This window comes from Poecile atricapillus, chromosome Z (genome assembly GCF_030490865.1).
Source record: "Poecile atricapillus isolate bPoeAtr1 chromosome Z, bPoeAtr1.hap1, whole genome shotgun sequence".
NCBI lineage: Eukaryota > Metazoa > Chordata > Aves > Passeriformes > Paridae > Poecile > Poecile atricapillus.
Window position 1 is genome coordinate 57148945 of NC_081289.1, and position 72089 is coordinate 57221033.

The window sequence follows — 72089 nt, forward strand, 5'->3', positions numbered from 1 at the left end:
TATAAGTGTAGAAAAGGACATGTAGGATAAGAAAATTAAATAGATCTCATCCTACTTTTGCTTACTTCCTTTTAATCTTTAGTAAAGAGAGATTTTAAAGCGTCATTTTAAACCTGTCTCAGGATAAATATTAGTATTAAAATGTATATAACAACTTCATAGTTTTTAATCACATATTGCAATGGCATACATATTACTCACCAAAAAGAAACGTACTCTCTAGTAAAGGGATGATGATTAAGCTGAAACTGTACTTTATTGATTAGATATTACACCCAGTGTTAGAGTCATAGGATGAATTAATGCTGCAAATTCATAAATTCAAAGGTTGCCAAATACAGGTGAGTGCACTTCTAGTGTCATTTCTGATAGCCATATCTGTCTAAAGGGTATCAAATAAACATATAATTAAGTAAAAACCATTCCTGACTGATCTTTTTTTGTTGAAAAATAAAAAAATATTAAATGAGTGAAGCACTTTGATCTTAGAAACAATTTTCTGCCCAAAATAGAATTTATTTTTTATGGACTGATTTTGAACAGCTGTTTTGAGCAGTCTGAGTTCTGTTCCATCAAAATTCATGTGCATCTGGATTAAGTATTCTTTGGTGCAGGACATGAAATTAATATGATAAAAGAAAGTAGTCAGTGGGAACCCTGATTGGCTGCTAGAAATTTCAAACCATAGCATGTCCCTGGCATAAGATCAAGTGTCACATATTGGATGCTCATCACATGTGAAATACCAGGATGCCAACTGCTTCTCATTTAGCCAAGCAACTCTTTGGCCTTCTCCCAGCAGCTGGCTGGTACCCATTCAAAATTCACAGGTTGGTGAGACTGTGATCCCAGCAATCTTTTATTCCTCAATTTGCTTCATTTTTTTGCTCATGGCTTTTCCCCTCTCTCTTCTTTTTTCACTGATGATTGCTAGTTTTCTTCTTTTTTCTCATTTATGCATGTATGTCAGGCTTCTACTCCTCTGTTCTCCACAATCTCTGCCTTTTCCCCCTTTTATTTTCCTTTTTTTTCCTCTCTTCCTTTTTTAGTTCACTATGTTTTTTTCTTCCATTTTACTTTTCCTCCTCTGCACTTTTGTCTAAAATTTTGGTGTGTCATGCTTTCAATTTTGCCTTCCTTTGTAAATCAATCCAAGCCAAAGCAAAGAAAATATATTACATTATCATATATTGTCAATATGTGTACAATTCATGTCATCTGGATAGAGAGCTGTGATATACTGGGATTTAAAACCAACTACTTTAACATCCTTCATTTTGGGGGTTTAATCTTTCTGGCCGTTAGTCTTTTCTTTTTCTGCTAAGAGTGAACTGCCAAATTCCAGAGTACAACCACAGAGGAGTTCTCTCTATTCATTAGGGTTATGTGCTAATTTTCTTGAATTCTGTCTTAAAGAAAAGCCTTATACTATGTTTTCAGTCATCACAGCATTGATGATTTTGAGATCATTTCACAGAAAGTGAATTTCCTGCCTTCAATAGTCCTAGAAGGTCTTTAATGGTTGTAATATCCTTATTATGCATTTTCATACACGATTTTAACATTGTTGTGGGATATCCATCATATTCCTCACTGCAGTTACTTTTAGATCATTTTAAGTTTTCTAAATTTTCTCTGCATCATTCAATAAATATTGACCTCTTGAAGCTATGTGGTTAATGAGTGAAACAATGTTATATTAGGAATCAAGCCGAACCCTGAGCTGCCATATCTCAAAATTTTGCGCCTTAAGCTGAACAATTCATTTGGTTGTTATTAAAATATTATTCATGTCAGCTCTATAGAACTGATCCTGTGAGTGCTAGATTTTCTTAGGGTTATTATCGCCTATTCCTACAGTCATAGGAAACTATTAGTCTAGACATATCATCCTTAAGTTCTCAACAGTAATCAAGCAATCTGGAGTCCTGAGAAGCAGCAAGCTGCAAGTGAAATGATGTTTGCTCCTGATAACAGATGATATTTCGAGAATGTTTTTTCTAGATGCACATTTCCAGAATCCTCCTGAATTTGCATAAAGCACAATTTAGGCGTAGGAGCCTGGGCCAAAAGGTTGTGCTTGGAATTGTATACAACGCTTTTTATTATTTATTTTTTTTTTTGTAAAGGCTGTCATCTATTTCCATGAGTGACCTCTTGCATTGTAGTTTAATATGATGTAATTTCTATCCTGTATTTTCTGTGTATGAAATGGCAGGATGTTTTACAAGGTGATACACTCTAACAGCTAAGTGCACTGCACACTGCCTATATATTGTATTCTGAGGAGAAAGTTATGGCAAACTGGATGTTCAGAGCCAATTTCACTTCTCAAAGCCTGAAAATCATATGGAAACATCTTAGTTAACGAGTTTTGAAAATCCTAATGTTAATAGTCTTTATAGTCTTTGGAGAAGTCTTTGGGAAAGAGGGATAAAAATTACAGGTAATTACACTTCCTAAATTACAGTTTTCTCTCTTATGGCAGTATCCTTTGGTCAGAACTAGTGTGATAACAAATTGGTGCTAATAAAGTACAACAATTACTCCATACCTCTAAAAAACATTCATCTCCTCTAGTGTTGGCATCAAAGGCTTAAGGAAGGCCAATCTAGAGGAGCATTTTGTTCAGAAGTAATCTGTAAATCTACTGTTGCCTCCTGCTTTTGCCTCTTACCTGAGCATTGCCTTTCCACTGTAGTAAATTAAACTGGGGATTAAATGTTAAACAAAATTTCTTGTAGTATCATTTTCCCTACTTCATCAGCAAGTGAGGTAAGTGTTCAAAATTGCACTGATAATGTAAAATGCCGTCTAAGCTTTCTTGATATAATCTCAGTGACTGAAGCAAATAACTCCTACTTAAATCGTGAAAGCTTTCAAAAAAAAGATGGTATCTGGGAAAGAGCTGGCTCAACTATTCCTCTCCTGTCTGAACAGAGAGAGAAGAGGAAAAAAAGAAAGTAGTATATATCAATAGAAATTGTCTTAAATTTCTTCCTATATGAATGAGCAAAAGCAGTACAAGAGCATTAGTAAATAAAATATGTATATTAGCTATTTGATTTGAACATCTACAAAGCAGAGGGCTGCATTTGAATTAGTCATCCTTGCCTCCCTTTTTAGTCACTCACTGTAGAAAAATAGGAACTTCTAAATTGTAATTCATGTGATTTATTTTTAGGTTTTACATAAGGATGGGGATGAGATATGACAGAAATGCCCTATTTTTATCTTTCAACTATAAATGGAGTTCTGACAACCACATTTCAGATTATTATGTCTATAATGTAAATGTCTAAGATCATGTGGTATCTGTGCATAACAGTGGAAGAGGTGGCCCAGTACATAAATGGCAGGTTTCTTGGAATGGGAGGGTAATTATGGCAACAGGGAGGGAGAAAAAAACTTTTCCAGCATACACAGAAACACAAAAGCACTTGAGCAGATGGTGGTGGAAGATCAGCCAGAACTCCATGTACCTACATAGCCAAGCAAATGTGCAGATCAAGCCTCCTTCCTTTTCTGAAACACAAAAATTGAATCAGAGCAGAACTATCATTCTGCTAATGAATTAATGGGTTTAAAGAAGAAAACAAAGCCAAACCCAAAAAGCTATTCTAGAATTTGTCATCGTTTTACAGATCAGGGGTTGCAAAAAATCCTGATTCCTTCAGATTGAGGACAGGAAGTTAGGATGTGGAACAGGTTCTTGTAAGGAATCACACACTAATCAAATTCAAGACTGTATTATTCCCAGCACAATGACTTGGAGTTTTCTTAGTTTAAGAATGCTTGCCAGGAAGCAGTTACACATCTCATACCGAAATAGTCGCACAAATAAAGAATACTAATGCAGCAATTACAGGAACAGAAAATAAATCAAACCATTTTCTGTTCTAAGTAATATTTTGGTATTTAATATGGCAGTTGTATGCAGATATCTTTACCTGTTAGATTCCAAAAACTACTCATAAATTCCAGAACTTCAAGCCACCAAACATTTGTACAATGTACCAATACTTTCTTGCTATTTTCACAGCAAACTTATTTGTAACCCACTGTACCCCTTTCTTCTGAAACTAAACCTTTGTCTATCTCTCTGAAAAAATCTTCACTAAAATTTTTAAAGCTGTATGTATTCCTATGAATTATGTTACTCCAGTCTATCCAATCTACTTACCAGGACAGTATGCTTTAACTTATGAAACCTTTTGTTTAAGTCATTCTTGGTTTGTTGCTGGCTTTTTAGGTGGCATGCTCTTTCATTTACCTAAAAGAGTTGTTTAACTTCTATAAGTAGTGACAAAAATGACAAAAGCAACATCTAAGTGTCATTGAAAAAGAAGTACAAAAGTGCTGATTTGGACTATAAATCATGAATGGACTTGCACTGATTTCAGCTTCCAATTATTTAAAATCCTGTTAAAGCATTTTATTTCAAAATAGAGCACTGTATGAGCTGAGGGTAAGATCTCCTGTCTTCTTGTCTTGAAGGTCAGTTATTGCCAGCTATTCTCACCCCCAGCTTCTCCTTTTAAAGAAAAACCCACTATATTAAATACAAGCTCATTGTTTGTACCACATGCAGTTGGTGATTGTGTCTATATGGATGAGGGAATATGTGAATTCCTCTTATGTGTTGGGTAAAAAGGTAGTGCCTAATATACAGTGCAATGACAGATCATCTATTTCAGAAAAGAAGCAGACAGAAATCTTACGAGAGCTAATAAACTCCCCGAACGCTTAAGTGTATGCTTTTGGGGGTATATATGACATTTTTGTATAGTATCTACTGGAAAATGTCGGCTTTTATATTTCAGGTCTCAGATTTACATATCAATTCACATCAGAGAAAGGTTAAAACTTAAGGATGGACATAAATCTTTGTCCAGTTACTTCTGGATGTATATGTATTTCACCATAAATATTCAAAATTACTTCTGAATCTCTTTTTATTTTATTTTTTTTTTCCTTTACTCCCTTCTTTCTCTTATTTAAAGCAAGTCATCTGTCACATTACTTTTCCTCAAAAAGGTAGTTCTTAATGATCTGGATCTACTGACCTGTCTTTTCTACATTACTTTCTTGACACTGTTTACAGTAATGGCTTCTGAGGAAGTTTCTGGTGTACAGTATATATTAATAACTTCCTTGGAAACTCAAAGGTACTTTCTACTGGCACTAATTGTCTCTGTCAAATAAACTGATGGTTTCTAATTGGAATGCATTCACAGAATACCACCATGTTTGGCACTAATTGGCACTTCTGTTTGCATCATCAGCTGAGAGGTTGAGGACAGAGTGAAGACTGAAACGATCCTTTAATTTCTGGAAGGTGTTTTTATGTATGTCAAAGTTCAAGTGCCTGAGCAATGTAAGAAAGAGATCTGGCTGATATAGAAAACCCTAAGACTGTAAGTTTTTCAAGTATTTTTAACACAATTATTTTGTAACCTCTTCCCCAGATGCTGAGCAGGAAAACCCTTCTATCTGCCTACAAACCCTTAAATGTTCTTAAATATTTTATACAGGACATAAAGATTTGTCATAGAAAATTAAATTATGTAAAATTTACTTTATTTCCATCAAATGATGCTTTTGTAATTAATTTATATTTATTATATTTATAAATTTATATATTTATTTATAATACAGCAACTGATAGTCGTCTTTTTGGTTTTAAGGTGTTTGAAACCTGAGGACCATACATGTAGTGGCCAAAATGCTTTATTCTGGCCAAGAACAAAACAAAACTTTCAAAGTGAAGTATGAGATATATACAGAAGCTAAAATATAGAAGCCTTTTTCATTTTAAAAACATCTTCTATTCATGGATATCTTATTTTTAATAATTGGGCTGTTCTAAGAAAGGCATGAACTTACAAATTAACAATGTAGATTAATTTAGTTTAAGTGCTTTGGGTTTTAATCTGACAATCTACATTCATGATCCTTTATTTTAGTAAATCTCTTAGATATATCCATTCATAAGCTTTGTCAAAGTGTTTGTGGAAACACCCAAACAAGTGGTAAAGAATCTGATTGTCCTTAAGGATTAAATATCCCTATTTATGCTGTTGCTCTGTGCACTTTTCATTATATTTTGTAATTCAATGTTCTATTAGATACAACACTGTACTTCATTGGCTGGTTATTTTTCAAGGAAGGATAAAAATATTTCCATTATATAGACATTTCCTCCACAGTAAATGTAATTAACACATAATTATATGTAACAATATAAAACTATGTGATATTATAGCAGGTGATACAACAGGTATGAAATTTTCAGCCCAAGCAGGAGAAAATGTAGATTCCATATCCAAAATCATAGACACCCAAAAGAAGCCCATGTATCTCCCAGGCAAAGGAGAAGCAGAAGGCAGAAACAAGTACCAGAAAGATGATGTTGAGTTTGTCACCAGTGGTGTTAGGTTTTGTAATGGAGACAGAGTCAGGAACAAATAAATCGAAAAATATGTTCTCCAAGGGAATTGCTAGGCCTATAAAAAAAAAAAAAGAGGAACTCTTCTGAAAGAAAAAATGGCCACAAGGTGTGAAAGGGATCATGATTTGATAACAACAATCATTGGTAAATTTCAGAAGAAGAAAAAGTAGTCTGATTTGTGGTTAAATTTCAATCTACCTGGTTTTGTTTCTAGCTTACAAGAATCTGCATTTGTGCTACTTTCTGGCTGCTTTACATTTTTCTTATGTTTTATTTGCATTACATTTTTTTAAAGAAAGTTCCAGATTAGGTTCCATTGATCTTTTTATTATGGTAGGAGTAAATTCATACCTTGCTATCAGTTATGCACACACTGGCAAGTTAGCTGACCCAGGTTTACTTGTTATCTGCCCTGATGGAATAGCAGAAAGTTTAGCTTCACTGTGCAGTAATAGATTGCAGTTCTTTCATTACAGTTGTTCTAAAACATGCTTCAGAATTCTGCTTCTGTTTAAAAAATAAGATTGTTAGAAAAGTCAGATATTAGATCTATTTTTAGTTGCTGGCAGTAGCAATAATTTCATGATGGGTACCGACGCTTGCTAATTGCATCTTTTATGTTGCACTGTCTCCATTAACATCCTGATTGATGCAGATAAATAAGTAGAGAGGTGGATCGAAAATTGCCTAAATTGCTAGTCCCAAAGAGTTGTGATTGAAGGCATAAAGTCCAGTTGGAGGCCCTTCAATAGTGGGAGTTACAGGCGCAAGTAACAGCACCAGTACTGATTAGCATCTTCATTAATGACTTTGATAATTAGGCAGTGAGCAGCCTCAGGAAGCTTGCAGATGATACAAAATTGTAAGGAATTATTAGTACACCTAGGGCTGTGGTGCCATTTGGAGGGCCCTCAAAAGACTAGAGAAATGGACTAACAGGAGTCCCATGAAATTCAATGAAGAGAAATATCAGGTCCTGCACCTGGGGGGGGACAACCCCATGCACTGTTCAGTACAGGGACTGACTGGGGTGACATGAAAGGGCTGGAGGTTCTGGTGGACAGCAAGTAGAAAATGAGCCATCAGTGTGTCCTTGCAAAACAGAAGGCTAGTGGTACCCTGAGCTGCTTTAGGAGTGTTGCCAGCAGGTCAAAGGAGGTGATCTGTCCCTCTATTCATCTGGTGTATTGTGTCCATTTCTGGGCTTCCTGGTACAAGACACATATGAAAACATGAACCCAGTAGAGGGACATTGATAACTGAGTGAGAATAAACTCTAATATGGATTTGCTTTATTCCTGCCCCAGCAGTGAGGTGATGTTGTGTAGAATAATCTCTTAGCCATGCCTACAAGGCTTCAGTCTCTGAACTCTCATGAGTACCGTAAAAAATTTAACTCTGTCCTGGCAGGTATCAGGAAACTCAATTATCACACATCTTGTTTAAAGTGGCTTATCTTTCTTGATAGGCAATGTACTTAAACATGCATAAATTTAGGAGTAAGATTAATCAAATTCCCTAAATAGGACTATTCATATTTTAAAATATATTCTTGAATCAGAGTTCACATGCTTCAGCTATTCCTCCTAAGGTTGTTTTTGGATTGGATCAGATCATGTTGTCATGAGCCTCATGAGTAATCATGTAATCATGAATCATGCATTCAAAAAAAACAGGACAAATCATCAGTTTTATTTGTTATGCAGATAGATCATCTGACTTGCTCTAGATGTTTCTGAATGAATAACTGATTCTTGCCCACTATCCAGTGCTGTTTCTTAGTCTGAGGTTTTTTGTCTCTATAGTCCTCTTTTAACTAGACTATAAAGGCCATTCTACATGGTCAGGTTTTATGATTAAAACTATATTTTAAAATAATAAGAAACTTGAAATTCCTTGTATTTAAATCACTGGAAAAATAATGAAAACAGCAATGACACATGAGGTTTGGCAGATGGGGACATTATAGAAAGATGCTTCCTTTTATGAGACTTCACAGAATTTCTCTTTCACTTTTTACAGTGAGTCAAAGCTCTGCTTCTCCGGGAAAAACAGTTGCACATAGTATTCTGACTTAAAAATGCCACATATGTCAGCAAAATATCAATACTTCTTTGTGCAGATTTTTTCTCTAGCTCTGCATTTCTACCAACCCTCTGTACACTCCTCAAAGGGTTGGTAAACCCCAGACTCATTTTTGCTTATGATCTTTTGAGTGCAGCAGTAGTACATTTTACTTCAATAAACACTTTTTCCTCCCATCTGTCCTCCTTGGGTTTCTTGTCAGTTTTCAGGTCACTGCTTTATGTTTTGATCTAGATGGGCATCCTTTGACCCAAGTGTTGTTTTTTATATCCTCAGATGTATCATCCTCAGTGTATCAGGTTTTGTTAGTAAACTGTATTATTTTGTCTAATAATTTGAAAGTTTGCTTACAATTATCTTTTTTTTATAGATGTATCTTTGTGCTAGATTTAATCTGCCTTCAAAAGCTGTGGTAACCACTTCACAGAAAATAATAAGTAAAAGAGGGAGGACATGCTGTATGCAGAACAGCCTTTTTTTCTGTTCAGTGCTATGTGAACAGCTAAACTAGTATGGAACACTACTGCAAGTGCACTGCAAAACAAGTCAGTGCCTCTTTTATCCTTGGTGCTTCTTTTTTTCCCCTTTGATGTCCCATTTACCTTTGACCAGCCGTGTCTGACAGTTTGGATTTATCAGAGGTACTCAGAGTAGAGCTGCCCTGTGTCATTGTGTCTTCCTGCTATCAAAGGAGCTGGGCATAGAAGAAAACGGTTTCCAGGGCATTGTGACCATATTCAAGGCTGGCAGAGCACCAGTACAGATCAAAACTAACAGGTCTTTTATTTAAAATGCTGTATAACTGTGAAAAGATATCCTTCTTTATGAAGCAGCAACTCTGTTGTTTCTATACTGTGACACTGCTGCATAAATACTTTAAAAGTATAAAAAGTAAATATGAAATCGTTCCAACAAATCCTTTGTTTTCATATGTCTGTTTTAATTTATGATTGCTGCTTGCCCTAATTTATTAAAGAAATAAAATAAATAATTTGACCCATTTGCAGGTGTTTCACCTTCAGCCTCAGTATAAAACACTTGTTTCTCTACAATAATATGTGTGATGTCAGCTCCTCCTACCCCCTCCGTGACAGAGACTGCTCTTGTGGTAAATGTCTCTTCAGTGTGACTGGCTGCACTTTGTTAATTTGCAGTGAATCAGTTTGTTACTCTTTCGATTGTGTAAGCTCTGAGGCACTGTCAGACCACAGCAGGCAGTGGGCTAGGCAGAAAGGTGGTTCCAAGCATGCAGTGGGAGCTCTTAGGCTTAAAATGCTAATTTCTGCGAAATGTGAGCTGCTGACTCAGAGGCTAACAGCATCTACACAGTTTCATCTTTCACAGCTTCACAATTTTCTCTGGCACACGCATATTTTTTGAAATAGCAAAATTATTTTTTTCAGCAAGTGTATTGCTCATAAAAATATGCTTATGCTTTACCACCACTTCTTAAAAGATTATTTTTTTATTACACTGTTAATCAAAATATTAACACATGGAAAATTCATGTGATTCAGTGACTCAGAAGGGTGCTACGGTGGATTGTGAAATAATAAACGTGTGGGTGAAAACAGAGAAAAATGAAAAAATACTGTATTTAACTTTGGTGTACCCACTGTGTTGAGGATTGAAAATAATTCATAGGCTATCAAGCATTTCATATACCTGGATTATTATTTTTCATGCAATGGTGCATTTAAGTTCCAACTGTACTGTGACAGTCAGCTTAAACCAGATATATCATGGGGAAGAGTGCCCCTGAGAATGAGTGTCTCTGTCTGTTTTGTCACTGAAGGGGAGGAAAAGAATCGGGGCACGGTGTGACCAGTGCTTATGAGGCAGAGGAGCATCGCATCTTCCAGAGCACTGTGGAATGATTTGGGTTATAATGGACAACCTATGGTTACCTGGTTCAACCTGAAGTTCAAGTCCAGGGCCAGGACAGACCAAGTTACACAGGAAATTGCCCAGATGTGTATTAAACCTCTCAGAGAACAGAGATTTAGCGATATCACAGTCTTTCCTATTGACTACACTCATGGGGAAACCCTTTTTTCCCTAATAACTGATGGGAATTACCTGTGTTACAACTTATGACCTCTGACTTCCATCCTAAGACTGTGCACGTCTCAGAAGAGCCTTACTCCATTTGCTCTGTAGCCTTCCAATGGATGAGACCATGTTAACCTCTACTTCTTAAGATACCCTTGGCCTCCTCCTTTGAGGACAAATCCAGTTTTCTCAATCTCTTCTTTGTGCTGTGAGCTACAGCCCTGACTATCTTGGTTGTCCCACATTAGACTCACTTTGGTGTTCCCATGTGTTTCTTCTACTGGGAATCACAAAATGGACACAGCACTCCTGTATTCTAGAGTTGAATAAAATTATTGATGTTGATTTTAACTCAAAATATGCAGCCAGAGACAGTGGCTACAGTATTATGTTATTAAGCTTGCAGAAAACAAATTTAGTAGACATCAATATTCACTGTCCTTTGTTAATTTTTATATTGTACACTAAAGCCAGTTATTTGACTGAGCTAAAAGTTCTGTGGCAAAGATGACCACCATTGGATATTTTTCTCACTTATGGTATCCCAAATAGTCCTAAAGAATCTTAAATATGTAGATAATGTGTATTGACACTTATGGTAACTTCATCTAGCTCATCACATTTCAAGTCAGACCATATTTATGTGAGTGGAAACACCATGGGAATCAAAATCAGATTAGAGCAAATAATGTTTTGATATCTCAGAATACTTTATGGTGAAAGAGAGGAAGCTTAAAAATGTGTCCATGTTTAGAGCTGGATTTATGACTGCAAAAACAGAAATAGTGGCATTAAATAGCCAAATATGATTTTCCTCGTGCAATAGCAGCTAAACTCCCAGTATAATAAAATAATTCCTGAAAAGGATTTGTGCAACACGGGCAAGTTCAACTGGAAAAGGGCCAAAAGTAGAAACTACATTTCAGCTGAGTTGAGTACAAGTGACTTTGGAAATTGCTAGAAAGTATTTCTGTATGCAGTTGCTTGCTTCCGTTGATTTTCAAATATTGCATTGTGAGACATTATCTCAACAGGAAGGAAAGAAGGAAGGATCTGTAGTACCATTCAAAGAGGACTAAGGCCCAGGAAACTATGGTCAGTGACTGCTAGCAGGATAAAGTTTATTTGGTGGCAAGAGTCCTTTGTGGTCATTATAAAAAAGAAAAAAAGGATTTTCTAGTAGCCTTCCACATCTCTTCATAACAAAACCATAGCAACCCCCACGCAAAGTATGTGAATGAACGTGCTGCTGAATGCCTATTTTGTGGGGAACGGCTGGCAGTTTTGGAGCTGTGGCCCTGGCAACAATGATGCCTGAGTGTTTTCCTATAAGTACTGGAGCTGTCTCAGACTCAAGAAGTGAAGGAGCAGAAAGGACCATTCTAATAATTTACCCTGACTGCCGGCATATTCCAGGCCATGGAACCTCCCGCAAGCCTTGACTGCTTTAGGCCCTTGAATTGTGCTTGAACTACAAAGATGCTGCTTTTCAACATTTATGGCACTACTGTGAAAACATGCTTGTGAGAAATAGCCATCTTGACAATTCCATATCAGTTAGAAAAATCTGTGACCAGGCTATTAAAACATAAAACAGCCTTTTGGTAAACAAAACTAAAACAGAGCTAGGCAAAGTCTGAAGGAAATAGTGAAACACACCATTTATTAGAAATCCATCCACACTTAAGGAATACTGAAAGAGGTCCAACTGTAAAATATTAATGCTTGCCTTTGACATAGATGAAAGAACTGAACACAATGTTTTGGCTTAAACAACAAAAAAAAACCCAGAGCTCATTAGTATCTAAAGAGAACCATAAAATTAAGAACACAGATTTTCCCTTTTTTATTTTCTCCGTTTATCTGTAGCAGTTATTAAACTCCTGAATGGAATTGACTGAAATAGGTGAAAAAATCTTTAAATAATTTGTAAAACAAATAGCTATGTTTATGTAAGATATACCCATGTGACTCTACGCCTGTAGCTAAAGGTGACTGATTAATGATCAACATGGTAATTTCTCACTCTGGATAGTTTGTTGGGGGTTTTATAAGACATAAGGGTCTAGTTTTATGAATAATGTCAGACTCAATAACTAGGTACTATTTTTAGACAAACAAACAAGCAAACAAACAAATAAATAATTGCCTTAGGTGTCTCAAATCTCCATGCAGAAGATTTGGGAAGGAATTGTTCCAGAAAACAAAAGACTACAATGCAATACTGAAAGGAGTTAATTTTCAACCTCATCTTCTTCTAAAGGTTGAACTAGAAAATGATTTGAACAAACATGATGTAACTTTCAGATGTCAAATACTTACAGTGACCACCATCTTAATTTATCTGGTCCTTGAAATATTCTTTTGCAAGGTTCAGATGTCAATTTTTGAATTCTCCTTATGCCTGGTCATTTTATCAAATTCCTTTAGGGAATAGAAGTTGTAGCATGGATTCTATATGCTTTTTGAGGATTTATCTTTAAGGAAGCATGAAGATAGTCTTTCTTACATCTTCTTCGCTTTTGGGGACACCTTTAGGCAGTTTTCCCCTTCATCACATGACTATGGTTATGATTCTCTTCCAACTTTTGACAATACAAGGATGTTCTTTTTCACCTGGATTAGGACAAGCACAGATTCTGTAAATCAGTTTTTTCCCGACACCTTGTTCTGATGCCACAGTCTCCTCTGTCTATACTTCATTTGTGGTGACATGCTGTTTTTCTTATTTTTCTCTCTATATTATTGGATCCAAAGGCACTCTAAATTTAATTTAAAAATAAACAACAACAACAAAAAAAATTAAGCTATCAAACTTAAAATATAACTGGTTTCTCTGAGATGCCACACTTAAAATTTGAGGGTTTGGTGAATACAGAGAGCTCTTCTGCCTTTAGTGCTGATGGGTTTCATGTTCATCAGATGCAGAGAGCCATTTATTGCCTTGTAAACTTGCAGGAAATTACCTTTCTGTTATTATACTGTCATATAAAATGACTCTTCTTTATTCTTTCTCACTGTGTCTCTTCTCAATGCCATCATCATTTGACAGACGTGTCTCTCACTCTTGGGATGCCTATATTTCCAGTGTTCCTGTACAGGATAACTTTAAGAAGGAAATTAAAATTACAAAAAGAAAACAAAATCAAAATTACTGAACAAAGAGAAGCATTAGCCATTTAAGATTTTTATTAGTAGGACATTAAAAATAATGTTTATTTTAAGAGTTATTAAGTTAGCCTAATAAAATTAGGTGACATTCATTCCCTGCAAATAATCAGTCAAGCTCTCATGTAGCAAGGTAGGTTATTTTGACTAAAACTAAAGAGTATCTAAAAAGGAATATAGAGTAAATATGTAGATTATGTGTTGAAATCAAGTAGGACAAATCTTCTACTGGCATCTAGTGATTAAGTTTCACCAAAAAATCCTGGTATTACTTCTGAGCATGTCTTGACAGGTCTTTTTGGGTTGCAACATGAAAGAAGGGAAAATTCAGTCCACTAAAGAGAACTGTGCTTCCTAAACACATAGTCAGTGGACATTTTTTCAAATTTCTCCTTTGGAGTACACTTAAGGGTTTATAAAAGAACAAAGTAGTGACAAATGTGTTCTCTTGTCACTTGCTTGGAAAACTGAGTTCTGTTCAGTGTTTTGAACAGAGCAGAAAGAACAGTGTGAACAAGAACACCAAGACCTGAAAATCTCACTTTGATCTCCTTCTTAAGAACTAACCAGGAGCACTGTGACATTCTGTAAGGAGGCTTGATATTTCAAAAGTTGTAGTTGTGTATGATAGTGGCTTTTGCAAACAATGGAAAAGTAGTCTCATTTGAAGCTCACAGCACTTTTTTTTCTCTGATACTATGCAATGTGAATCCTCTTTGCTTTGCCAAAATGCTACTCGGGCCTCATAAACCAGGTCTACTGACAAGATCCTTTTATTTCTCCTTTTTTCAAACCACATAACTCCATGGATTAAGCTCTGTATGTATCTCTAGCTGTCTACAGTCTATGAGTCAGGCCCTCTTTAACCCCAAATTTTATCTCTATTATATAATCCCTTCATGCTGTCCTGTTCATTGCTGGACATTCTACAGTCTTCAGGAAGGAGAATGAAAAAGGTTATGAAAAAAAGGTTATGGAAGCTCTCATGTGTGAGAGCTAGTAGGCAATGTATATTTTGACAATGTCAGGAATGGAGCATGGTAAATAAAATGAGTGGCATGAACAGGTCTGTCTGCAAAGAGAAACAAAGGCAATAGACTTTAAATTATACCAGCTGAATGATACAATACAGTATAATTCTAAATGCTTGAGCCCAGAAAAAGAAAGAAAATGTGAACTGGAGTTATTTTAACAACCCTTAATTTCTGGCCTTTCTTAAAGTCTTGGGAAATATTTTGAAGTGTTTTTTTTCCTTCAATCGTTTCTTCTCCATATCTATTTTAAATGTCTTTTTTTATTTCTCAATTGTTCTTCATATAAAATTTCTGTTGCAGATTATTTGCATACTCAGTTTCTGCATAAATGTTTTGTAAGTTAAGTTTTTCAAGAATTTGCACTTAAACCAAAGATAAAAGTGAGCTATACTGACAAAGAAATTACATCAAACAAAGCAAGCTGGCCTCATCTGAGGAAACAATCTGTCATTATGGGCAGATTTAATTTGAATTATTGAAGTAGAATTGTTAGATATTAAAAAGACTTAAAGTGAAAGAGCCATACTCATTATCCTTTAACTGGAGTCTCCAGATGTTACTGTATTTTCACATGACAGAAAGGTCTAGTTCCAATCTTTTATTGCTAACTTGGATTTTTCTACCCCGCAACAAATTGCTTTTCAGATTAGCTTGAACTTTATTATGAATTTTATCATATTTTTTTCCAAATGTGTAACACAAAGTGGATCACTAGGATTGTTTAGTGAAAGGATATTAGATAGCCTTCCTGGAAAATTCCTACTTAACTAAAGATCATTAAACATTATGCTTTTTGTAGGTTTTGAAATTCTGTCTAGAACTTCACTATAGAGTGTAGAAATCCATTAATAATTATATAAATCTTTAGGAAAAGTATTGTCTGCTGTGTTCCTTGAGTCTTAGCCGTTACAATCTCTCAATGCAGCATGGAAGTCTGAAAGACAGTTCTGACCACAGGAGAATTCACACTGCCTCTGCAGACAACTTGATATGAACCAAGGAGATGGGTATGCCATCTTCCAAAATTCTCTTTGAATCTGTGACAAAATGATCATGTCATTCAGGGACAATCAAGATGAGGACATCTGGAGTAATGCCACACTAAGCAGATATCCTAAGAATATTACCAGCAGGCTATTCATAATTTGAACAGACATCAGGTTTTTTATTTTAAAGAAGGAATTACTGTGGATTCCAGGTAGCCAATGCTGTATCTTTGGGCTGCCATATACAATCAAACTGGTGGTGACTGTCACTTCCTCTTTGGCCCTCTTAGCGGTGAGTCCCATAATAATGTCTTACACACTTTAAGTGCAGTTCTAACAGAACCTCTGTGAATTATCTCTTTAGGTGTTTTCTATAGTTCACACAAAAAAAGGTAATATTAAGCAACTTTAATAATGATCTATTTATATTTTTATAATATCTCTTGGGAATAGCACACTACGCTCAAAGAAGAGTTCAAGTGACTGAGAAGCAAATTGTAGAGTTTATATCAAAGTTCTGCAGACAGCAATTATTAAAAAGTTTCCAAACCAATCACATTTCCTCACTCACAAACATCTTCTCGTACTTATGCTATCCAAGAAGGCCTAATAGATTTAATTTTTTGAAAAGAAAAACTATCTCAAATTTGAATTATTTGTGGTTTTGTCTCTGTAAAATTGGGTTATTAAATTGCATTTTTCATAATATGCTTAAAAATATTTTGTTCTCTCAAAATGTCCTGAATGTGCCTGCCAAACTAATGAACAGTTTCCTAAAGGAACATATTATTTCTGTAGCCAGTGTTCTGTGTTTGGAGCCAAAAGATTTTCAGAAGTTGAAGATTTGCTTTTGTCTAACAAAGCATTAAATAATTTTGATTCAGTTTATACCAGAAAAACATCTCTCCTCTCCATCCCCTGCCATGATGCAACAGTTTCTATTACATATGGGGCTTATGGTAACAACATTTAGGAGAAGACATCCTTACCAAAGGTTTTTGAAGAAGTTATTTATGTAAACAGGCTACCTAACATGTATGACCAAAAAATGAGGCCCAAAGCAATGATTCTGCCTCTACAAGGGGGTTGTACTATATGATCCCTCTTAAATGTAGATTATTTATTACTTGAACTTCAGTAGTCTATGATGAATTTACTTTACCATTATCTGAATCCATGATATTTAATAAAATAAGAAAAATATTCAAAACTCTTGAAAATTCCAAATTATCAATATATTTCTTGGTGCACTAATATTGGGAATTATTGATTAACAGTAAACTACTTTTCAATCATGAATAATTGTTTAAAAAGCTATTAACTCATGCACAAGTTACCTATAAATCTCTGACTCCCAGAATTTTCAGCACTGCTTTCCTGTGCCCATTATATAAATGTGTGCATAGTCGTGACTAGTTTTTGGCTGCCTTGCTTGTATTTGTAGTTTGTAAAACATTAATTTTGAGGCAGTTGACATTTCTTATTTCAGTTTATCTATCAGCAACTTGCCTTTCCCCAGCAGATCCAAAGAACTTCATGGTTGTTCTTAGCAACTGACTAAAATGCATGAGAATTTGTGAAATAGTGCCAAGGAATGTTAGGCACTAATTACCATCTTTGAGAAACAGTTCAGCAGAAAGATTAGATGATATACAAAAGATGGAAAAAATGTGAATTGTCCACTTAATCCTAATCTTAGAACACTGAAAATGTTCAGATGCATTAGAATGAGCAAACAGATCTTGCAGGTAGGATACACACTAACCTCCTACAAGCCATAATATTTCAGTACATTGTTACGAGTACATGGGCAAAGAAATCTAAAGCAAAGTAATTGTTAAAAATCTTACCAGCGAGTGATAGACATTTTTTTAAAAAACAATTAAGATTGTAATTATCAAGTAACATGGATGTGCAGTGATGTGCACTGTAACGCTGCAAGAAGTATGAAATTTCTCTGAAGTCACAAAATATAGAATGTATTGTCTGTGAAGTTTTCTGACTGCTCCTAGTGGTGAAACAGACTTACAGCACTGATGAGATATTCTTCAAATAGCAAATTTATTTTTGAAAGAAAAGTGGTTTTCCATTCTGAAATTTTCCAGCAAACCAGTAAATAGTGTAATATTCTCTATAACAGGTCCTCAAATTTTCAATATGCTACAGATATGGAACAGGATATGCAAGAGGAATTTTCATATCACACTCAGCAGAATGACTAGTAAAAATAAATCATGTTCCCACTACTACTGGGATTTGTATAATCATTAGCAGCAGAACTGGTAATGAGACCTAAACTGCAAACATGATCCACATGGAAAGATCTAGCTGATCTCATGAATGTATATTCTTTTATCTCTATTGGGACTTAGCTCTTAATCAAATCATATGTGTTTTTCAGTGATGTGAAGACTTAGAAATGTCTGTGTTACATCTACAATTGAAAATTAATTGAAGTATTGTATCTGTAATTCTAGACACTGTGGTTATAATTGAGTGGTATTCTAATGGTATGGCTTCAACAGACAGATTAGTGGCATGTGGCACACAAGTCACCAGAAGCAGAGATACAACAATTGAGGATTGCTGTGTGCACACATACTTGGACTGAAATTATCTGAGATAACAAGACAAATGCTGAATTGTAAGGCTATTTGCTATTTGAATGTTTCAAGTTATTGACATTCTTTTTCTGGGTATTGTGTGTAGAAGGGAACAAAAGATTTTCAAAAGGTTTTTTTTTCAGACACAGTTATAATTCATTTTCCACCTTAATGAGGTTCCAGATAACCTAATACAGTCACTGTGGTTACCCTGAATTTTCAGTGATCAAAAGATCTTTGATCAAGGCTGGTTGTTCAATTGCAATTTGTAACCCAGAACATTGGTTGGTTCTTTGCAGATTCATATTTCTTACAGGCAGGAGAAAACATATCGAAAATTTTGAACTTAACTGTCACTGTCCTCTAAGTTTAAAGACTTACTGTGGAATAGATTGAAGATGTTCTTAGGAGAAATACTTTTAATAAAAAAAAAAAATAAATAAATAAGGAGTCCGTGAAATATCATGATTAAATATTATCAGTTATCTGAGATCTGGAATGTCAAATACTAGCCATTCTCAAAATATCTGAAGAATCCTAAAATACGAAGTCCAGGGTTTTTAAATTATGGAAACATGCTTTGACAACTATTTCAGAACTTATTTTTAGCTTCTGTTTTGGTTTTGGTGTTTGGTTTTTGTTGGTTTGTTGGTTTGGATTGATCACAGTAATTTGATGATATTAAAGTAGTGGGTTTTTAATGAACTGGGAAACACTAAGTCAGTGCAATAAAATGAGGAAAATTTAACCCTCTTTTCACCATAATTTTTCATTGGACCAATATAAATTTTTTTCTCAGTGCTCCTCAGCATGGACACTTTGCCTTGATGTGTGACAATCTTTGTTACAATGCATGTTTGCACATTTGCATGAGTCTCTTACACAGTTCTGCAATTTATTGTGGATAATTTTCTTTATCTTCTGAGTGAGTGATTGAGACCATATTAGTGCTTCAAATTAGGAGATGACTGACTATGCTTTTACATTTTAATTAAACAATTTTTTAAATTTCATAATTATTGTTTATTAACTCATGAGGTACAACACTTTGAAGCTGTAGGACAAAGGTCTATTGATTCCATCAGGCTGTGTGATTCAAGAGTATAAGGGGAAGATTCTGGTACACTTGCTTACCAATTCAGCCTGTAAGCTAATTCTTTTAATTTGTATTTTTAACAAATACGATCAATCTCCTTATTGGTACAATAAGAAGTCAGATTTTCACATTCAACCTTCAGTTATGAAAATTGGTAAAATAAACAACTTTCATAAAGTCATTTTTAATCACTAATTTTCATGTGATTTCCATTATGAAAAAGTACACAAACAACAAACAAGTAAAACCCCATGAAAAACAGATTAAGGAAACCAAAACCTGAGTTAAGGTTTTGCAAAATAATTAAAGTGTGGTTAAATGTGGTTTCTAATTCTCATTTCCATAGTTGTTAAAATAAGTTGTTCAGAAATAGTTATTCTAACTTACACATTTCTGGTGTTGAATGTTCTTTTGGCATTTTAATACTGATATGCATGATGCAAAAAGAAACAAGAAAAATCCTGCTTTTGTCCACCAGTTCTTAAATAAGCAGAAGGTGATGAGTATTCTAAATATTTTGTTTGCTCCATCTTACAGAGAAGGAAGGCAAAACCAGAAAAAAATAGCATTGTGAGCTCTGTGTTCATCACAGGCAATGGTTGCTCTTAAGAGAGATATGGAGAAAAAGAAACTGTAAATCTAGTAGAAAAATTTTATCTTTTGGAAGACACATCATGAATGGCTTTACAAGAATTCTCAAGAAAACTGCAAAATGCATGATTCACTCTAAGTGATAATTAAAGTAAGTAACAAAATGTATTAATAAAATATCTTTAAAAGAGAGGAAAAGGAAATTATTTAATCCCTTCTGTTGCCCTGTGATGTGCCAGTGTCCAGCTGCATGAAGTGTGAGGGGTAGGTAAACATTAGCATAGGAGGGTCATCCTAAGCAAGCTTGGAGAAAGGGCAGGTCAGCCAGGGCAGCCACCCTGGATGCTGCAGATAGTCTTCTTCAACAATAGGAAAAAGAATCAAGTAGCCAAAAGAACTCTCTAGGGCCAAGTGTGCATTGTATAGGCTAATTACCCAGCAGTGACAAAACAGATAACCGCTGGAACACCCAAAGAGAATCCTTTTTGTTAAATATAGCCTCAATACTGATGTTTTGGCATGTCTTTTCATGACCCCTATCTCAAATCATAGTTTAGGTAAACACCATTCTACTCTTAAACTTTACTTTGAGATAAGATTACTCCTGGGTAGTCTGACAAATGAAGAGGCATTGTGTCCTTGTGGGTGTGCCAGTCGTTTAAAACAGGGCACAGTACATAACTCCTCACTCTGTGCTGACTCTTTTGCTATATTTATCCACAATATCTGAAGAACTGGAAAACTATTATTGCCTTACATTTGTAAGGCCTCACAGTAATTTAGACTTTCCGGAGAAGAAGTCTGTGATCAATTTCTGACATTTTCTGGTATCCTCTAGGAAAGACTTTTGGAAAATCTCCAGATACTAGAGAAAAAAATGTATGAGCAGAAATGAAGTTTAATCAGATCCCAACATGAGTTAATGGAAATCACTAATAACTTTAACAGTACCTGCTGTCATTTTCACAAGCTTTATCCAGTGTGAAATCACCTGTAGTGAAGTATTGACTTAGTTCTTTAGAAATACATAATGCCTTTCTTGCCATATAAAATGCTTCTGCTTTGCATACTTTTTTTTGTGGATAGAAGAGTCATGTATTAAAACTATGTGATGTCAAAATCTTTGAAAGGAAAGAGGGTAAGAGTGAACAAATAGAGAACATAAAAGGATAAATTATTTAAAGGATAGAGATAAGTTCAGCAGAGGTTTTTATAGAGTTGAGTGCTAGTATCAGGAAAGATGCTTCTGGCTAGGGTGAGTGGGTAGGTAATGCAGATATGAACTGCATGTAACTTATACTGAAAGTCTGAACTTTTCAGAGGGGTGGCAAAAAAAAGAATGGATGAGAAAAAATGCAACCAAGATCCATTTGGCCTGAATCTTGGAGGATGAGAGTAATGCATAATCATAAGAAACTAAAACTTACTAGTAAATATTTCTGTGCATTAAAGATGCATTCATTCAAAGTATATATGTTATAAACACATATAACATTTTAAATTTATACTTTTTATACTGTCTAGTTACCACTAGAGACACATTTATAAACTATTCAACTAATTATTTAAAAAAACAAACAAACAAACAAACAAACAGGAGGATTTGTTTAATTTTCTTAACTAGCCCTATCTCTTAAATTCCATGGCAGTCTGTCATTTCACTAGCTGTTTTCTTGTCCAGTACCATTAAAGAGAAAGTGCTGTACAAAGGCGTAGTTCTGTTTGCAAAGAACAGAATCCTCTTTTGTTAATTTAGATAAGGCAGGCTGTGAGTGAGCACATATCCATATTACAACAAATGCAAGATCCTAAGATTAGATAGGATATAAAAAAGTTTCCATTGTTTGTTCAAAGCTCATGCCATTTGCAAGGTGCAAGTGCTAGGTTGTTGCTTGATATGCTGTTAAAAATAGAATTAAGAAAATATAAACATAGCTAAGAAACATTCAATCAGGTTGCAAAATATTGAAATGGAGTGAAAAAATTCAGGTTCTGAGAAAAGGTCTTTCCAGTTTACTATGACTGACACATTGTATGGGGTGCAGATTTTGCAGTTTTTCCCTATACTGAAGGGGATGGTCTGTTTGTCGGGATCTTTGCATTAGAAGCATATGCATTTGTGAAGATAAGGCATGGGTTCATAGCAAAGGTAACTCTCATGTTATTTTTCGGATAGAGTGAAGAAACAGAAAGAGGAATTGTTTTAAGGCCAGGCCATCTAAATAAAAAGATAAATAATTATGCGTTTTTTACTGTGCAGTCACTTGCTCTGTAATTGGACAAATAGGTTTGGGGTAAACCATTTGGGAAGTAAAATTTACATACTTTGCAGTTTCTTACACAGTAATAGATACTTCATTGTTTGCTGTAGCAAAACCCCTAAGGAAAGACTCACTCATAAAATTAACTCATTTTCTATCTCACGTACCCAGAAACTGAAAAGCAGGAAAATAGATTGAAATTTTGTCACAGTCCATGCCTATGAAGTGCCAGAACATGCATAAAAAGTGTAAGACATACTGACTATTTGGGGCTACAATGGAGAAATTCTGATATTTTGGAAGTGACAAGGTTTTATACTTTGATTTGGACTATTCCAAACCTTGTAATAGTGTTAGAAGCCCATTATTAATTATATCAAGCAGTGTTTGGGACTCCTTGGGCACCTGGTTTCGGGCAACAACCAGAATGGGGGAAGGCAATCTGCAGTTCCCAGTCTCTGCTGCCTCAAGGCAGCCTTTTTAGAGTTCAGGCCTTAGATTTGATGAAATTTAATAAAATCTGAGATGTTTCAAGCAAAACATTTGGAGCTTATATATCAGTGCTTTTCAATGAAGTTACATTTCATAATAATGTATCAGATAAACTGTATTGCCAAGAGCAGTTCTTTGTGTTCCTTCACTTCCCCTTTGCTTTTATTCTCCTTGAACTCCCTTCTTTATTTTATTGCTCCTCTTCTAGCCTTCCCATCTTCCTGTGCTTTTAAAATCTGCTTAAAGCATTCTTTATATCTCCCCAATCTCAAAACAGATCTTCTGTGTCATTTTGCCCTCAAACCCTCTATTTCTTCAGTGAGACTAAGCAGTCTCATAGTTGTCAAGCAATCTCTTGTTTTTCTCACACAGAGGAAAAACACTGGTCAATGCCATGAAATAAGTCTATATTACTGTTGATTCTGCTAAAATAGTAACACTTTCTACCTAAAAATGTCTGCATTATTCATTCTGTAATCAAGTTTTGACTGATGCAACATTTCAAATGAATTTGCCTCGAGAGAAAATAACTTCAAGTTGAAGTCCAAATATGCAAAAAGTATTTCAGGAGAATGCCAAGTTTTGAGAACATTTCCCTGATAGTAAGAAGATTAAAGAAGGTCAGCTAGGAAGGAATAGGAGCAGTAATAAATTCAGGTGTTTAGAAACAAAGACCTAACAGAATTATGACTGTTTCCCCTCAGCATCTTCACATAATGTGCAATTGATTATACATGACCTAAAGGTTTCATTGTTTCAAAAAGAATTTTGTCACTAAAGTACATTAGAGATTTGCAACATTTACTAAATAAACTGTTATATTTTACTGCTCTCCACAAATGGCGAAAAATCAAACTGAAATTTGCATCAGGAAACTAGTGCCCCTCTGTGAGAAAGGTTTCCCAGAAACCTTTTTAGATTTTTGGCATGCTTTTAAAAATGCTCCATTTAGCCACTGTAAAATGTTGACATTATTATTGTTACTATTATTATGTTGTAGAATGCTTCTCCTCTTTTAATTTAGGGCATTACTTTTGTTACAGTTGTGGTTAAGTAACTGCAGTGAGCCACACTGGTGGTGTGTGATGTCCAATTACTCTCAGGTACCACATTTTTTACTGCCACTACTACTTGAAGGACCTGGGGTGTGCAGTCAGCTCTAATTGAAGTATGTTAAAAGTGAGTGACATAAAAAGAGGGATTTTGCTAATGGACACTATGCCTTGCCATTGTATGCACTATAACAGAAAGCAGAGTATGTACATTGTCTTTCTTAGAGTTCTTAATGATAATGTGTATAATAGCTTTCCAGTAGCTCAGTATACCTGATTGCATCTGGTAGGTTGTTCAGGTAAAATCTGATCACAGTTTCATTTCATGTTTTATTAAATAAATGTCCACAAAAAAGACATGGTTGAGAAACTCTAAATATTGTCATGCAGATCTATAAAAGTATCTAGAGAGAAGTTTTACATGCTCAGAGAAGAATTCAGGAATTTACAGCACTTTTATGAAGATATCAGCAAATTCTATTTGGGATATTAACACATCCACCTCTGGAGTAATAGCAGAAATTAGTTGTATGCTGCAGCTTTCAGAAACGCATTGGCCTAGCCCACTCAGCTGCTGTCAAAAAAAAAGTAATTGAAGTTATATCAAATTGCATTGAATGCCGGTATTTTTATTGGTTTCCCATAATTTATTTTCTGTGTTATTGATTGTTGATATAAATGTGATTTCTTTGAGAGTTGTTGTGACATCTCTCAATACATTGTTTAACATAATGTGCTGGCACAGCTTGGCTGGGCAGCCTCCCAACAATACGTCATTCTCAGAAAATGACAGAGAAAATGTTAATAGCATTGGAAGACAGGGTTTTAAAAATACACTTATTGTAAGTAATGCCATTGGAAAATTCTAAGTAGTTGTCAAACAGAGAAATTAAAAATTCTGTACAGCAAGGAAAAAAAATTCTAAATTTCACAAAATAATGAAGGAAAGAAGTAGCGCCTAAAGAGAGAGGGTGAGAGGGGTTTGGAAAGAGAGAGGTCTATACAGGGGCTACTGCAGCCACAGTCTTAGAGAAATAAGCTGTACTTAGAGAAAATAGTGAGTACAAGGGGAATGATGAAAATGCTACATACTGTGTTAGCTTGCAGAAGCTTCTCTATTGCCCCGTTTACTTCTATATCTGCATTTAATATAGGAGTAGCTTGACAGCTACTGTAGATTAGAATTTTCTAAAAATACATCTGAAGCCCTAAAGGGGATGTCTGACAGCTTTTGGCATGGATAAAAACAACTGAGATTGTATGTCCTGATGTATTTGTGTTGTATAAGCATGCTTACCATTGGCTGGTAGTGCAGACAGCTACTTAAACCTGTCATTAACTGCCTTGATGAATTTACTGAAGAAGTATAAACCCAGATCTGGCCTTTACTAAGCTCTGCTTTGCCATCAGTCCACCAGCTACTGTTATACTGTGATTGCCAATAAATATAGTGCTTTTAAGGACTTAAATACAAAGGCAGTTATTTCTTTCCAGATATCTGGTCTTTATCAAGCTAGAATAATGCTTTCACAAGAGCCAACTTTTGAGAAAGTCGAACTATTTTAGTCTCAGTGTCAGTTTTACACATAATATACAATGTTTGACTTAAGGGAAGATACAAAATGAGGATCAAATATGTTAATACTTCAGTTCAAAAAATGCAATTCAGTTTCATATATGTACAACATACCTAAAAAGCTAGAAATACCTGAAATTAATGAAAACATCCTTTCTTAATCTGAAAATTCATCATGTCTATGAAAACTATCCTAATCTGAGCACCTGTTTTCTGTTCCATTTTCAAGAAAAAGTACTATTCTGACATGTTTGGTCCTTCAATTTGTTTGATGGGTTGGTTTTTTGGTCTTTTTTTTTCTTTACAAAAGCACATTGAAGCTGTAAAGACTTCTCAAGATCAGAGAATATTAGAAATTTATTTTGTATTGTGTGGTAGTTGTGACCAATATAGGATTGATAACAGGCAAAAAATTAGGGCATTCCTGACAAAGTCAACATGAAGAATTTGTGTTCTCTTCTAGAATCAAACATTCTTGCATAAAAAATGGGTTATGATAGGAGTTATTCTGTTTATTAATCAGGATGTAAATATATTGGATTATTTATTGTGCAGGAATTGGGAATTGTTATGGCATTTGTTTCATTGGCTTTTTATTGATAATAAAATGGTGTCCAGAGTAAATATATTTCAACAAATAAAGTTGAAAATATTGAATATATATATATTTGTAAATTTGCAAAAAATACAAGGTTACACCTTTTTAAGTTGTTTGATGGCAATAAAAATCTAGATAGATATATAAATCTAAATAGATGTATTAGGAGCAATTAGCTAATTATATTTTCATATAAATTACTATATATCAAAACATACACTGTTATATTATTTTAGGTAAAAACTTGGGCAAGTACTTTTTGGTGTTTTAAACTTTTTTCTTGCTAAGGTATATTTCCATTAAAAGTAATTTTTTTATGTTAATACTCATTCACACAATAATTATACCTCAGTTAGCAACAGAAGTGTTCATCCACACCAGTGCTATTGTCACCAGCGAAAGATATTGCTCCCTCCATGAAATCAAATAACATACTTAATCCTATCAAATGAAAACATAATGCAGTCTAAATTATGGGTCTTTTTAGAGATTGGAATATCAATTTCTATTCCATCATATTTATTGGAATATCAGCAAGCAATATTTATGGAGGCAGCATAAAGAGTGATCAAAATCTGGGAGGATATGACCGCCATTAATTACAACTGAAGTGTCACACTGTTGCACCCTAACTTTGCATGCTCCTGCTTTCCTTTCTTTCTTTACTATTGCCATGTTCACTGCTTTCTTTTATCTCTCAATGAAAGAATGACATTCAAAAGCATGACTATACTATAACAGATTGAAAACCTATCTAGCAAACACTGTATTTATTTCTGCTTCCAAGACTCTTTGGCTCCCATATATTTGGAGGCAGAGGTGTTTAGGACTCCCAGTGGATTTTCTCTCTGATTAAGCTATCTAATCACATTCTGGATCCATGTAAACTTTTCCTATCTGCTTGTACCCCAAACAAGGAATTCCACAACTAAATTCTTTCTCAGAAAATAAATACATAAAAACAATATTTTTGGGGCCCTGACATCATTCTTTCACTTGATGTCTCTTGTTTGAAATGCAAGGCACATAATTTGCTTTGTGACCTCTAGACTTCTCCTTATCACATGATAATAAAACAAACTTCAATGAAACAAATATGAACACAAGACAGAACAGACTTTCCACTTCCCTCTGATGGGAAAATAACAACCAGGTGTCTTCTATCACTTGGGTTATTGACAAAGCATGATTTACCCAAAAGTGAGTGTTTAACACCCACTACAGTTAAATATTTACAAAATTAACTTGTTCTGCATATTTTTTTTTCTAAAGAACTTTCATATTTTTGCACATCAATTTTGATAGAGAAATCCCTGCTATTCAGATGTGTTTGGAAAGAAAAAATCACAGAACATCTATGACAATATGCAAGAATTCCCAAAGTTTTCCTAATTTTGGAAAAAATAAGTATAATTTAAAAATTTTCATGTGAACTGATTTATTTGTTATTCATTATTCCTAACTGATCATTATCACTTATTCCAAACTTTTTAGTGAGTCATCAAAACACAGGACAAAGAACAGCTGAGGTTCTCAGCTAAGTCATAGGAATAACAAAACCCTAAAAGCAAATAATAAAGATTTTAATAAACTTCAATAAACTTTCACAATGAAACAATGCAGTGGGCATGATAGAATGCTCAAATATCTCACTTATAAATCAAATAAATCAGATTACTTTATGAACAAAAAAAAATCAAATAATAAATTCCTATCTGGTTGAAGGGGTATTTTATGTTTGTTTGTTGTGTTTGGTTTGTTTGTTATAGTTTCTAGTTTGTTTCTTTTTCAAAAGTATCTATTGAGCTTCACTTTTTTGCTTATTACTTTCTTCTGATTCCCATTTGCTTAAAAACGTACTTGACATTTATCATCTCTTTTAACACATCTAAATGATATTTTTTTTCTTCAAGGGCCTGTGTATGTTATTGTCCTTCTGAACCACCAAAATATTTTTCTTTTCTGGAAAATAAATAGGACATTTTGGTTTTTCTTTACCTGAATATAAAGCCCTGTCTTTTATCAAATATAGTAGAATGTAACTTACAAGAGGTTGAACATGGGAAATCACCTATGATAACTTCATCGCCACTAGACCCCTGAGAATCGATGTCTTAAAGTCAATAACAGCGTTCTAATTAAAAGCATAAAGTACCATCATGAGAGTGTGTGGGGGAACCTTTATGAAGAGCCCTCAAGTTCACTGGTGTGGTCCTGATATGGCTAATTGCACTGTGCCTTGTCATTATGTGCTTATGCAAATAGCACAGCAGAGCTCCCAGGCTGCCCCTGCCAGGAGGAGACTCCTTTCCCCAGGGGCTTCTTCTTTGTGAAACACCAGCTGGCCCGAGTTTTGCATTGTTGGCCCTTATCGCCAGCGGCAAAGAGGGGAAAAAATTAATGAGGAAAAACTGCCTGATTTTATCATTTTTGTTTCAATAGAACCTTGTTCCTTGTGCACCCCTTTCTCCAAACTGAAGCTTTAGGGGCCTACGGCAGACTGTATTTATCTTTTATTAGTACACATAAAGATAAGGTTCTAGCTCTGAGTATTTCTACAGTGTGTAGTGCTCTATTCACTGGCACTCTGCAAATGTGTTCAAACATTCCTGTTTACACTTTTACCTCTTCTGAAATCCTGGCACTTAATCCAATTGCTTTCTGTTTTCTGCTACTAAAAATGCAAAGGAAAAACTGATAAAGAGAAAACATTTAAATTCAGGAACTTCCTCCACTTCAGAAACATGCAAGCAAATGTTAATATGGCATGAAATGTACACTTGTGAAATGTTAAGTTTACTGTTAATAAGCTTGTGAAGAAAATGTAATTACATATGATGATGCCCTGGTTATTGTGAAATTAAAAAAAAAGCCCTCAGCTTGATCATTTGCAAAAAATCAGCTATTTTTACCATCTCTATATTAGCCAGTTACAGGAAAAAAAAAAAAAAAAGCTGCTAAGAAAGGGATTAAGAATATATTTCTTCTTTTCAAAGTTTCATTCATTATATTTCTGCTGTGATGTTCTTCATGCGCCTCAGGCCCAAAGTGGAAAAACCATGTTATACAGCTGTGAATGTGGAATTCCTCTTTGCAGAGCTTTTAGTTGTGTTACAACAAGATCTGTGTTATTTAATTCATAGTATGAAAGACAACTAGCCAAATGATCAAGCCTATGATTTCTAAAAGTTAATTGATATAAAGCTATTTTATTAAAAGTAGTGATGAAAATAAGAATGAAAGCGCAACAATTAGACATTAAAGCTCTGCTGTTCATGCATTGGAAGAACAACAATATCAGTGCTGTGTATAAACAACAAATAAATAAGAAAGTGTCATATGAAAAATTATTATTTCTTTTTCTACTAAATATTTTTTATTTATTTTCTGTCCAGATGTCTTCTGCATTCTGTGTTGTGCACAGAGATTTACGTGATCATATTCCATAGAACTCTTTAATGAAGCTGGGAAGAATCTGTCTGTTCACATGTCATTATTTTCACACTTTTCCCTGGTCTCTGTAAACCTTCTTTAGAACTAACCTCTACAAAGTAATTTTTCTAGGAAAAGAGAAAGGGTAGCAAAATTAATTCCTGGTGAAAAGAGCCAAGTATTTGTATGACGTAAACTGGCAACACTTCATCAAAATGGCATTATGCACCAGTGATTAAACTAGGAATAATCGTTCCACAATAACAACCTGCATATATTTACTACAGAAATATTTGCATTTACTACTCTAATTATTCAGTGACAGGTTTTAAATGGTTTGTCAAAAGGAGGAAAATGTGTATGCAGTTCCCAATTTGAATGAGAAGCCTTGGAAATATTTGTGAAGAGAGTGGTATCTGTGATCTACATGATAACAGTGATTGTACTATGATTTTTTTTTTTCAGAGATTTGATCTTCAGCTTTGCTGTATTTCCAACAGGGATCTACAACCTTTGAGACTGAGATGTAGATGTCACCTTACTTTGATATGAGTGTAGCATTGACATTGTACTTCTAACTAAAAGATTTAGTTTTGCAGTTCAGCTGTACTTTTTTAACTTTCCACAATGTTCATGCTTAAGTAATAGAATGAAATGTATAAACCAGAACCTCTTTTTCATATATAAGGGACAGTTTCCCAAGTAAGGGTTTGTTTTTTTTTCAGGAGTATTATATGTAAAATACAATGAACCAGAATAAAAAAAAATTGATTTGCTATTGCTTTGTTTAATAGATAAATAAGTCTGTAACAACTTCTCCAAAAGGAACTGAAGGAACTTTTCTTTCCTTCTTAGTAATTCAGTAGCAGATGACCAGACAAACATATTGGTTAATTATGCCTTATCCTGTAGCTGGAAAAAGAAAATATGATATTTTTAAGGGTTTTCAAAAAAATGTGTATTTGTTTCTTCAGGCACTTGAGCTTTCTAAGTGACACTTTCTTAAAAATACATCACAGACCTGGAGACAAATAAAAACAAACATTAAGTCACTCTTATTTGCTTTCTAGGTTTTCACTCTAAAATGTTTTCTACCTTTGCTTCATAGCCACAAAATTGACTTTATAAATAAATATGCCAGTGTTTAAATAAGACACACTGACACTTTGATCAATGCTAACTAATAAGGGATTTAAACTCTTCAGAATTGCTGGTAGGTATTATATTCAAAAAAGTCATAAGCACACAAGACTTCCAGTTCAGAGAATGGAATATGGCAATGGCGGGGTTTTTTGTGATTGTACTCTGACTTCAAGGGAACTCTAAAAGATTGAATGGTTATAAACTCTGTCAGGAAAATCACTGTCCAGGTTTTTAGGCTTGATTTTTTTTAATAATTATACTTTAAGGTATGTTTCTGCAAATTGGTGGTCTTCATTGTTTAACAATAGCAGGTATTATAGGTTTTCTTATGTAGTGAAAAATTGAACATTGCACCTCATGAAACCATATTTTAAGTATAAGAATATTGGCAATAAAATTGTCAACAGTGATTTTACTCCTTACCAGTACCAAAACAGAGGCACTAAGAACACCACACCTGTCAAGAATGGGATGCCACATAAGCAGAAGGAAATTTGGAAATTTGTTTTCTCTCAGCTTAGAGTCTTTTTTGTTTTACTTAGATATTACCATGTTAACATACATATATATATATATATATATATATATATGCATGTTTAAATAGTCAGCTCTTTAATTTTAACAAAATTTTGGTTGGCTTTTATTTTAACTAATTTCAATACCTTAAAATATGAATCTTTTCCCTTCATGTCATACTACTGAGAATTTTTCAGTGATTAGCACACACACAGATTAAAGGATTTGGGCTTCTGTAATTGCAATTTTAACAGTCAGTTAAATTATGGAATTCAGAAGGTATAGTTTTGAGGGAGAAATAGCATTTTTTTGACCAGTGAGCATACTAGTGATGCTGCACTGGTAATTTATTTTTGCTAAAGGAAAAAAAAAAAAACTCTTGAGTGGTGTGAAATTTTTGCTGTTTTGTTAACCCGTGATTTTAGGTTCATGGAATATTGACAGACATTTTGGATTGCTGCTGGAAGGCCCCATCAAATGAATCTCCTATTTATTTATAATTTTTTTGTCTTATAGACAGTTTTGTTACAGAAAAGAAATAATATCATTTACAAGATCTTTGCTACTCAGAGCCTTTGATTTTATTTCCTCAGATGTTGAAAGAAATAGAGGGTGATGGATTTCATTTGGGCTTTGCTGAAGTAAAAAGGGAGATCCTTTTTTGCTGAAAATATGTGGATGGTTGAATTATCAAATAATAAAATTCCAGGCAACTGAAATATCACAAAGGCAAATATTTGGGCTGTTGATTTGCATCCATTTTTATTGGATTTCTTTAAGTATTTTTATTCCTGTCAGGAAAATTTTTTTACTCACTGTAATTCAAAGAATAATTGCAGCGTGGAGGCACTATGACAGAGATGCTGGACAAGTCCAGTGCTGTACAAAACTTGTTTTAGCTTTTGGCAAAATATCAGCTATGTTAACATTAATGAAGAACTCCAAGATGTATTTCCATTGCTTGTTCTCAGAAACAGGTGAGAATCACAGGAATGATTCACAGGAGTGAATGTTGCCTACAACTGTAATTCCCAAAGAGTGAGTTAGTCCACTTTGCATAGATAAACAATAAAGCCTTAATATCTTCAGGGTCCTCTTCTCCAGGCTAAACAGACCAAGTGACCTCAGCCATTCCTTGGATGGCTTCCACTAAAGGCCCTTTACCATATTCGTAGTCCTCTGAACACTCTCTAAGATATCTTATATTGTGATCCAGAACTGCATTGACTCTGGCACAGAGTGGGACAGTCACATCCTTTGAGCAGCTGGCAACTCTGTGCTTAATGCAATATGGTAAAAAACACAGTCCTTTCTCTCACTATTTTTAAAATGTCTCGTTTTCAAAGGCCTATGAGCAATATTTGTTTGAATTCTTCCATCATGCAGATTTATGAATATCCATACACATACAAACATATTCGCATGTAGATCTCAATTTAAATTTCCTTCAGGATGTCCTGTTCTTGTTTGTTATAGTTGATTGTTTGCTTGTTTTTCTGTTTTTGTGTTGTCTCTTAATCCAAAAAACAATATACTACAGTGGACATATAGTTTCCCAATCTCTTATATTTCTTAAGCAGTACTATGAGGGCAACTTGTTAATTTTTTCTTCACAAATGAATGATTAAATAAGAAAAATTAAAAACTAAGTGAAAAGAAAGCACTGTGACAACTCTGGAGCACACAAAGTGCAAATCTTTATTCAGGCCTGTTGTTAAACACTGCATCTATCCCAGTGGGCTGTAGCTTGCCAATCTGAGAAAAAACAGTGATAGTGCAGAACAGCATCAACGTCATTGTCTCATTCACCTCTTTGCCTCACATTCCTTTAATAAAGAACTGTTCAAAGATGCAAAACGTAAAACAAGCACACATTAGCAGAAAGGGACATAACCTATGCCCATATAATTCTAATTCAAACACTTTAATCAGTATCCCAGGGAGTCCAAATGTAATGCTCAGTCAGAGAATGAAGAGCATTGCAATTGGCTCAGACTCATATGAAAACAGGCAGATTAATTGGTCCTGCTGTCCTGTCTTTAGTACAAATCGTGCTTCTCTGGCCCCACTTCCCATGCATGTCAAATATTGATAGTTTAGAGGGACACTTTATAGAGAAAAACTGTAGCTCTTGGTAAATACAGCTAGGGTGAACGACAGCTTCTGCTTTTCCTCTGGTAAGGCGTTAGGATTGGTATGTGTCAATTGAGAATATAGCTGCAATTGTCACCTCAGAACACTGGCTGAAGGAGAATAACCTTTGTGTGTTGGAATATTAGAGCATCATTTATATAGAAATAGCTAAAAAGTTTACACTAGTGAAATGTAACATTGCGCTTTAGAGAGAACATAGTCATATATGACACGTAAATGACTGCCCCAGGAAGTATATTAATTTTGTTTTCTATGAACTAGAGTACAGATGGTAAAAGTGTGAAAGAAGGAGTTTGGATTAATAAGACCATGTCTTCAATCTTAACTGAAGTATTTACATTGGACTTCACTATGGAAATGGCAATCTCTAAAATTGAACTTAACTTTATTGTCCTGAGTTTCTTTTAAAGTTTCAAGTATAAAGTGTAGAACAAATTTGTTAAATGACGTATACAATGTTACTATGACTATGTGGTACTCATTCAAAAGTTCCAAGAAGCTCAGATATGATAGTAAGGACCTAATGTATGAAACATAACTTCATGTTGTCTCAGTGTCAAAAGGACAGAAAAAAAAAAGGTACTTTAATTTTATTTTTTTTTTTTTAAATCCTTTTAGAAGAACATAGAAAACTGTAGACTTTGATCTCCATATGGAGACAATTAATCAGACAAGAAAAACTGTTAGGAGGCTCATGTACAGAACATATTAGGGAAGAGTTAGTTTGTCTTTTTTAGAAAGAATAGTGATTGATAGTCATTATAGTGAATGATAGCCATTGCACAAGTAGTTTATTCATTCTCTTTAATTCAGTGTAGAAGAGACGTACAGCATGTATCATTTTGGGGTATGATGGGGTATTCTGCTTAGGCTTTGGTTGCTACTCCCAGGCTTTTCACAAGTCCTGTCTCATGACTGCTAGTCCTACACAGTTGTCTGGGGTCCCCCTGCCTGTCCAGGGCATCTCTAATGGCCTTGGCTGCACCCAACCTTTACTGCTCAGGAGAAATTCAAGTAAAATGAGACAGACATTCAATAGAAAGTGAGGAAGGCAGAGTAGTACAATCCATTCCCTTCAAAACATGCTTTTGACTTACTGACACACTACCCACCTAATTTTTAAATGAGCAATCTAGTGCAATTTAAAAGGCGTTTTTGAGGACTGATTAGTGTCATTGTACCTGCCTGGATCTCCAGAATTTTTAGGGTGACACAATGTAAAGTGAGGATGATTTAGAAGAAAAGAAACATGGAATCTTAGTCACAAATCCTGTGCATGTTATTTGGTCCACCTGATAGCTAAGAAAAGAAATCTACTAATATTATTTTTGAAGATATGGAGACTGATAATCAAATAGTTGATTGCAAATCATCCTCTCTTGAAAGCTGTATTCATTCTACCTTTAAAAATAGGGGCATTAAAAATATTTTTTACACCATATTTCCGAAACAAAATTCAAACCATATAGTCATATAACAAAAAAGAGAAGGATATTTATAGATTCATAGCTCTTTAAACATTACACTATATCACATCTCAGAAGTGTAAGAAACATCATCAAATCATTTTGCAACAGCAGTGCTCCAATGAGCTTTCAGACAGATCTCCATATCTTAACACCACTCTATTTCCTTGATGTGAATTGGTGAAACAACTAGCTGCTACTAAATAACATTAAAATCCAGCTATTTTTCTCAGAGAAACATTTAAGAGTTACTAATTGTTCATTATAAGAGCAGTCAGGTTTTGAGTATATATAAATGCCCATGTGTTAGTGGCAACCATTTATTATACTTGTCCTTTTTACTTGATCAGAAAAAAGAAAATTAAACCCAAGGGAGACCAAGGATTTTATTCTCCAGTTGTATATGTCATATAGTCATTTTTAACTCTGAAAGGTTAAAGTGGTTTCTGATAGTGTTTTAAACTAATTTTGCATTATATAGCTTTCATTTTTATGAATACAAAAGACAGAAAGCCCGCAGCATCCTTGTGTTTTTCCTCTGCCTTCTGCTGTCCAATTTTATTTTTTTTAATGCACAGAACTTAAAAGGAACTTGTGAAACTTTTACTTTTTTCTTACCATGGCAAACCTGATGGAATGAGAACAACACCATATGCAAACTAATGGAAAAATTTGGGGGATAATTCCTTCAGGTATGGACTGTCTGACCTCAGGAACCTGACAGATATTGCTGCAGCATTATTAACAGTCACTCAGGCCTCTAGGTGGAATTAAGGAGGCAGGAATGGCCACGCATTTCAATCTGTGCAGTTAACCTACTTAGATTAGAATCTATTATTTATGGTGATTATCAGCCACTGCAGCTCTTGTAAATGGCAGTAGGTCAGTGCTTTGATAATAATTAAGGTATTCATTATAGGATAAAAGTGGAGGTCAGCTTCACTTCTGTCTTTTGAAACAGAATTGAACATAAGGAATTACAAGACTGAAGAAATTATTGCCAGAAAGAACCAACATAATTTTTTCTCATCTTCTTTATTCTGAAGCTGTGTTTTCACAGCTTTCTATATTCATGGTAGCAGTAAAACTAAAAGGTCCCTACTGCCTTCTTTTAAGGAGTTCATTAGAAAGCCGTTAGTGAAGTTTTGTGTATTTTTATTACTACTGCACTCTGGAATGAGACACACAATACCTACAGGAGTCTGAAAAATGGGAGGAAATCATGCATGCAAAGCATATAAACTTTACACTGTTTTCTGTCTTTTTTATTGCACTGCATGATAAAACCCCTTGTTGTTTGAGCATATACACTACTTTATTCTTTAATAATGCAACTTAAATGTCATAGGTATCCTATAAAGCTTATGTTTATAAAATTTATTAGACAGTGATATGCTAAATGACTCTTAGGGGATTTGGATATTGCTGAACATTGGAAAAACCATAGGTAGGACTAGCAGATTTCCTGGTACTTACCTACTGAACTAAATCAGCCTGAAGCTATACCATATTTAGCAATAAAAAAGAAGAGGGGGAATGTTTGCTTTTTACTGCATAAAATATCTGTTATGAGTCAAAGTTTTCTTAATATTGTTAAAAAAAAAATCAAGTTTTAATGGAATTAATTTTGGGGAGTAACAGTGTCCATTTTTCATAAAATCTAGCCATCAAAAGATACTCCTGCACATACATCAGAGAAGTATAATGACATGCCAGTCCAGTGAAAGTACATACTGCTAATATATATTAATGTTATGAAAGAATAATAAAAGTAAGAATAACTTGTATCATGTACATATGTTTCATCCTTTCTTTATTCTCTGATACAAGAATTGTACTGGTTTGAGAGCCAAATGTTTTCATTTGCACAAAATTGTGAGTGTGAGAGTCACAGCTCAGTTTATCCCATATGCAAAAAATTATTTAGCCCTCCCCACCCAAGCACCAACATCTTTCCCAGATTTCTAGTGGTAAGGAACTGTGGAAACTAAGAGCTAACTACTTGCTTTTCTTCACAAACCTACAGGAATGGACTGAAGAGTGAGTGGAGAAGAATGGAGAATGGAGAAAGTCTCCACAGGACCGCCTGCACATAGTTCTGGGAAGATGATACTCATTTTGGTCAAGTTCCTCTGCCAGAATCAAACTATTGACATTATTGAAACACTGTTCCTTTCATGAGATGTAGGATGGACTCCATCTGTGTTTTGTTCAATGTCCTCTAAAGATTGGAAGTAAGCCTTTTATTACTAACTGGGCAAGACACATATTCCATGTAAAGGCAAAAACTAATTGATTGTATAGCCACCATAAAAAAAAATTTAAAAAAAAATCAGGAAATATCTTCAAAATGAGTCCAAATATATCTTATTTTTATTTGTTTTCCAGAATTTCAATAATTATTTTGGATAAAATTCCTGCCTTAACTCCAGTGTAAAACTAAGAAAACTCAACATATTTTGTAGCAGATGGCTTTAGGACTGCACTACAATTTAAAGGAAGGGAAAAGGAAAAGAGATAAACTGTTAGATTTATTCATTTGAAAATGTAGACAGAGAATGTAGTTAGAAAATATAGAGGAAGGTAGGATAAAAATATCACCCTCAAAATGTTTGAATAAGCATTAAAATCTTTTTTTACAGGTCAGTTTCCAATACATTTGTAATATTTTTCAAGTTGATGTTGTGGTTGTGTTTTCCAGTAATGCTGTGTGGCTTCTAAATTAATTCTTTTACAGATTCTAATTTCTCATTAACACAAAATGCTAATTCACTGTCCATCAGATTCTGAAAATTACTAAAATAAATAGGTTGGCATGGTGAATAAAGATAGACAAGCATTAATGATATCCTTAATTTAAATGCTTTTCCCAGGAATTTTTGTGTAGTTAAGTCATCTTTCATTTTAAATAAAGTTGTTATAAATATTTTTCAAAGAAATAATATTGGAGAAAGGCAAATTCAGAAAAGCAACTCATCACTAGCACTCCTAGCTAATATCGTCATGGGTTGGTTTCCTTCTGTTTTTCTTTTCAGATCTTAAAAGGATTCTTTTTTAAGTCATTAATCAGACAATATTTGATTTCAGTCTTCCACTTGTTCATAGTAAAATTAAAAAATTGGTTATTTGGTACTAAAATTATTCTATGTAATGAATATGTAGATGTAATACACAGAAGGGATGGGAAATAGTTTACTGTTTTTCTTTCCCAAAACTTTCAATTGCATTACATTCTTTCCTTTTTACTTCCCCAAACCTTCTCTTTGATAGTCTGTAGAGTCACAACTCTCTCACCTTCTCCATGTAGCTCAGATCCTGCAGTCCCTTAATCATCTTCATGGCTCTTCTGAACTTGTTCAGTCCATGTCTCTCTTGTATGCACGAGTCCATCACTGGACTCAAAGTCTCAGACATGTCTCACAAGCACTGAGTCAAGGAGAAGAATCAGCTCCCTTGATGTTGGCAATGCTCTGCCTAGCAGAGCTAAGGAGCATGGGGGTCTCTTTTGTTATTATCTTTGACCCATATCATCTCTTTCCCTAATGTCTTCAGTTTCACCCAGGCACCCTCCCATCCTGCTGTTTCTCTTCTCTGTATCCCCTTTTTCCTCTGTTGCCTTTCTGCTTCAGCACTTCTCCTGCTTTTGTATTTCTATGGAACCCCCAGTGCAAAGAAAAATGGACAAAGTATATTCTCCTGTTGATTTTGGCTCAAGCATTGTATTTAGGAACCACACAGTGTCACTTAATCAGTTTTCTCTTCCCCCTGCTCTGCCTGGTCTGGAACCTGGAAAGAGGCCCACATGGAGCTGTAGACGACAAGCCAGCTCAATGCCTACAGAGGAGGAGTTCTATGCCAAGCTCAGTCTGCCTCATATCCAAGTTTAAGGACATTGGAGTCATTACACTCTTACATTTACGCCAAAATGAATCAGCCAATTAGTCACATTTGTTTAGAGTGAAATTCAAATTAGTGTTCACTGAAGTCACCAGAATAATGTGTTGCAACTGCCAGTATGCAGTGTTCATGAGTCATGTTAAAAACGTTATGAAATAAGCTAAAAATTATGCTTTTTAAAATAGTACATGTAGAGATTTATTTAGTTTTGTTATTTTTTTATTTTCTCCACTACTCCAAAACCTTCATTTTCATGTTTTCTTAAATTTATCTCTGAGGACTAAACCCAGACTATTTTAGTATTAAAATTATAGACTCCATTATATTCAAGTGGCTAGTGTCCAGTCTTTCAAAAGGACTCTGACTGTCATGAGGTTTTGGCAATTTATTCCTATGAGTACTCTGAAAGGCTAAAAGCAAAGCATAAAACCAGTACTTATTAAAGCTCTAGTAGCTCATATTTCTTTTTCTATATTGTTTTACTGATCATATATTTTGCTGTCCTTAATTTTGGCCGTGTTACTATAAGAGTAGAATACTGGCATGTATTTTCATGTCAAACCCAAAATGGACCCATCTTGAAATATAAGGAATGAAAATCAATTATTTTTGTTAACTGTCCAGGCTAGCAGCAGTGAAGCACTAGAAATATTCAGAAAAGCCAGTTGCTTCATTTGATCTCCTTCTGACTGGACCTCCATATTAGAATATGAATCTTTAGTGGATATGACTAATTTTGTAAAAAAAGTGATTTATTGGTGTCCTGACTGCATCAGTGTTTCACAAAGTTATTTGTCACTTAAGGTCATCTACTGCATTGAGAAGTAGATGCCCAAACATTTTTTTTATTGTGGTTCTGCATTTTCTCCCACTACATTTGCTCCTTCACTGGTGAAGTAAAAACCATTAATTACTTTTTGAATTTCTAATATAGCTCTTGTTGAAATCTTTGTAGCTCTGTCTTGTAACTAATAAGAATGACCTTAATCGTTTCAAGGTATTTAACCTTGATGATTTAGCAGATGCCTGGAAAATGTTAAGAAGATTTAATGTAAAAGATCATTATTCTGTTGGTTTTTTTAACCAATACAGACTCTGATCATGTTATCCTGATTCCTAGGATTTACGCTGAGCCCTGAAAAAGGGAAAAAGGTGAATAAAGAAACACTCTTACACAAACAAAATAGAAAGAGAAAGATCTTTTGTCACTTAGCAAATTGAACACTGAAGTGTGGTCACTGGGTCAAAGTCAGCTCTTGAGAAAAATCAATACCATTTACTTCCCAGGGTTTTCTCTTCTTTATCAGGTCCTAGTCTCCAATGGCAGCCAAAATCCAAGTCTGTGCTGGCTCTTTACTATGAAGAATACCCGGATACAAAAGAAAATGTTGACATTTCTTCTGTTTAACCTGACAAATCATCATTCAAACTGTGTAGTTAAATAATGAAAATCAGAGAATGACAAGTGAAAGCTCTAGACAGTGCATGATCTCACCTATACAATTAAGAGGAAAAACAGTCTCCTGTCCCTTTTTTTTTTTTTTTCACTCTAAAGCAAATTTTCTAAGAAACTATCCTGTAGAAGTTGTATTTGGAAAAGGCTTATATTGTTTTGCCAATCAAGAACTACTGGGAAAAAATCTAAATCAGCAAATTCAGGAAAACATAAAGTTCAAGATGAAATAAAGAAATATCCAATGTCCTCATGTAAAAGTGTTCTGAGCAATATATATATCCTTAGATTCCCCTTGCAGTAAATTATATCTTATTTGTGCAAGATTTTCAAAATTATTCTAAAGATGCCTGGAGCTAGACAATGGGAATGGCTACTTCGCTATGCAGAAAGATAAAGGAAATACCTTCCGAGCAGGTTGCTTGAATATTGAGGCTATGCACACATAATAAAGAGGACTCTAATATATATTTATTCCCTCAGCCCATCCTGCACTGAGGAGGAGACAGAAAGGAGAAGGGGAGAAGATCAACAGAACCGACAATCTTGTCTATAACTCATTAATCATCAGCTCTGAAATGGTACATGAGAACTGATAATTTGAAGAGGTTTGAAGTACCACATTACAAGACATGGCATGATCCAGATTCTTTTTTCTGACCAATACTGTTTGATTTGCCATTTGGTCTGTGAGAATAATGGCAATAATATACTCACAACATAATCTGGTTTTGACTCAGTTTCCAAATTCTCTCTTTCCCAAAGTTATACTACTATAGCAACTATATTAGAATTCCATTATTATTAAATTCTTCTAGAATTAGTTTAAGGATCTATATTACCAGAATAATATAATGCATAGCTGGTCTGAACTAAAGGATGGGTCACTCTACATAATTTTTAATTTTCAAAGTCTCCAGCCTAACTGGAGGCTGCTGTGAACTCACAGAACAGTCTGTATTGCCCACTGGTTGCAGCCTGTGCACTTCTATTAAAACAGGACATTTCTTCAATATCCTATGTGCTCTAGTGGGTAGAGAAAATGCAATAATTTGTATAATATGCTTATAAAAAAAAGAGATATCTCATGGGAAATCTATAAAAGACAGTATGTTTTCAAAGCTTACTAATTAATTATGTAAGATCTTCACAGACGTTAGAAAAATGTAAACCCAGAAAAGAAAACTATGGACTTGTGCTTGGAAATACATCTGCTTTTATTTTTTTATTATTACCTTGGTGACATATTAAAAGAACTTGGTTCTATTTCTTTCTTTTATATTCACAACTGTCTTTATTCACAGAGTGGAAAGCAGAAATATTGGAGGTGTAGTGCTTGTGACCAAAAACTGTGTTCAGGCTGATTCCCTGTACCTTTAATTATGCAGATCACTTGTGTTTGGGAAACTGAAGAGGCTGAATGAGGAAAGGGGTCATGGAGACGCACTCCTGGCAGTGTCACTAAAGGAGTAATTTCTTCTTGGAGTCATCTACAGCAAGGAATAAGCCTCAGAGCTGCCTGTGAAAAAGCAAAAGCAAGCCCTTCAGTCTTTGGAATTTAATTTTTATTAGCGGGAACAATAGAAAAGGAAAAAGAAAAAGAAAAAGGAATAAGAAGATAAAAAGAAATTTCAAACCGATATCTAAATAATTCTAATATAAAATGCAACTGATGTGAATTGCAAAGAAGACCTCACAAACTTGTGATTATAATTTGGGGAAGGAAGTGAGAAAGGCATGACATTAATGCCTAATTTTTTAGTTATTTGATTCCCAGTACTGCATACTGGGATAAAAAGCCAAAATATATGTGAGAAAAGTATCATGCAGTGACAATGCATGACGGAGAAGCAAGCATACTTCTCCTTTAGAAAAGGCATAAAGGATATTATTTTTTTGTATAAAATGATGAAATTTAACAGTAGGAATCTGGTTAAATTGGTGCAGGTTTTCAACATACACAGACAAGTTACAGGAGAGGAGTCTTCTTTGGATTTAAAATACTCTGTTGATAAAAGAAAAGATTCTTGAATTTGAGAATCCCTTACTGATATGCTAATAATATCATTATAGGTAAGTGTTGACTAAAAATCAACTACAGCAATGACTGAAAGGAAACTTAATAAAATAATTTTGTCCGAGAGTAAAACCGTAAATCAGGTCAAGAATAGATGTTAAGAGTTTAGTTGGCACACGAAAGAATACTTTTGTTTCTTGCTAAGCATCTGCAACTGCTTGTATCTTTATACAATGGCTATTTTAATCATATAAGCAGTTCTTTTTCTCAGAGATTCTGCTGTAAAGTTGTCTCTTCAGCTGCTAAGATGAAAATTTCACTTTCAAAATGTGGCAGATCTTACTTATGTCTGTGTAAAAGCAATTACATTTTGATTTACTTATAAAAAAATAAAGAAGAAAATTTTGCTAACATCCCTTTAGGACCTTGTTAAATTTTCAACAATCCCTCAAGATGTTTATTCTATGTCACCTTAAGTTACAGAACAAGTCTTATTTTCTCATCAGCAGGAGTCATTTAAGTAAGAGATTTATTTAATTAATTTTGAGCGTCTCTGCTGTTGACATGTGTGAAGATAATTCACTTTAGTTCTCTTTGACAGTCAGAGAAAATTACACAAATACAGTCAATGCAGTCTTCTCCACAAAGGTTTTTTTAAATATTAGAAAAAATGCCACAATTAAGCACAAAACTATTTCATTCAAGCCTCTAGAAAGAGAGCTGAATACTGCTTTTTCAGTTTTAGACCACAGTTGCCATTTAAAGTCTCATACTGTATTTTTATTAATAAAGCTTGCAACTATCTGAAGTAATTGAAAAACTAATTAAAATACTAATTTTTATGTTCTTTTAATATCTTCTTTTATTGTGATATAACTTCTTGTTCAACTTATTAAGTTTTAACTTCATTTGCTTGAGATTTTTTAAATAATTATATCCAAGTTTCATTCACAGCTTTCTGTAGTATGTTTTATATGTGTCAATGTTATCTCAGGATAATACAATAGGAAGAAAGAAGTCATGTTTTGTATTTCTGTCCTGCAACAAGACTGTGCTATGAGAAATTAGATGTGGTGGGAACTGAGACATCCAATAGAAGAACTCTTGGTTTGTGACAGTACCTGGGAAGAACTGTCTGTCAAACAGGGAGAAGCCTGAAAGAAGGAGCTATATGAAGGGAAGTGGAAGAGTAATAATTATAGAAATTATATTCCAGAAAGGAGAGGACTGAGTGATAAGAACAAGGTCAAAGGTGGTAAATGATATTTATGAAGAGACTTGGAGACAGACCAGAAGAATTGGATATGAATTGCACGTGAATCAACAGGCAGGAGGTCATTTGAGAATCATAAATGTTCTATGACAAAAGAATCAATTTACACTCAGAAAAGTATGTATCTTAATTCATTTGTAGATTTAGGTTGCTTTTTTGTAGGTCGTGTAAAGCGTTATTGTCAGACAGATGGTTTCATATTTCCATGAAAGACATTATTTCAGGGGTACTGTGAGTGTAGCATGTTGTTCCTCATTAAGAGACATTTCACCATAAAGAGAAATATGCTTTTCTTATAAGGTCTCTGTGGGAAGTTATAACAAGCATTAGCTAATGTTCAATAAAACCAGGGATTGTGAAAGGAAATGCATAAGACAGACATGTACCTTGCAGGTCAGCACTCCAGCAAATGTGGAGTTGTTTGTAACAGGTCACAGACTGTGTGCAAAGCTAAAAGAACAAGCATCAAGTCCTGTCAGGCTTTGTCAGGACTTCTTTTGTCCTGTCTAGAAATTTGTTTCAGCTTGTAACAGCATTATCTAATACTGTTATATGTCCTGTTTTGGCTTTTCCTTTGCTTTGGGCCATGGTGCAGTGTAACACTTTCTGTAATAAATCTATCTATCTATCTATCTATCTATCTATCTATCTATCTATCTATCTATCTATCTATCTATCTATCTACGTCTAACTAATGGATACTAATATTAAGTGACCTTTCTGTGTAGAATTAACTTTGACCCCAGAATAAAAAGCTGTGGGTGGGTTGAAAGGGGAGAGCAGGCACAGGGTGATGTCAAAGGCAATGAGGCACAGGCACAGATTGATACCAGAGGCCCATGATAGTAAACAATTAATTCACCAGTGGTCAATTCCAGGTCATCAAAAGCATAAACCCATGCATACCTTTAGAAATAACAAAGACAATAAAGTACAAATATACAATATATTTAAAACACAATTTATGAAGTAAAGGTGTATGTAAAACTAATTTGCAGAAAAAAAAAAAGAGCAAGGGGTAGAGCAAGTCAACTGACAGAAGAAACTGACTCCAAGCAGATTCTAAAGAGCAAGAAACAACCAACATCAGCACCTCAAAGCAAAGATGCAGAGAACTAAACCCATAGTTTCTCCCCCAGATGAAGCCATTGGCCTCATGAGAGTGAGTGTAACATCTGGGATGCGTGTAGAGACTGGACAACACACCATTTTAATGATATATAATTTGAACCATCTTATCATCATTATAGCTGATCTAATAACCTTTTTTTTTTTTCTATTAGACAGTTAATACCTTAGTTAGACTAAGAATATATTATTGGCTTTGTACATATATGGTACTCTTATTTTGGCCATAACATTTTTGAGTACAACAAATTGATGGGGGTGCAATCAGTTCTTTCTGTAAACTGGACACAACAACCTGGTAGCATATATTAATCATAATCCTTGCCAGTAGTTCAACTTTGTAAAACTGTAACTGTTGTACAACAAAGCCCACAGTTATTCATTTGATGAAAGAATCTAATCTTTTCTGGTTTTATGTAAACCTCAAATTTTGATTGGTTTTCTAACTGTGAATCATTTACTTAATCATTATCTTAAAGCATTGGATATGCCCAGGAAAACATAATACAGACAAATATTTTCTATTTAATTTTTTTTTACCAATAAAACTTAGACTATTTCTATAGTAGTTAGAAAAATTTCACTCCAATGACACTCAACAAGGAAAACTTTTACACTAGATGGACAAATTAGTTTAATGGCAAGGGATGGACAAGGCATTTTGCACTTTCTGTGCTCTCCTATTGCACAATCCATTTGCAAAAGGTGTGTGATGGAGTATGATATAGAGGTTTATAAATTAAGAAGGGCCATAGAACAGGTAGTTTGGAAGTAATAATTTGTTATTTCTTACAATACAAAATCTTGGGACTCTTCTCAAATTTCATGTTTCACCGTCTAATTAAATTGTGCTATTCATTTGAACACTGAATGAATAATACAACAATTTACATCAGTTCTAAAAGCAATTTGATTAATTAGTTGGGAAAAAAATCTGTCAAGAACTCTCAAATTCTAAAATATCATTTTTGACTCATTAATACACTTGTAATACACATTAACAGCAGAAGTACATTTTCAAAATAAGTGAAAAAACATTGCAAATTTGCTCCATTCTTCTTGAGTTTGGCCTCAGATATGGTGATATCAGACATAGCTATTTTAATCCTTATTATAAGACAAAGTTTACTTTGAAAATACAAAGGGTTGTTCTTGTATTCCTCAATATATTGTGTTTGTCACAAGTAAATTTGAAATAGCTTTGTTATGCATAATTTATCTATCATTCTAATTACTGCACACCATTACTAGAAAAATTTATTAATGAAAAGGACCATTGACAAAACAACCTCAGAAATTATTATTTTATTTAGGTATTTTTGTTTGATGGGTCTGAGATTTGTATTATTTTGATTTTAAAATTTAAGTTTTTCATCATTTTCTGTAAAAAGAAATCTATTAAGCATTAAAGTTGTGTTGCATGTGTGTTGTCTAGTTTTTGAATCTGCTCACTGACTGTAAATTTGACAGATTGCAAGAGGTCTGAAAAATGTTAAGTTCTTAAAAACTCGATAAAGTTATGTAACTCTGTTAATAACTCCAGTGAAGAGGGTGCTTTGGGAACTCACTCTTTATTAGACATGAGAAATTACAAGGCAGCCAGAGGTACTCAATTTTTTAAATGCTGGAAAAGATTTTATCAGAGTTTCTTTACTAGACTTATTTACCAGAGAAGACAACCAAATAGATAAAATGACAACTTTTATCAGCTTCATGGTTTCCAGAGGGGCTTTTCCTTGCTTCAGCTGAGTCTCTCAAACTTTTATTGTCTCTCTAGCATTATTGTCTCTCTACTATTTCCTGCTCTCCCTTCTTTCAGGGTACTGATTCAAGTTTTAATGGCAACTTTTTTTTCCCCCATTTAAAAACTTCAGCATTTCAAATCTCAGTCATTAAAGAAGAAAGAAAAGGAATAATTATCAAGATCAATATTTTCTTCTCCCTTTCTTCAAAGAAAAGCAAAACAACATATTGCAGCACCAAACCACATAGTTTTGTTGGGCAGTATATTGGTTCTTACCCCAAATATTTCATAATACAGCAGGGATTTTCAGTCATCATTTTTCAAAATTATTTTCTTTATTCTATTTTTAATTAAATGATTTTACCATTGTAGGGCAAGCATAACTCATACCAGCCCACGAGCCCATGCTCATTCAAATTGTTCATATGCTGCTTATACTGGATTATTTTTTGTAGTCTAGGAGAAACATTTTCATACTTACATGCTATAATTTTGTTTATTTTTGAAAGAAAATATTTTTCTTCCCAGGTTAGGCAGTAGAACAAAAATTGGCCAAAAATTGTTATTTACACCTTGAACAGTCAGTTCCTCTAAAGTGATGAGAAAGTCTCAGAACAATCTATGTGACTTCCAGGGCTGTGAGTCCCTTGAGCTTAAGCATCTTCCTCCAACTTGGGATGGAAATCTTTCAATTTAATTAGTTATCCTATGGCTATTTCTCTATAAACTCTCCTCTGCTAAATCCCTCCTGACATCTACAAACAAAACCTCACTGCCTTGGAATGAACCAAAACTGATTCCCTGTGACTGATCTCACCAATAAGCCTGTTGTTAACAAAGGCCTTTAGATCTGACAGCGGGTCTGTGCCATGGGGCCTGAGGGTAAGTGCAGTTCCCAGGTCAGGGTCCTCTGCAGTGTGCAGATGCTTCAACTAGCACTGTCTGTTTAATTAATTTCAGTCTGCTTCACCTATTTAAGCTTTTCACTTGCCTGCTGTTTTCCCTATCAATAAATATAAGTAACAGATTATAAAAGGAGAAATTCTGTATAGAGCAGGATGAATCATTTATTCTAATATGATTAATCTCTTTCCATCATTAAGGTTTGTATGCAGCGTATCAAACAAATGATTTGACTACACTGTATTCCTGATATAGTTGAGGTGTTCATATATAAGCAATACATATGTTTGTAAATACATGTTACAGTATATCCCTCTTTATACACACAACCATGTCAATACAAAATATATTAGGATATACCCATCTATATACAAACAGCTCTTATGATTAGATAGCTAAATTTTTCTCCTAAATTATTCATGATACAAAACTCATCAGAATTTGTTAAAACCTGTTTGCATTAGAAATATTTCCTGTGTCAGGTAGACCTGGAATTCTGTTTTGTTAAAATGCTCCATAAGCAAGTCAGCCTATTAGTTTTAGTGTTGTATTGGTGGAGTTGTTCTGACCTACTGTACCAGCAAAGCATCTGAATGCAAATCTCAACCCAGGACATTTGAACTACCATCTCCAAATCCATACTAATCCATACTAATATTAGGATTTTAGCCTTCAGCATCAATAACCCTGTTTATATAACAGTCCTATAAGTAAAGCTATGGTTTTATAAGTAGGGATGAGCAGGAATATGGCAACTTGTCACCACTGGAAATGAAGGTCTTATACCAATCAACTCTCTGTCCTTGGGTGAGCTTATCAGTCAACTGGGAAAAGAGTCTGGTCTTCCTAGATGACTCAAAGAACTGATTTAACTCAGTAACTGGTCAGTTTCTTGCTGCTTAGTTAAACAGCCCAGGGAGACTGGGAAGTGCACTACAGATGGCAAAAGGGAGGAGGGGAATCTGTAGGATTACAAGAGGCAGAGGAGGAAAGGCCAAGGCAAGGAGGGACAAGAAAGCAGAACTGTCCTTTCTCAGTGTAGCAGATGATGAGAATAACACAGCTGAATATAGAAGGACAGTTCAGGTATTTTGAATGATCATAGCTCAGCAAATGGATGCAGGAGATATAGAAGGGTGTTGAAGAGTGACAGTGACCAGCAGACCTGTTGACCATAATTAAGTGAAGCAATATTGGCCGATTCTTAATAAGACCTTTTTGTATTATCTTTCATTTGACTTCAAAAATGAAAATACATTGTTAGTAGTTATGATAGCCCATTAACCTCTTTGAGAGGATAATGCTGCTTCCTTTGTTGTGGAACTTGTAGTCACTAAATTCTCATCATCATCTTCTGAATATAATGAAATAGTGTAAAAATGACAAGAAAGGTGATGGTGCTATTAAGATATCAAAGCATGGCAAGTTATAAAACTACTTTTCATTGCTTCCTCATAGATGCTGGGAAACTATGCAGCTTTCTGTGAATATCTGCTTTCTGCTTCAGAATAGTGATGTTCATTGAGTACGAAGTAGGACACAGCTCTTGAAAACAACACCCAAGGCTAAAGACAGGAAGAAATTCTGAGTAAATGAATCTGTGACTAAGAGAGTCTGACAGCTCTTTTTTTTCCACTCAAGGCATAAAACTTTCCAGACAGGGACACAGTTTCTAACTCAGAGTTAACTAGAATAAAACTATTTTTTCTCAAAAAAAATCAAATTAAAACATTTCTCTACTAAATATGATAAAATTTTGGTCTAATAAATGAAGAAAAGCACATATGAACAACCTCATGTCCTTCTTTTTCTCTGAATAACAGAACAGTAACTTCTTTCAGTTTTTACCTACAATAAGGAGTAAGTTAACCTTAAGGTCCAGGAAAAAAACCCATAGTTTTTCAATATTGATAAAATCTTTTAGTTAGAAATCATGCCACACCAAAAGTGGGACACATCTTAGGAATCTCAGTAAATAAAAAAGTATAGCTTTAAAATAAATGCTGAAGCTTAGCTCTAAATCAGTTTTCCTCAAATGATAGGCAGTTAAAAATGATCAAATTTAATTTTCATTTAATAACATTTATTTAATTACATTTTGCCAAAAATAATATTTTAATTAACTTTCTTGTTAATATTAACCAATGTTTCCAGCATGAATGGATCATCCTGTTCTCATCACTTTTCACTGTTTCTAAGCCCAAAGCAGGTGACAAGCATTACAGAAATAACTACTCATAGCAAGCAAGCTGCTCTCCAGGAGTCATACTTCTTCAGCTGCTGGCTATATAAGCACCATTTTACTCTAATTTGTCAGAGCAACAGAAGAATCCCAATTATCCAAGTGATTGAAAGAATGTGCAATAAACTACGTTGTTATTTGCATATTCTAAGTAAACCTACTGTCATATTTCTACGAAATGTTCTTTAAAATTAATAAAACATCATAGTATGACAGGTACATTCATCTACAGTTGATGGGTAGCGATGAGATGACAAGCAGCAGTGAGATAGTTAAAAATGTTGGCATTTAAATTAACCTTCAAAGTTAACTCCTCCAATTAAGATGAGTGGAAGATGTCTAGAAATATTTTAGTGCTATTGTTTCAATCTTTACTGATTGCCATGAAGAACAAAAGTACAGACATTTACATTATTAAGGCTTTCTTTTCACCTCAATGTAATTAAAATGAATAACCAAGCTTTGAATCTTGGAATACAGCAAGAGGAAAAGTTTAAGAACACCTTTTTTTTCAGTAATATCTTCCTGTGGTCCAGTAAAATATTTTGCCATGAAAAACCTTCCAAGCTCTCCACCACTTATGTGTGACTCTTGAAAAGCTTATATTTGAATAAACACCCACAACATTTCAGCTAGGGAAAAATAAGCACGCAGCACAAGAGATAAAGAATGTTGTTCCAGTTCCTCCATATGAGGCCTCTGCAGTGCAGTCCGTATGTGACTCTCACAAGATGTCTCAGAAATTCACACAGCTGGTGTGGAATTTGGCAGCTTGCTAGCTGCGTAGTACATATTTCTGGGAATGTCTGGCATTTCTCACTGCCTCCTGAATTGATACTGGGTGCTACATGAGGTCCTGGCTTTCGAAGCCTGTTGTGCCCTGACGCTGACTGGCATGGAAGCAGCTGTTCTCCAGAAGCGCTGGGGATATTCCTCAGCCGCTGTCCAGCTTGCACCTTTGGAAGCTCAACCTTTGATTGCAGCATAGCTTAAGAAACTGGCACTTTATTTTTGGTCTGGTTTTGTTTTTCCTGAGATGCGTGTTAGACTGGCAGGAAGCCAAAATAATGAAATTAATTTGAATTCTGAATTCTGTATTCATGAGCACTCAAAAGGCAAGCCATTACTGATTGTGGAGACTGAGAATCAGCATGCACTTCTCCATTCTCGCCAGAGACAGATTTAGCTCGCTCTGGAGAGGAATCTAGATCCAAATTAATATTTACACAGTCATATGACTCTAACATTAAACAAGTGTTATTAATAATGTGGCAGTACAGACAAATTGTGAGAGCTTTAGGTTTCCTGCAGATCTGAGCTGCTCCAGGGGCCTGGATGAAGTACAGTGTGAGAGAAATGGTGCAAGTTTGTATAGCTATGCTTGGATGAAAGGGTGAGATGAAGACCACATAAAGAGAAGACCACTAAAAAGAGAAGCAGCAGTAATTTCACCTACAGCATGGAATATTTTCTTTAATAAATGTCTATGTATGTAAAGTAAGTGAAAAACTCTGAAAACAAAAGACTTGTATCTGAAATACGGTCTCAAAATGAACACCTGCATTAAGCCTACTCTGTAAAAGATTCACTTTTGTATGAATTTGTGTCTTAGGGATGTCTGCATCTATCTCACTTTGACCACCCAAGAGGGATTTGCTATATGCTGGACATTGAAATTGTTCAAACCATCAATGGAGCAAGACAGGCACCTTAACCTGGGCATGGTCTCCTCAGAGGAGATGAAGCCTCTCTTGGAGGTATTATCCTTCTCCACACACAGAAAAGAACGTGAATGCCCATTTTACATCAGAAGCTCAGCAGCTAGGTATCTGGATGTGGCTGAGCTGAACCCCTCGTGCAGCTCCTCTCCCTCAGCCCTACATGGCTGAGGAGAAGCTACAGCTGTGGATTTATTTATCCTTTCTTCAGCATTGGTGGGATATTGACTAAATATGATTTTCCAGCAGGTTTATTGACTAAAGATGGGTCAAGGGGGAGGAGATTTTAATTTCTACTGGTATTCTACCAGTGTAAATCTGCTGTCTCCTCTTTCCACTACACCAAAATTGGAGGTGTATATCTGATTCACTTTAACTTTCTGAATGACTCAGGACTCAGCCTAAAATCACAAGATATTCCTTATGCAGAACCCTTTCTAAAAATAATTTTGCACTTTTCTCTTTTCTTACTCCTCTGTTGTTGGTGGTGAAGGATCTTTTTATCTTAATCCTTCTTTGTCTGCACTTTATTTAAGAGGTATCTGAAAGCTGTGAAGCTTTCAGCATTTCTCCATGCTGAAACTGGAACAAACTTTTCATGTTGGCTGTACTCATTGTTCTCTTTCTCCTAGTAAGAAAAAATACTGCCTCACAAAGTAAACTGTTGCATTGTCATCTAGTTCTTTCATCTAGTTCCCTCTGTTTCTCTTATTAAAATATGATTTTATTTATACTACATTTTATTGTGTTCTCTGTATGACTCTTCAGAGTTACACAAGACTTAGAGGATTACAAATTTTATTGCATTTCTGTTTATTTATTTCTGTTTTCTATCTGCTACTCCATTTAGTAAGCATCCTCAAATTTAAAACAGAATATTATATTTACTTAAATAGCTATTAGAGGATCTTTTACACATCATTTTCAAATCTTTCTGTCAGGTTCTGTCAATGGTTTAGATATCTTCACTGAAGAAACAGTATTTACTCATCATAATTTTTTCTGTTAGATTTTCTTCCTTTGTATTTGGAAATTTTTTCTCTGCCAATGATTATTAACTTCAGCAGAAAACTTCACTCTTTCCTTCAGTTTGACATTGTAACAACTTGTTTTTCTTCTTTTCTATTTTTCCCTTTATTTTTTTGTGATGAACATTAAAAAAAGTGTTAGTGTTTTATTCTTTCCCTTTAAGAATTTAATTCCTGAGTGAAGTGCTATGATAATATATTGCCTTTCTTTTAATCTTTTTAAAACTGTTAAAGAAGGAACTATTCCAGTGGTTAAGCAGCAGCAATTATGGGTGAGGAACTGGCAATTCAATGCCTCTCTCAGGCATGGAGTTTATAAGAAGATACAAGAAAGCTGCATCAGCACTTACATGAACGATGAACTAATAGAGTCATATTTGAAAGGTAGATACAGAACCAAAAATAGACTAATTTTATTCACAAGGAGGTACCCATTGTGTTTATATTTCCATATAACATCATGAAAAGTGTCTGTCCATGACTCGGTAATATAAAATGGCATGGAGTTGTTTGCAAAAATTTCATTTGCTATTTCTATGAAATCTACATGTTCCCTAAGAAACTTTCCTTTTTCCCCCAAGGAATATATGAAATAAAAGAGATAGGCATTTCTTTTACATTGCTAGTTGCTATGCATGGAAGTGGACTTCTTCATCTTCTTCCCTTAATTTCTGGGGAATAAAAAAAATTCACTTCTGTTATCAGTCTGAAGTTGTTGCTGCCATGTAAAGCTAATTTCATAAGTGCTTCCACTGAGGACATTTTCTGCTCTTAACCAGAAAAACATGAAAGCATTTAAGTATAAGTGTATTATCTTATTTTCATTCTTCTTCTCCTTGTTCTTCTCACAGAGATTAAGAGTATAAGGTTCATGGGGATATTAGATCATCTCATCTGACTTCTATATTTGCTAGTAAACCCCTGGATTCTTCCCAGCAGCATTATTAACTGAAGTATATCTTGATCAATTTAGGCCGTGCCTCATTCAAGGTCATCTCTTTGTGCCTCATCATAACACAAAGTTCCTGGACAGACAAGTTCTTAAACTCTCAATTTTTTCAGCAAATAACCCGATTTTGCAACATTTTTTTTTAAAATGTGGATGCTATATCTCTCCCTTGTGTCATATACTTACCACACAGTCCAAGGAAGCTCCGCAGAAAGGATTCATTGCACCTGAGACACCCACTCCACAGACATCTACAACTGAGGTAATCAGGATCTCTTTACAGACAACTGAAAGAAACAGGCACTTTCAAGGCCTGTAGCTTTTAGCCTGTTTTAAATGCCTGCGTTAGGCAAGATGAATCATACTTCGTTAATAGGCTGCAGAACTTTTTCAGACTTCAGATGTTTTCTACCCCTTACTGTCCTGTTAATGCACTGCAAGTGTATTACCTTATTTATCCACTACTACTAATGAGGGATCTTATTGAGTGTGTCCTAAATTCTTACTGTGCTGTGTTTGATGAAGCTTGCAGTCCCTGCAGTCTTCAGAAAACCATCATAAAACTTCAGAATTCTATACACAATATTCTTTAAAACATACGGAATTTTATACTATGATCGTACCATTGCATTTTTAATGAATGATTTTAAGAAATTGTGAAAGATTATGTTGGTAATCTACCATAAGTAGTTTGATAGCAAAAAGGGATTTTAGCTATATTGTGTCTTACTGCAACTGACATGGTTTTCTAAATGTTTAGGGTAAGGATTGTGTTGTAATCTACAGCCATAGTTCCATAAGTCCATTATACAAAAAAATTGCATTTGTTAAAGAAATGTACAACAGAAATAAATTAATAGAAAAATCAAATATATAGTAGAAAGCTCTGCAGAAATATTTGATAGAGAATTTAAATGGCTGCTGAAACTGTTAACGTTCAACTTGGAGAAGGTTGGAAAGCCAATGTCTATCTATAAAATAGGACAACAATGAATTTTAATTATAATTGCCTATACATATATCAAAACACCCTACATTAGATAAACTATTTTGAATGTGTCTGTTATAACTTCAAGTATTTTAAGTTGTGAAGAGAATGATATACTGAAAAAAAAAGCATGGTGCAATGTTTGATAATGAGATCCTGTGCTGCATCTGCATGCATAATATGATAGCAAAAATGTCCATATTAGATGATCAGGGTGGGTGAATCAGTCTATGGAAATGGTGCAGCACAGCTGTATATAAATGCATATTCAGGACAAAAATAGTCTAAGGACAAGCACAGATAATTAACGTCACACTCTTCTGCGTGAAGCTCTTATGGGTCATGATTATTTTGCTAAAACTGTGTAGTCAGGAGACCTGACTGGATAATCCAACATCTCCAAATTCTGAATTTGCTACCCAAAGGCAGTTAGATGTGCCATAATGAGTAAATGTTGGCTTTCTGTTCCAAGTATTAAGAAAGGAAACCATTGCTTCATTCTCTACTATAAGCTCTTCATACCTGCTACTTTGCTGTCAAATGGATTATTTATATAGTTACTTATTTGTGGCAACTCTAAATATTCTAAATGTAATTAAACAGTTTAAGAATGTCTTTTTACAGGGAGGAAACCTTATTATTATAGTAAACCTTGTTAAAGTATGCTCAAATAAATATATCATTATGATTATAAATATAGAAAAAGGTTAAAGGCATATGTGGTATGAAGAAATCAGATAACTATCTTTCACCAACATTCAGTGAGATCTGCATGCTTTACTCTGATTCATGTCACTGCACCAAGCTGATATTAAGAGTAGGCATGAGGAAAAACTTTCTGATGATACAGACAGTGCAACACTGCTAAAGACTGCAGGACAGCTGGAGCAGACTGCTGGCCTTTATTGCTGGAAGCTGCACAAACATCTGTCTCTATGACCTAAAATGATCCTGTATTGAGACATAAGGATAAATTAAACAAGCTTCCACTGTCTCTTCCAACCCTATAAATCTGCAATTTTCTTCATTGAAATATGTTTTTTATAACTTGAGATTTTTAGGCGGAGGAAGAAACTTTTATTGGCGCTAAGACAACATATTGCAAAGCTTATAAACAAGAATTATTTTACTGGACAAGGTATAGAAGAAAATAATATTAACACTGAAATCTGTTGAAATTGTTCAGTATGTTAATGATCAGTAGGATTATTTTAGATTTTCATAAAATAGTAAAATGATACTTAGCTAATGGCTGTATCACCTTATACCAGTGTTATACCAAATATGGGGTGATACCTCTCCAGATATTCAATTCTCCCAAATGAATGAATATCACAATTAAATGAATCTGAATGAAACACCAGAAAGTGTTTCAACTGAAATTGAAAACACTGAGAGAATACTTTTGCTATTACTATATGGTAAAAGTAAAAATCTGTACATAAACTTTCTTTGGTTGAGAATAAGAACTCCAGTGAATGAAAACGACATTATTGTATTGAATTTAAGGATGTTTTCTTTACAGGTTTCTACTAAGAATATGCCACTTGTTGAATATTTCCTGCTATATTATCTTTGGTGAAAGCTGTGATAATCAAAGATATTTATATCACATCTTTCTTCACTAGAGGAGATGGATGGTTATAAAAGCTTTTTTGCAACTATCTTTCATTTGTGAAATATGTAACTGCAGATATATATACATGAGTGCTAAATTAACAACCTGGACAATGGCAAAAATAATAATTACTTTGTAACACTGTGTACTATCACTATCATGGCAGCTATATGATCATCACCACACTGGGTGCCTTGTAGAGTCCATATTAACAGCACCAGATCTGGGAAACTGAATTTGATTCCCTTCTGATCATCACATTAATAAAGAAGGAAATTTGATGAAAGAAAATGAACACAGAAGTGATGGAATCAGAATTGGCTTGAATATGCAAAAATATATCACCACACAACATTTTTGCTGCCTGAAAGACTGTTATGATGGAGTTCCAGTTCATGGACTAAATGTACTCAATGGTCTTCTACAGGGATGGTCCATATACTAAGGTAATTATATCTGTGAGTATCAAAAAACAGGAAAGGGTGGGTGGGAAGTGTGGGACCTGGCATGACATAAATGATACGGAATAAGGGATGGATACTGTCCTGGTTTCATCTGGGACACAGTTAGTTTTCTTCATAGGATCTGGCAAAGTGCTGTGTTCTGGACTCAGTATGAGAATAATGTTGATAACAGATGGATATTTTGGCTGATGCTGAGTAGTGGTGACCTTAAGTCAACAGGGAATTTCAGTGTCTGATGTTCTGTCAGTGAGCAGCCACACAAGAACCTGGGAGGGAGCATGGCCAGGACAGCTGACCCAAACTGGCCAGAGGGATATTCCACACCACAGGCTACCATGCCCAGTATATAAATGGGGTGTGAAGTTTGCTGTGACTGATCTTTGCTGGGGGATGGGATAGGCATCAGCCAGCAGATGGTGAGCAAATGTATTGTGCATCAGTTGTTTCTTGGGTTTTAGTCCTCTCTCCCTTTCCTTTTCTATTACAATTAATATTAGTACTTGTATTTTTATATTTTATTTTGTTTCAATTATTAAACTCTTCTTACCTTAACCCAAACTTTTTACTTTTTTTTCTCTCTCCTTCCCAGTCCACCAAGGACAGGGTCAGGGGAGTGAGTAAGTGTCTGAGTGATACTTAGTTGCTGGCTGGGGTTAGACCATGACACCTGGATGACTCAAAATTGATGTCCTTTTCCCTTTCAAATTTAAAAACGATGAGTAAAGAGTGATTCAATAGAGCAGGTACATCAAAAAGGCAAAACAAAATTTTTAAAAGTAAACTACCAATTTAAAAAAGTATATTTGTGTGATTCATGTTATGAAAATCATTATAAAACACTTTATGACAGCGTTTCAATGATACCCACTTCAAAAACATTTTCAAGAATGCTGGAGAATGTTTACTAAGGTTAAAAAGATTTTTTGCAGCTTCTTAGATATGCCTTCACTTGGAAAATATGAACACATTAAAAGTGATAGAGTATATATACTTAAGGGTAATAATGGGATGCACTAATAGTGAATTTCTGTCAAATATTCTTTAAAATAAAGGATATACATCCATCACAAGCAGGCAAGAAATAAAGAAATGAGAAAGAGGAAAGAAGAAGAAAACAGGTGGAAAGAGGGAAAACAGATAAAATTAAAACTTCTAAAATCAAATATATTTATGAAGTATTAATCAGAATCTGTGACCACTAGTTTCTGAAAAATATGGTCACTTCAAGGCATCTCTTTTTGAGGATCACATAATTAAATTAGAACAAAGTATGGTGATTTGGTGTTTTTTGTGTGCAGAGGTGTTCTGACTGATCCTTTTTTTTTTTTTTTTTTTTCTTCACTCCTTCGATGCTGCTTCTGAGGTGAAAATAATTTAGCTGGAATTGGCAACCAGAGCACCTAAGACAATAGTTTCTTCTGGTTCAAAACTGGAAGTGCTATGAAGCACTTTGTTAAAATGATTGCTCTGAATTTGAGAGGGTGACCTGATGAAGCTGTGTTGCCAGTGAGATATTAATCTCTTATAAAATCTACATTGTTAAGTTTATATTAGAATAAAGATAAGATATAAAATATTTTATATGTGTGTGTGTGTGTATTTACAAATGCATTTATAGACACTACACAAAAAGATTTAAAGATGACAATTAAATATAAAAAATAACTTTCAAATATGTAGCTAAGTCTTACTTAATCCCCTAGTTGCTTCGGGCACTTTTACTCAGACTCAGTGCCATTTATCTGATTTACAGGTTTAAAATATAATTGTTCAAAAAGGCACTAATATGCTAAGAAAAAAGCCTGACATAAACAAGGTTTTGAAAATCTGAAATTATGTGACAGTTTAAAAATGTTTCAAGACTTAGAAACTCTTGGAACGTTGCTTTCAATGTCTCTAAAAAATTCAGCAATGGTAAAAGTTTCTGATGTTTTTATTCCTTCAATATGGAAGCTGCAATTATATTTCATATTAATTTTTATCAACCACATTAAAAAAATAGTTTTTTTTTATTTTTCATCATTATTGAAGTATAATGATGATAGGATATATGAGGTTGCTTTGTAGTTTCATTATTTCAGCTTTTACTGTTACTTTGAATGAAATTACATTTGAAGCTACAAAAAGTCTGTTCATTGCAGAATTATAGATTTAAATCTATTTTCTCTACTCCTAAAAGCCATGCCTGTAAAGACAATTTTAAATCTTTTACTTCCCTGAGTTTCTTGATAGATCATAGACTATTTTGCTTTTTTAGCCATTGATACTTTCCAAAATATAATACCTTTGTGAGAAGTGCTCCTGTTGGTGACTCCTTGCAGTTGTTTAGACCCCTGAAGGACAGGCTAACACATCTCCAATAATTATATGTGATTTTATAAAAGTGACTGACTTTTTGACTTCCTGTGTTCCTTTCTTTTATGAAATGTAAATAACATAAGTTGTGCCACGTAAAGCACCTATAACAACTGGAGAAGAGCAATTCAGAGGTAAGGTGAAACTTTCTTAATTAATTATCTGTAACAGGCCTAACTGGAAGGTCCAGATAAGAGGGGTTTTTTTCATCTATTCTGAGTAATAATAGTCTATCTAGAAACAATAGCTAATTCTTGTAGTCGTATGTCCAGCAACAGCAGAATTAGTGCCCTGAACTCTGCAAGTCTATCACACTGCAGACATCTCCAGAAGAATCAAAACCAATATAAATCACTTCTGAAACTGTTAAGAAAGCCAAGGACGAGATGCTCTGATGACTCTTTTAAAGCTTGGAACTGAGAAATTATTGGCTCAAAATGTACAAAATGCTGACTTTTGGCCAAGTACTGCACAGTAAGTTTACTTTTTGGCATGCTACAATCAACTCAGAGAAAGTACAAGGTGAACATAAAGAAAAGGTTGAGGTAAAACAAGGGCAAGAAAAATAAACAGTTAGTACTGAGAAAAAAAAATCTGTAGTGTTCAAGATTTTGTGGAAATTTTATTCTTTAATGGAAAGACTTAATGTTAGAAAAGCCTTTGTTTTATCAAATTTACTGATTGTACTTTGTGACAGACCTGAGTTTTATGCTTTTTAGCTGTGTATTAATTTTAATTAAAATTATGTTGATTTTCAGTGCTATGTTTCAATAAGTTTCTATTGTTTGATACCACAATGTCAGTGGACATCAGAGGTGCTAATGTGTTTATTTTGAAAACAAGCACATAAGAGATACCTGATCCCTGACACGGCAGAAAAGTTCACGCAACAAAAGTGAACTATTCCAAAGTCTGGAATAGAGCTGGGAGAGTAAGTTACTGTTTTGCTTAAAGTGAATGGAAATGATTCTATATTCCAGATGAAATGGACCTATTAGAAAAAATTTGAAATTTAATGATAATTGCACTAGTCAAATAAATGGACAAAAAATGAGTAAGATTGAAAGATTGTGGACTGTATGACTTAAATATCTTAAAATATGATGCAACCATAATTATAACAAAGATTCCCTTACTTGACTTTACTAAAGCAATGGAATCCTAGCAACTAGTCTTTGAAGTTCAGATAAAATAAATTTGTTGTGACTTTCTATTGCTATTGATATTGTTATTATTATTGTTATTTATTTTGAGTAAAACAAGATTAGACTGCAAAAAGCCCAAACCCTAGTATTATTTTATTGATTTTTAAAAGACATATCTGATGTATCTTGTGTTAAAAATTCACCACAATACAAATATAACTCTCAGTTGTTGTGCTATAATATTTTTTATTTTGGGAATTGTCATGGGTTAGCTTCACCTTTAAGACCGAGTAAAAAAAGGGGAAGTTGAAGCTACTGGTGACTGATGGGAGTTTTTCTTCCTGACCAATTATCAGTCATTTCCAAGAACTGACAGCAGATCTGACCATTAAAAAGTGAATTCAACTTGTAAACACCCCCTTAAGAAGTACACTCAGAGCTCTCTCGTTCTCTTTCTCTTTTGTTTCCGGCTCTGGAGAGGTAACAAGCTCTGTCTTGGCTTTCCCCCTCCTCCCAGGCCCGGGACAAGGCCGCAGGGAGGGGGGGGGGAAGGAGAGAAAAGCAGAGTTTAGCAGTTTAGTTTAGTTTTCAAGGTCTGCTGCTAGACTGAAACTTGACACTATGAACTTTTGTAGCTTTCTTCTTTTAATTCCTTTACTACCTAGATAAACAACAGATTACTCCTTTTTCTTAGAACAGACAGAGAGAGACAATTAACATGTAAGACATCATAAAACTACCAAAAACAGTGAAGAAAAGAGTTAAGTTTAAATAAGAAAGAGAGAAAAAAGAAGATGCTTGTTGCTGAAAAGTCTTTCTGTTACAGCTATGGAGATGGACAGTAGTTTAAAGACTCCTTTAATTCATGGCTAGAGTATGGAAGGAATAAAGTATTCAAAGTGTGGACTTTAAAGAAAAGAAGGGTGGTTGTAATGCTGTGAGTTGCTGGAACTTGCGAGTGAAGTGAAGATTTTAAAGCCTTAAAGGAGCCAAAGAGATGGCTGTTTTCCAGGAAGGCTCACAGAAACAATTGAAGAAGATTTTTACCTTTGAATCACTTATCCTTAAAAATAACATCCCTAGATTCAATTTGACCCATTGCACACCTTAGAATAGTGTGAGATGGGAGGAGTGGACTCTAGAAACTCCATGGATTAGCAGGAAGAGACTTCTGTTTCTCTACAAGGACTGATGAAAAGACTCTAAAAATTGAGAATTTTTTTGACCACCAAAATTGTAAAACTATTTTTTTTGTCTTTATGTTGTTATGTGTACAAAGAAATAATCGAGTAGTAAGAAGTAAAAGGGTTTTCTGAAAGTTTATTTTAGTATTCTTATTCTAATAGGCTGTTGATAAACTGTCTTTATTCCTTTTAAGTTTTAAGCCTGTTTTGCTCTTATTTTAATCCATATCTCACAACAAAAAAAAAAAAAGTAATTTTTGTTAGTAGTTTAAAACCACAACAGGAATACACACAAAGAATATATGTACTTCATGAATATTTTTTCATTTTATGTAAATGGGAAAGTTGTGCTTCAAACTCTAGTTATGTGGTTTGTTTTTTTTGATATATTCCTAAGGATTGGTGTGGATTAACTTGATTTCAGAAATACGTATGGTCTTCGAGCTATAAATATCATCTGTTAAATTTTAAGTCTTCCATTGTATCTTACAAGCAAGAAATAGACTTTAAGACATCTGCATAGTCACATCCAGAGGGTAGTTGAACCACGTCTAGATCAACCTCTAAGGGGTCCATATTGTGGCCAGCGCTGTTTAATGTCTTCAGCAGTGAAACAGACATTGTGGTTGAGTGCAGTCTCATCAAGAGTGCAGATAACACCCAGCTGAGTGATGTGGCTGACATGCCTGAGGGATAGGATTCCATCCAGAAGGACCCTAACAGCCTTGAGACTGTGACCCATGGGAACCTCATGAGGTTCAACAAGGCCAAGCGCCAGATGCTTCACATGGGTTGGGGCAACCCCCCATTGTCAATACAGGCTGGGGATGATGGGACTGAGAACAGCCCTGCTGAGAAGGACTTGGGGGTGCTGGTGGATGAGAGGCTGGACATGACCTGGAAATGTTCCCTTGCAGCACGGAAAGCCAACTCTGTCCTGGGCTGCATCCAAAGTGTGGCCAGCAGAGCGAGGGAGATGATTCTGCCTCTGCTCTCTTTTTGTGAGACCCCACCTGGAGAGCTGCATCCAGCTCTGGAGTCTTCAGAGCAGGAAAACCACAGCTCTGTTGGAGTAGAGCCAAAGCAGGGCCACAAAACCCATCAGAGACCTGGAACACCTCTCCTCTGAAGCAAGGCTGAGAAATGGGGGGTGTTCAGACTTGAGAAGGGAAGGCTCAGGGTAGACCTTATTACAGCCTTTTAGTACTTAGAGGGTTTGTAAGAAAGATGAGGACAAACTTTTTAGCAGGGGCTATTGTGATAGGACAAGGGGTAATGGTTTTACACTGAGAGAGGGTATATTCGGATAAGATATAAGGAGGAAATTTTTTATGATTAGGGTGGTGTAACATTGGAGCTGGTTGCTTAGGATGTTGTAGAAATTCCTTCCCTGGAAACATGCAAGGTCATGTCAAATGGGACACCGAGCAACCTGGTCTAGTTGAATGCATCTCTGCCCACTGCTGACCATTGGACTTGGCAGTCTAAAAATTCCTTCCAAACCAAGCTATTCTATGATTTTATGGTTTTATGATTCTGTGACTAACATAGTCATATAAATATAAAAATGTATATATGGCAAGATGTAGAGGTGTGACCATGATTTAATTTTTCTTTTTATTTAGTGAGTTCCCATTTGACACAATTAACATTGATAAAGTACAGCATAGCGCTAACACTGTCAAAGTGGAAATATAATCTTCTTTAAAACTGGCCTTAATTAAAACACCTAATTTGAATAAAAACCTGACCTTATAGTGCATTCTTTTTAAAGACGGGATGATTATTGGCCTGACTCATTCAGTCTTGCATCTACATATAACCCCACATGTGTTCTCAGATATCACAGGGTGCCTGATGTACACACAAATGCAGAGAAATGACTAAAATTTGAGGAGGAGCCACTCCTGCTACTTTGAGGAAGCTGCATTTCAGCAGATGTTCATAAAAGAAATGCTACTACGTTCTTCACTCATTATTGCAAAAGTGTTGTCAAGCATAAGCAGAAAAACAGGGGCTATTAAATTCAATTTAGTGTTATACGTCTCCCAGGCAATACGAGAACAGAAATAATTGAGCTTCCTTGATATACTGCAGTTCACACATCTTGCCTCCTTGCAAGTCAAGGAGACTTGGGTTGTATGCTGTTTTCTTTGAGTCAGTTCTCCAGTATTTGCCTAATGTTAGTGTGTAATTTCACTGTGATTGAGGCGACTGTGCCTCAAGGACTAGTGAAAGTGGACAAGACTAAAGTCTGTTCCCAAGTCTTCAGTTGGATGTTGAAATGAGCCAAAGCTGTACAAGGAAAGAAGAAAAAACATTTTGTATGCAGAAGAATGAACAAATATACAAGTCCAGCACTGGATGATGGTCTTGTTCCGTGTTTGCATATCCCAGGATTTTTCGGTCTGCATGTCATGTTAGGACATGATAGGAAGATACATGTAAGAAGTACATATTGCATCAGTGGAAAAACTTTAGAATGGCCTAGATTTAAATTATTATTTATGCATCGGTCTATTTATTGTCTAACTTAATAAGTATTGAAGAAATTTTCATTCTTATTTATCTCTTCCAATATGTACAAATTTCTCACTGAAATAAAATCAAAGCTTAAAAACCTACTATGCAGGTAAGAAAGAGTGACAAAATTTAGCCCCATGTTTGTAAATATGTATCATTTTTTAGAGGCAGGACTTGAAGGCAGGAAAATTTACTGAGATTTTAATGAGTTGCTTGACACCACAAGGCTCAGTAAAGCAATTAACAACATATGAAGCATAGAAAAATTGCACACAATTAGGAAGACAAACAATAGAAAAAAGACTGTCTCCTCTGAAGAAAAGTAAGCTGTAATTTCCCTGCTACCTGAGTTTGGTTCATTACTGAAGGGAGTGCTGAAGATCTCCCTAATGAAGGAAAATCATTGGACCGTAAGGAAAATATATGGCACTACATCTGCTCCGTTAAGGATGGCAGATATAATTCTTTTAAACATAAAGGTTTAACTTGAACCTTACTTTCATTCTATCTAGAAAACGTAATCCTACCCCTTCTTAAAAGTCTGGGTGAAAATTAGCAGACTAAGCACACTTCAGCTTGGTAATGCTTTAGAAAGACCAAATCCTAATTAAGAAAGAGAAATAAAAATCATAGGATGAACGTAATATCTTAACACTATGTTTGCTATAATTTATTCCATGACAAACTAGAGTCTAATCCAGATTGTTCTGTGGAGAGTTCCTTCATAGTTCAGTAAACTTTAGATCAGATCCTTCTGACATAATAGTCTTACAGTCACAATATATTTAGGTGTGCACCTCTACCTACCATGTCCTCACATTATACCAATTCTGTATTTCATAATTTAGTAAAATAATTTTTTACAGTACTGTGCATCCCAGACCTGTGTTCAGACAGTGGACTGTCTTAAAGATTTGCAGATTCAGTGATGGATTTTGCAAATGGTGCTCTCTCTCTTTTTAACTGTTTCCTGTGAGGAGCAATAGCTCTGACAGTTAGTACAGTATCCTAACGGAGCATCAAGTATTGACTAAATTCATATTTCCAACCAATCAATTTGGTATCAAAATATTACTCTTCTGAACACTTTCTGAGCCACCTTATACCATGAACTGGGTTGTTGATGTTAGCAAGATTGTACATACAATATAACAATACAATATTTTTGTGGTGATGAGCTGTTCCTATAAGAGTTATTTAGTAAGAAAATTCTACTTGAATGAGGTATGAATACTTCCTTAAATTTCAGTACAGGCCCAATTCATACCAACACTAGAATTGTCTTCCATAAAAATGGAATTTTAAATCAAGTTCTTGAACTAGGAATATGCTGTAAAAATAGAATGACCCATGTATTTATCACCTTTAAAATATTTTCTTCATTATTTTTGAATGCTTTGTAAGATGATTGTTTTATTGTTCTTGTTCTTTTAATTTTTTTTCCCCTTAAGAATAGATCCATCTTGGAAGTTTATCTCCTATGTTGAATTCTATCCTTTTTAATTAGAGGACATAAACAATTGCCTCTTTAGTCTTTGCAGCTCTTTGAACTACCTTTGAATCAAGATCAGAGACTACAATAAAAAAATCTTCCTACTGTAAGGTTTTATATCATTCTATGTGAGATACTTAACATGTTGAAAAACTTAATATTATTCAATATTTGTTGCACTTAAAAGAGGCAAATGTAGGAGTTTGCTGTCACTTCTTTTCACGTACTTTGCTGGAGCAAAAATAAATTTTCAGGAACAAACATAATTTACAAAAACAATGTTTTAAAGAAGGGAAAACAGTATTATTTTATTATTTCCTCTCATTGTTCAAAGCAAATAATATGTGTACAGCAAAAAATAGGGAAAATCGTTGTCCGCTGTCGCAACGAACCAGCTGCAGCTGCAGCCTGGTTTAGGACCCTCTGTGAGTGCTCTGCCAACTGACCAGAGGGGGATGGAAGGGGATCACAAAGACAATTAACCATGAGTTGGACAGGTTCACTGCCACAAAGAAGAGCCCTTCGTCTTGGAGAGCAGCATTCAATGATTGTCATGACACAGTCATGAGAAAGACGAGAGAGAAAAGCAGAGGATGAAAATGTGGTCAGCTTAATATCCATGGAAAAACTTCTTCCCTAAGTGTCACGTCCTCCTGATTTAATTCTTGGTTCTACCCTCTGCAATGTTTCATTTCTACAGCATCAAATATTCTATGACAGATAAAAGCACAGCTAAGAACAGCTGGAAAAAACATTGTGCATAAAAAACCCCTAGTGGTGCCTTCAGAAGTCCTCATTTTTCAATAAACTAGTGCTATCATGCTCAAGAAACTTGGTATTTGAAAAAACCAAACAAACAAAACACTCACTAGGGTAATAATTAAGATTGTTTCTTCTTTGGTGCCTTCCATGTGATCTGAGTATTATGCTTACCAAAGATTGAGTAAAGCCATTGAGGCAGGGCATCCATGGCAATATTTTCAGAGGTTTCTAGCTGAAGTTTCTTGAATCAGAATTACCAAATAATTATTATTTATTAAACCATTGTTATTATTATTGTTTTTATTATTATTTCATTATTTTGATATGTCATTGGTAATTTTGAATAGCATCAAGAGTACATTGAGTAATTGCATCCCCAACAGCCACTGACAAATTACATATTTCACATGAAAAAGGTGTGAGTATTGCTTTATTGATTTTTTATTTTTTTTTAGCATTGACCATGGACATTTTCCTTTTTGAAATGGAAAGCTGATACATGTAGCCAGCAAACCAATCTATCCTCTGTATGCTTAAGTACTAAAATAATAGGTCCTACTAGAACTTCTTTACATGAGAATCAAGAGGTTTGGGTGAATAGACTGTTGCTACCTGTTGTGGGCAGTTATTTATTGGTAACTTGTGAGAAAGTTGTAAAATACTTCATTTCATGTATTTTTTCTTATTTATAGCTAAAGTAGGTATAAAAAAATCTATTCTCTGGTTTTAAGGATTGAGAATGCATAACATGAGATTAACAGCAAACAGAGACAAAGTGCATCAGATAACACAACCCCTTATCTTTTTCATAAAAATCAGAAAATGCCTTCCTCTCCTTCATTGAAAAATCCATTCCTTAGAGATGTAATTACATGTAGCATTGGGGGTCACATCTCAGCTGATGTGACAACTGATCTACAGTTGCTGGCATATTTGTCTTGAGTCCCCTGACATACCTGAATATCTGCTATTTTGACTTATTTTAGGAGGAGTGATTCTCAGACAAGGTAAAAAGAGATGGAACTGGCAACTGAAGCTGCTGACAATCATAGGCAGGTCCACCATGGGTCATCTGGCTTGGCAGAAGTGCAGCTCAGTGGTGAGAGGAGCTCATCACTCTGGTGCTGTAGGTCCTAGAATGACCAACGTCACACTGGGCTATTTCTTATTGTGAATCTGGACTCTTTTAGTCTCTCCAACATGCCATGGACTCTAGACCTCCATGACCGCAATGTCATGCCTTAGGGCATAGTAAGCTCTCGGAATGAAAAAAAAAAATGGAGTCAGTAGGGTGCCCTTTATTTTCTAACTCTGTTTTTATAATAATTTTTTTTCTTAGGACATGCCACAGACATAGCCTGAGCATATCTGGACCCTCCTGCTCCCACGTTAAAGGAAGCAGGGACAATCTAACAGCTAATCTAGAATCCTTTTCTTGGGTTCATCATTTTCATATTAGATATCTAGAACTTAGGCTTTTAGTCTAACTCTTGAATCTCTAAAAATTAAGCTTTTATACAAACCCTTACTGTCAGCAGACAGAAAGGGAGAGAGAGAGAGACTTTCAAAAAGAAGGTATAACTGTCTAAGAGATGCTTAGGAGGAGGAAGACCTTCTAGAAATATGCATCCCTCTCTGCAAAAGACACCACTTATTTGCAAACTTTTCTCCTCTGTGTAAAAGAAAAAAAAAAAAAAAATGAAAAAAAACCCAAACTGAAACCAAACCACGACCCACCAATCCTACAAGAAAAACAAATAATCTCTTGGTTCTTCTCAGCATTCTTGGCAAGGAACTCAAAATACTTTTAGGAGTATGAAAGACTTTGTGATGAGTCTGGACATTGTTATTTTAAGCATTCCCATAAAACTTTAAAGTCCTGATATAGCATACATATTTTGTAAGAACATGGTGTTTTTCTTGGGGATGGGCTGTGCTGAGCCAGGAATTGGACTTGATGATCCTTGTGGATCCCTTCCAACTCAGCACATTCTGTGATTCTGTTTCTATGATTCTTTTTACAGAGATGCTTGTATTGAGATAGAAGACCTTGAAGTGTTGTCAATTTTAACAGAAGTATCTTACAGCATGTCACTATAATTTCTTAGTGGTCTTTTCGGTATTTAACAAAAAATGGAATTTATTTAAGCTTTTTACTTGTTTTGTTTTGCTTTTTTTTCATTATTTAATACTGCACAATTCTTTTTTTCTGTTATTTATTTAATGTAATAGATGCTAACAAGAAAAATTCAGTAACATTCATTACAGAAAAAGCCTTGGGTGCTTTTTTATTCCATGCTTATTTTGGGAAATGGATACCTATTTATTAGACTTATTTTGACAGCTAGGCTGTTAACATGTAAATTTTGTACAAGAATGTTCTCTTGGTGAAGCATGTGCAATAACAGAAAGAAAAGAAGCCTTATAAAATGAGAGTAAGTAAAAGTAATGAAAATCGCTCTATTGTTCTTACATACTGATGTCTTTAAGTTTTTCACTTCTTGTAAACATCTCTTGGACTACTCTTTTTACTTCTGGGACTCTTTTCAAGTCCCAGTATTAGGTCCAAGGAAAATAAGTAAAGAAGTCTGTTTAGTTTCCATCATACTTGGCAAGTGAAAATTCTGGAGAACTGAAGGTCTGAACCAGAATAACAGCTGTATAACTCAGTTTTCTCTTTTTTTTTCAGAATACAATTTATATTTCAAAGATATAAACAAAAAACTCAAAATATTGAATTCGGTAGCTTTTATTTTTTTTTTTTTTTCTTCTTAATATTTTAAAGAAATGGCTTCATAAAATTGTTTAGTTTGGAAAAGGTTTTTCAGACCATGAAGTTCAATTGTTAACTCAGGTCTGCCAAGTCCACCACTAAACTATGTCCTTAAGTGCCACATCTACATGTCTTTAAAATACCTCCAGGGATGGTGACTCAACCATGTCCCCCGGCAGCCTGTTCCAATTCTTGTCTACCATTTCTGTGGAAAAGTTTTCCTAATATCCAATGAAAACCATTCCTGGCACAACTTGAAGTAATTTTCTCTTGTAGATGAGATATTAGTCAATATTTTCACAACATTTAAATAATTCTCAAGGAAAAAAAAAAAAGAAAAAGAAGAAAATAGGACAATAAGATCATGGACCAGTAAAACTATGACACTAACTGTATTATCTCACTGTCTTTAAACAAGTGGTAGCCCTGCACAAAATACAGTGTCTCATGGGACTGCTAAGGAATATAATGCTAATAATAGAAATGCATTTTGTTATTTTTTTTTTTATAATGAGAATAATTCTAAATGAGAGATACAGATTGATTTTGCTGTGCTGGTCAATGTGAAGATTAATTTTCAAAATATTTATATTTCTTGCATTTTGACTAAATCAAAACATGATTTCTGGATAAGCAGAGAGGAAGAGTAATTTAACAATTTAAATATGTTTTGAATGAACTCAATAATTGTATTGTTATTGCTGTTAACTGTGTTAATTGTTTAGGCTGCACCTCATTTTGTATGAAGCTGTATTCAAACACCATGACCACAACAAGAAGAACTAAACAGCCCTCAAGTGTATGCATGACATGTGCAAGTCCTTAGAGTAAGAGGGATTTTATCTTTTATTGTCATGCAGCAGAGTAATTGCTTTATGTCTTGGCTATGCCAACCACTCTGCCTCTCATCTGATTTTCTTCATGTTATTATGATGGAATGTGAACCAAGACTTCCTTGTTTTACCGCTTTTAAGTACTAGTCTCAGACACTAATATCTGCTTCTGGTGTTCTAGCCTTTAATTTAGTCTACTGTACAGGAAGTGGCCTATTTAATGTCCTCTCCCTTTCAGTTGACTAAACCTAGCTTGAAATTTCTAAAAGGAAACAGCTGTCCTTTGGTAAAACACAAAAATCACTGGACACATTCCCCTGTCCTTCCTGGGACTGAGGACGAGGATGGGTTGTTAAACCAGAAACAGAGATTTATTGTGCTAGCAGGTGGCTTTGCCATAACCTTTCATCCATGCAAGATCCACGTGTCATCTTTGTTTAAGACTTGGTTTCATTCATGAAAGATAAAGTCTTAGCACAGCTGACCCCACAAGTCAAAATTCTTAAAGTTTCTGGGGAAAAAAAATTAAAATTGGAGTGAAAGGTCATAAAATGTAGTCCAGAGTTTGATTCTTCAGTAGTCTTCTCTCTGCCTTGCCCAAACTACACAATATAATTTCCAGAAAAAAATTGTTCTTGTCTTCCTTATGAGCCAGGGTGCATAACAGAAAACTGCAGGGGTGTAAAAGTGAGCTGACAGGTCCAGTATCTCCAATGCTTGGGGAGAGACCAGAGCATCCAGCAGTAACTACTGACCTCTCCCATATTATTTCTTAACTTTCCTTTTGGGAATGACAGCTGCAGTCAGATCAGGTATTTTAGATATTTTTTTTCATTTGTTTTACTCACTATTATCACCACTTTCCAATGTAATCATCAGAATAATGAGAAGTTCTTGCCATGGGGACTGAGATGAAGGTGTGTCATGGGGTGACTTTACCTTTAAGATAGCTTTGGGAGCTAAGGAAGTTGAAGCTGCTGGTGGCTGATGCGAGTCTTTTCTCCTGACCAATTAACTGTCAGTTCTAAGAATTGACAGCAGATTTAACCATTGAAAAGTGAGATCAACTTGTGAACACCACCTTAAGATGTAAAGTCAGAGTTCTCTTGCTCTTTTTGGTTTACGGCTTCTGAAGAGGTAACAAGGCTCTGTCTCGGCCTTCCCGCCTCCCCCTCCAGGCCGGACAAGGCTGCAGAGGGCGGGGGGGGAGAGAAACGGAGCCGGCCGGCCAGGCTTGGTTTGTAGTTTCTGCTGCTGGACTGAAACCTGACACCATGAACATCTGCAGCTTTCCAAGACTTTAATTCTTTTACTACCTGGATAAAACTTACAGATTACTCCTTTTCCCCAGAGAGAGAGAGAGAGAGAGAGAGAGAGAGAAAATCAACATGAGGAAGACAGTGAAGAAAATAGTTAAGTTTTAGATGGGGAAGAGAGAATAAGGAGATGCTTTATAAGCTGAAATATTTTTTTTGTTAAAGCTATGGAGATGGACAATAGTGTTCTGAAAAAAACTCCTTTAATTCATGACAGAGTATATTGGGAGGAATGGAGTGTTCAAAGTGTGGATTTTTAAGCAAAAGAGAGAGTAATTGTGATACATTGAGGTGCTGGAACAGAGTGAAGCAAAGATTTGAGGCCTTGAGGGCAGTGAGAAAACTCTTTCCAGAGAAGCTCACAGAGACAGATGAAGAGAACTTTTGCCTTTGAATAACTGATCCTTAAAAAATGATATCCCTAGACTCATGGCCCATACACACCTCAGAGTGATGTGAAATGGGAGTGAACTGATGGCAGGATTTCCAGGCAGCTGGCATCAGAGAAATAGAAAACTATAACAGAAATAATTTTCTCGTGAGAAACTCCATAGATTAGCAGAAGACTTCTGTTTCTCTACAAAGACTGATGAAAAGACTCTAGCAAGAATTGGGACTGTTTTAAGCACCAAAGTTCCAAAGTTTTTTGTCTCTATGTTGTCACATTTACAAGGAATGGTTGGGTAGTGGGGGATAAAAGGGTTTTCTGGAAGTTTATTCTGGTGTTCTTATTCTTGTAGTTTTGTTAATAAATTTTCTTTATTTCCTTTTAAGTTTTAAGCCTGTTTTGCTCTTGTTCTAATCCATATCTCACAGCAAGAAGTAATTTTTTAGTTACTGCTTTAAAACCACAACATTTATGTGGTGCATTGGCCGGGAAAACGAAATTGGCAAATCTAAACCACTACAAGGTGAAAGTTACCTTTGGACTCCAGCAGCATGAGCCAATGCAGAAAGTGTTTTTGAGAGAGCATGTTATGGGGAGGAAAAACCTTCCAGTGATTCCCCCTCTCCTGTGGTTTGTAACTGCATTGGTTGGTGCATAACCAAAATGGTCTTTCTTTGAGTTGAGCTGTGCATTCATTATTCTTTCTGTGAAAGACAGGACTCACCATATTGCACAAAAATTTATACATTTTGTACATTAAAATAGTTCTAATTCTTCTGAGAATATCCTAATTCTTCTAGAATAGAATATTCTAATTCTTCTGAGAATATCCTTCTGAGACCTTTACAAAATGAGGCTGTGCTTCTGTCAAATAAGATTTCCTGAAATAAAAGGTATCAGTTTTCTAGGAAATATGTTGGCTTCTTGCCTACTTCTTCTCAGCAACAAAGCATGCCACTGTTAATGTCCTGGCTACCTGAGACCTTCTTTCTCCCAGCAAGTGTTTCCCGTATTGAGCTGAGTCAGTATTTTGGTGGCTAGGCACAGTATCTCAGAGTGGTAGCACTATTGTCATCTTTAACCACATTTTGTTAAATGATAATAATATCCTCACACACAGGATGATGTTCTTTTTATTTC